The 72,089-nt window shown below is 39.4% G+C and overlaps 1 protein-coding gene and 1 pseudogene across 1 annotated transcript; both read right to left on the bottom strand.

Moving 5' to 3' along the window:
• Positions 1-31,267: 31,267 nt before the first annotated feature.
• LOC142550062 (uncharacterized) lies at positions 31,268-35,774 on the bottom strand. The gene is made up of 14 exons (XM_075659302.1): positions 35,525-35,774; positions 35,260-35,413; positions 34,801-35,166; positions 34,596-34,687; positions 34,460-34,543; positions 34,167-34,327; positions 33,776-33,916; positions 33,595-33,606; positions 33,233-33,349; positions 32,793-33,059; positions 32,288-32,573; positions 31,994-32,090; positions 31,730-31,909; positions 31,268-31,628 (listed from the first exon to the last, which is right to left on the bottom strand). The coding sequence occupies exons 1-14, from the start codon at positions 35,772-35,774 to the stop codon at positions 31,268-31,270; spliced, it is 2,568 nt and encodes an 855-aa protein (XP_075515417.1).
• Positions 35,775-35,901: 127 nt separating this feature from the next.
• On the bottom strand, positions 35,902-67,302 carry LOC142550061 (U-box domain-containing protein 52-like; annotated as a pseudogene).
• Between the last annotated feature and the right edge of the window lie 4,787 nt (positions 67,303-72,089).

The raw sequence follows: 72,089 nt of genomic DNA, 5'->3' as shown, positions 1-72,089 counted from the left end.
ATTCAAGCTGATGATGTGGCTAAACCAGAAGCACGACCAGCAGACCAACCCTTGGCAGAATCAGAAGCTGCCCATCATTGCCGAATTTGGAGGTTTTCTCTGCTGAATATCAAGCGGCAATGGAAGCTATTCTAAATGTTCAATCTGAATCTATTTCAATCGCTGAGCAACTGGAAACCACGGAAGCTGCCCAACCAAATGAAAGTGCAGCTACTGAACCAATTTCTGCTGGAGGCACTTCTGCAGAACCGACTACTGCTCCCTCTACTGCTCAAACAGAAGACACTCCTTCTACTGCCTTGATTATTCCTCCCTCAAAATCTCCTGCTCGTACTGCTCAACTTGAAGTGATTAGACAACGTATGCTCGAAGGAACACCTTCCCAGCAGAAGCACCATTTGATCTTGAATTCGAGCTAGACATTCTGAGGAGAAATCATTGACAATCAGTTCGAAATTGTTAAACAATTGTCTTTTGAATGTTCTGGTGAGGTTAGTGCCACCAGATTCTTCCGTGACCGCATCTCAAAAGAAGTCACTCGCACGACAGAATCTTTGGCCAAATTGCATGTCGAAACCAGCCTGTTTAGACAAAATGTTGTCTCCTGCCATGCTAGTATCTTGACTGGTCATTTAGATATCATTTCAACGGTCACTGGACATGATTCAGCTATTCAATCAGTCTCTACAAAAGTACAGGCCTTGGACTCGAAACTTGTATCTATTGACGCCAAGATTGAGTCTCAATCTCAATCTATTCTTGATCTAAATGAACGAGTTTCGAATCAGGCACCATTTCTGGAGATACTGAATAATGTCATCCTTACTCTTACTGGCCGAGTGGACGACTTGCTCACTCGTATCCAGGCCAATGATGCCAAAAAAAGGGAAGCAGAAGGTGTGGAGACCCGGACGCTAATTCATGTCTTAATCTTTATTAATGTAAAATATAACAATTAATTAAAGTGGGACTAAATTTTTTTTTTAAATTATAAATGCGAAAACGTAACAGTAATCTATCTGATATACATGTCAATATCAAAGTACAAGTTATGTACTACAAGCCTCTATCTCAACTAGGTTCGACAACTATACATCCAGTGCTGAATCCTATTCTGCTTCTGGGCCCGGATCTCCACGCTAACTATAATTTCTCATCTTCTTTCTGATCCTGATCATGTCCCACCTGTTGTCATGCACACATATAAACAAGACAACAGCCGGATAACTCCGGTGAGAATTACATTCTCAGTATAAATCATGTATACATGCATTTCATATAAACAAATATAACAGCATGAAACAGATATTCATAACATATAACAAAATCAGAAACCTGAATCAATACAAACTCCGAATCACACTCCGTGATTCCTAGACTCTGACTCGACTCATCCTAATCTAGGGATCCCGATCTGAATAAGAACATACACCCACCTACTCTCCCAATCGGGGTGGTGGTACGTCCTTATTCACGGACTTTGGCCCTTTCCATATCGAATCTCAGAGATAGGAGCTGCTCTACTCCCCAACATATCGATACGACCAATCGTCCAGTGTCTTGGCAAATCCGCCACAGACTAGGCACATCCGCCCTGGCATATCCTGCCAAACCTCTGTGACAATGTGCAATGGTCCCAGTGACGATTCCATCACTATCTGGTCCTCTATTATGAGATCAATCGTCTACGACTAGGCACATCCGCATATGACTCAATACATAACTCAATAGACCAAAGATATCAATCTCATTCAATTGCAAATATCAATGCAATAAGGTAAAGTATGTGATTTTGGGAAACTCAAGTCGAATTTAACTCGAGTTGTGCAATCCCGCATCAACATCAATTTATACCTATCGTTTCGTTCTGTCGATCTGACTCTGTCGAAGTCTAAAACTCACTGCCTGTCAAATCAATCCTGGCAATAACAATATCGAATACACTGTATCAATGTATAACTCAATTCAAAACCTGTTCTAATTAATACTCAAATCAAACATAATCTGATCCATATCAACGATATCATGATACAATCTCAATCAATACTGAATCTGATCAAAATCAATTTACTGATGTTTCGACGGCATAACAATACAGTCTTGATAACCCCGTCAATCTCAACATCACAGATATAATACCACAACTCATAATCGATATCAATACAAATCATAATATTCAAGAATAACAGGTCATGATATCAAATCTGTACAATCTCAATCATATCGCTTCATATTAGTTCTGAAAAATCCTAACAATTATATAAACAGTCCGTTCTTCGATCTTACCTCAATTATATACTGATCAGTATACCCAGAACACGATATATCAGTCAAATCCTAATTCTCCCAATATCATAATTTCCAACGATATTAGAATTCAATAAAACTTACGTCTAGTTGTAGCCTGCGTCGATAGGAACACTGTACTGAAGTCGGATTCAAAATCTAACGGACGGATCGAAATATAAAGGCGTAGGGATTTCTCATGAAGTTTCCCCTGACCTTTCTCGTTCTTCTTTCTGCTAAATATGTCAAAAGGAAATGAAAGATTCATATTTATATATCCACTTGCATGGCTAGAGAAACGTGTCTCATTTCCATGAATTTCAGTCGGCGCTCGGGCGGTCGAGAATCACCGCCCCGGCGCGGAGTGTTTTGCCCAAGCTCTTTCGGATTGCACATTGGCGCTCGGGCGGTCACAAACTATCGCCCGGGTGCCGCACTTTCTGCCCGAACACTATATTTGATGAACAATGGCGCTCGAGCGGTCAAAAACTACCACTCGGGTGCCAATAGTTCTGATAATCTCATATTACCAAAATCAAAATCTCGGGCATTACAGAAGGTAGAGAAGAGGGCAGATCTGGAGATCATCATGCAGAATCCTCCTTCAGAAACCAAGATCCTCAGGTTGAGGATACAATGTTTAGAGACATTGAACCGATAATTAAATTCTTTTGAACTTTGTTTAACTATTTTCTTGTTTATCGATTATCTTATTTGCTATCTGCTTTTATATTCATCGTTACTAGCATCTAGGTTTTGGCATCAACGCGAAGGGGAAATTGTTAGACTTTATTTGATTGTGGTGATGAGAGTCAAAACCAGTAGGTCGCATTAGCTAAAATCAGAAGACTGCATAAAAGCAGAAGCTCTAGTATCGCGTTAACAAAAGCAGTACTCTTCGAGTACTTACCGACTTAGAACAACCAGAAGTAGAACGTAGCTTTATAAGCAGAACTTAGTTTAAGCAGAAGTAACTTAACGCCCTTTACTTGATCGTTGCTATCTTAAATGTTACCGTTACTTTACCTAGTACAAGTATTAATTGCATCATTAATGCTGTACGAAGTTATTTAATACGCCTTACCAATTTTGGTATAAAGCAAAGACTGATTATTCTGAAAGCTTTCTGCAGGAACCTTTTTAGGTAATAAAGCTAATTCTATCAGAAGTCAAAAGAAGCCGTTTTTGTTTACGTTGGACTCAAGCTTCCTATATATAAGAAGATCAATTCTTTATAGAAAACGACGTTATTATCTTTATCATCACAACGATTATTCCAACGTGAGTTTGAGCTATCATCAACTACTACTTATCTTCAAAGCTCAACATACAGAAAATAGCACACGCCTTATCATCAATATCCGATCTTCTAAGATCATTTTGTGATGTTACTATCTCATAACTCTCTTCAAGCTCAAAAACTTTACTATATCATTGAGAAGAGTTTGTAAACTGGATAAGAGTCTTTTCCAGAACTTTGTTGTATTTGTTTTTACGGAGTTGTGTAACTAAGAGTTTTAGTAGGCTAAGGGTAAGTCCTACTGAAGTGGATGTGTACAAGTTTTGTACTGTAAAATCCAAAGTCTTTTAGTGATACCTTCTGGAAACAGAAGAAGGGGAGACGTAGAAGATTTTATCTTCGAACTTCCAGAAACAACCACGGTTCTACTGCCTACTGTTTTATTATTTTTCATCGTACACCATTGGATCGTTTCCGCACTTATTGTTATCTATTGGACTTATATTCGAAAAAGACCAGCTATAATCTCTAACAGTATTCTAGCACCCTTTGCAAAATCGTCAAACAAAGGAAAGAGTTTATTCATCCCTCCCACCTTCTAAACTTCTTATCGATCCCCAACACCATGTAAAATAAATTAAATTATGTAAGTCCGCAAAATAATTCTAACAATCTCTCACTTGGGCCACATAAGTTTTTCGGATATTGTACATGTAAAAACTGGTTTGAGCTCTTGCTATCTAAACCAAAATATTCCTTAACAATCTAGTCTATCAATTATACTAATATTGAACCAAAGCGTTCATTGCTACATTTAAAATCACTAGACCCATCAATTATCAAATGTTAACATAATTTATAACATAGATCAAGTATGGATGTGAAGCATGCAAATATATAAATGTGATCCAAGAATAAAACTTGCATTTCCAACTGGTGGTTCTAATGACTCGAAGAGTCCAATAACAAACTTTCAACCAAAAGATAAACCACAATGAAAGTCATCACGTTGTTTTATAGTAATTTAAATAAACTTTAGTCTGTACAGAAACTTAAATCATGTCAAATGAGTCAATGCTTAAACCGAATACAATCTACCACTGTACAGACATATCATCTGTCAAATGAGTCAATGCTTAAATAAGTTCAGATGACGAGTTCAGAGCATCAATTAGAACCAATCAGTTGTAGAACACGACAAGCTTATTCTCTGGAATCCAGTTGTGCATAAAGGTACAAAAGCAATTGTCCAGTCAAAGGACAATAATAGACATTGCATAAATGTTTAAAGCCAAAACGTTCCAGAATGGCTGTCGGAAAATGCAGACATATTTCAAGGAACATATTCAAAATGCAACGGATACAATAATTGAGTCTCACTATATTATCAAAATTCGCGCCTATAAATAGAAGATAAAGATCATTGAAGAATATACAGAACAACTAGAGTGTGTGAAGAAGAAGGGTACGCTAAAAACCTTATTAGCTTGTAAGAAGCAATCAGCCCAGTTGTGAGGGAACACTTCAGCGTGTTATCAGCTTCCCTCAGTGTGTGATAACACCTTCCCAATGTATTCTCTGTTCAGTTCTCACACACACTCACACACTATCACTCACATATATCAGAGAGTAGAGCTTAAAAGATCAGTTGAATGAGTTTTTCCCAAAGACGTAAAACTTGTGTTTTTAGTCTTTAACACATAGACGTTAAACAAGTGTTGGCTGGAAGGTGCTTCCTACAGTCTAGACTAGGAGTTCAGCACAGTAGAGTAAGTCCTAAGCTGAGTGGGGTTGTACAAGGTTGTATAAATCAAAGTCTTCTAATGTATCCTACCCGATGAGGTAGAAAGGGTGACGTAGTAGTAGTTAAAGTCTCCGAATATCCATAAACATATCTTGTGTTATTTCCGTTTAACTGCTTGATTTTTGTTTTAACTGATTTGATCAGTTAAGCCAGAACTAATCCCAAGTAATTTTCAGTTATTCAGTTGCACAAGATATAAAACTGATTAGCTTTCTTAACAAAGGATTATTTCGAGTATTTTTCGCTTGGTTTAAAATCAAACTCGATCTAATTCATCGGTGTTTGCATTTTTATAACACGAACTATTGCAACTCATTAAAATATTGTGTTTGAAGCACCCTCGCAGGTGCCCGAATCGATCCATTAATCTTTTAATAAAATAAGATGGCGTAAACCTCGTAATCATAGGTAAATCATAAATCATTAAGTCATAAAGTTTTTAATTACCGTATATCATTTTTGGTAAAGTTTGATCATTGAAAGTTACTATCATATATCATATCATCATGGTCGACTGATCAGTCTAGCTATATCAGGTACATGGGGCGAGGCGTCAGCAACTCTCGTTACTAGACCATGACCAAATATGTAAATACGATCGTCGGGCTCCTCTGGGGCCTTTTCCCGTAAACAGGCTCTCTCTGGATCCTTTTCCTCATGATATCTTCAATCATATTTTTGCAATCACAGTCAATCACATCCCTCAAAATATTTTTCCTTTCCATTTATTATAAAATATTGTTTCCTTCAAAAATAGCATTTTTTGGGAAAAATCGTACAACATTTGCATTTATCATAAAAAATATCGTATTTTCATCATAAATATTTTAAAATATCATTTAGCATGTATCATGATTCTTCAGGACGATGCCAGACCTTTTGAAATACCCGGGATTTAAAGTGACCAATTTACCCCTCGACCTCGAACTTCCTAATTTTGACTTTTTCTTACTTTTATTCACTCGACCCTATCTATAGGATCATACAATCTTAAATTTGACTTCTAATATTTTTCTTAAACGTAAACCCCTGCCTTTGGATTTATTGACTTAATAACTAAACTATGAAGTGTTTTAAACCCGAATTAATTCCAAACTTAATATTTTCCGCCCAAACTTTAAACATAAGCTTTTCATCCCAAAATTACCCTCGTGAACCACGATTTGACCCCCTGTAGACCATGGTTTGACCCTTGCACCTAGCCTAAGCCCTAACTAAACCTCCTTCTTCCCAAAATCGATCGCCTCACCCAAACCACGAGCCACCCTGGACCAGACCTTCATGGACCCTACCTGACCCAGCCCTGACCTAGCGCACCTTCTGTAGGCCACAGTCGAGCTGCTCGCACTATGCGCGAGAAAACCTAGGGCCCGTGGCTTCCACCTTCTTCGAGCCACTGTTCTAGAGACCCTCCTACGTACCTAGCCCTTGAACGTGGCCTGCATAGGGCCTTGACCAAGTCTGGTCCAGCGCTAGTGCAGCCATGACCGAATCCTCCCAAGGAAACCCTAGCCTCCTTTGCCCCTAGACATGCACGCACCTAGCTTATGTTCAGCCTTCATCGTGTCCTCCTACGACCCTTTTCCCATCCCTTGAACATCTTATATAGGCAGCGTGTCCTTTAGAACACAGAACATAATTCATATATGCATAGAAACGTCGAAACTTTGAAAAATATATGTTTAAACGTAAAATAATTTGATTAAAAGAATTTCATGCTTCCAAATATCAAATTCACATACTATGATTTGAATGATGCAAAAAGAAAGTTTAGAAACGTGCATTTGTGTTGATGACGCTCGAATATTCAATCGTTGAAGTGGGTTGAAAAGAGGAGCAAACAAGCGACAATTAACCTTGGATTCTTGGCATCAAAGTTTCGAAAATTGTGTGTGTGTGGTGTGTGTAATTTTCGGCCACTATGAGTCTTAGAAGCCAAGGATTTTATTTTTATAATTTAGTGTTTTAGGTGTTTTAAGATTCTAAAATTAAGAGTTTTTAGGACTCTTGCTTTGAAAATAATTAGGCTCATTAATCCTATGTACATTAGGCCCATTAAGGCCCAATTAAATATAAAATAAAAATTTACAAAAGTCGTTTTCAAAAATAATAACTTTCGGGTCCATAAAAGCCTTTTGTTTGACTAAAACAGGCTTTCTGGATAAAATAATGTTCGACTCATCAAATAATTTGATCTTCAGCATTTTTAGAAAATTTTCATCCTAAATAATCATTTTATCGAGGCTTAAAATTATTTATCAAAAAATATTTTCATCTTGGTCGTCTCCTGTCTCTTTTTCCCGGCTTAATATCGAATATTCGGACAAAATCCTTAATTTCATAGAATTATGTAATTTTAACATGTAATCATATAAATTATATCATTTGAGCATTTAAAAATAATTAAATAAAATAAATAATCAATTTAAATAATTTTCATGTATGCGGTTTACGTGGATTGATTTTTGGACATTACAACAATATGAAAAGAAAATAATTTTTTTTTGGGCTGATTATTTTCTGCATAGTTTTGACATACTTTAAGACAACATAATTATTTTTTATAATTTGGCAAAAAATTAACCTTCTTTTGGACCTATTATTTTTTGCATAGATATAAACGCATTTTTTTCACTTAATAAATCTGCAATCTGACAAAAAAAAATAGCCTTCTATTGGTCAACTATTTTCGCATAAATATAAATGCAATCTGACAGGGAAGATCCACTGCCACATACATGAGATCCCCGTTCATGCTTTAACGGGTGGATTGGTCCCCGTTCATTCTTTAACAGGGTGGATTGGTCCCTGATCATGTTTTACCACTTTCCAATCCCATACATAATTGGTCATAAGACATTTAGCATACCTCAAAAACTTGAAATATTTTCTTTGCATGTCAAACATACTTACTTGGAGTTGAGGGATTCGTTGGATCTCGCTTGAGGCCAGCTGCTGCACAAACTAACATGAGTTTGAAATACTTAACTTGCATAACTTAGACTTAGGTACACAAGCTCACCACCGAAGTGAATAAGTAGCTTATGACGTTCTAGTTCCCTCGGGACTTGACCTCTTTTAATCATCGTATTAATCATTATCTTGAACCCCAAAACAAAACCTGATTTGAAGTCTAATTTTTTTTTCCCAAAATAAGAAGTACACGGACAACGTGCCCGGGTCTGTGTATTGGTCCGTGTAGGTTCGCAAAAGAAATGCTCGAAAAGAAGTAAGGATATGGACCCCGTGCTAGGGTCCGTCTAGGGGTCCGTGTAGGCTTGTAAATTTGACACTTCAAAGGAAACAAAGGCACAGACCCCGTGTAAGGGTCCGTCCCCGGGTCCGTGTACCTGCGGTAATTGCAAACCCACGAAAATTCAATACAGGTGGTGTTTAATATTCATAACTCGATTGAACGGACTACGAACAGACACCTCGAGACCCATCCTAGGATGCTACTACCTTGTTCCAAACCCATACAAACACCCCCAAACAACGACATCCAACCTACGACCCAATACAACTCAAAATCACGGAAATTGACACCAAATCGTTTCCTACGACTTCTAATGAATTTAAGTGCCTATCGACACTAACCAGCATACCAAATACCAACCCAACATCATACTAAACATACCTAAATGCAGCAACGATCAACCGTCGATCCTCAACGAAGCCTGCAACAATAAAACTTCAAGAGCACATCAATAACATAATTTTTCAGAAAACGCAGTTTCAGCAGTCCCACAAAAATGATCATATCTCACTCAATTTTTATCCAAATATTTCAAATTTTATTTCAAATCGAAGTTATTAAAAAGTTCTACGTTTCTTACGTTGAAAGTTTTCCCAAAATCTCGACCGAAAAATCGCAGTTTTTAAAAACCAGTAAAAACAAGATTTGAGATCCCAAAAATGGTTTCAAAAGTGATCCAAACATGATTGCTCACACTTCTACACATCACACATGTATTTTCTCGTAGTAAAAACATCGCAACACATAATATGACTAGATCGATGCAGGAAAAACAGAATATACATGCCTTTTTATAATTGAAAATACCGAAACAACGACTCCGACGCGGGAAGGAAGCGAGGGTTGATCCGGGACGAACATGGCGCGATCTCCTTGAAATAAACTCAAAAAACTTGCAGGGAAATTTTCAGAGAGTGGGGCGGCTGCTCTCTTTCTTTGGACCCTTAGGTTTTGCTCTCAAAATAATAAAAATCTGAATGGAAATATGTGTGTATGAAACGGTTTTTGTGTGTGTGGGTGTGTGCGTGTGTTTAATAGAAATTAGGGGAATAAAATTGCTTAATTAGTAATCAACAATTTATTTAAAAAATACTAGCTCTCCCATAATTATAATAAAATCTCTAAATTTAAAACAACTTGCACAAGTGTCAAAACTTTTAAAAGTTTAAAGATCATAAAATACTACATATATAATTTGGATTTTACAAATGATAAAACCAAATAAATTATTTAAAATGCCCCATCCTTAACTTAAAATAAAACACTACGTTTAAAATTGCCAAACTCGTCGCCGGTCTCTTTTCCTCGATCCCGCATCGAATAATCGCCTGAAATATGAAACTCGATAAAACAATTAACGTGCATCACATAAACACTAAAATAATGCAATTTAATAAATCAAGCATCACAAAAAATAAATGCATGGGTTTTACGTGTACTGATTTTGGGCTCTACAATTCCTCCCCCACTTATATAAATTTCGTCCTCGAAATTAAATCTTACCAAATAACTCTGGGTAGAGGATTCTCATATCCGCCTCGGTTTCCCAAGTGGCTTCCTTCCACTGCTTGATTCAGCCACCGGACTTTGACCGACTTGGTCACCTTGTTCCGAAGTCTGCGCTCCTGTCTGTCTAGGATTTTGACGGGTCTTTCCTCATATGATAGGTCTGGAGCAAGCTTGTAACGGTTCATAGCTCAACACATGCGAAGGATTTGCTAGGTACTTTCTCAGCATCGAGACATTTAACACATTGTGTACCCCGACCAGATTTGGCGGGAGGGCAACACGATAAGCTAGTGTCCCAACTCTGTAAAGAATCTCGAACGGTCCAATAAACCTCGGACTCAGCTTGCCTCTTTTCCCAAATCTCATAACACCCTTCATAGGTGCTATTTTTATAAAAACATGCTCACCTACGGCAAACTCGAGATCTCTCCTCCTCTTATCAGCATAATTCTTTTGGCGAATCTGGGCGGTCTTCATTCTGTCTTGGATCTTGACCACCACATCTACGGTTTGCTGAACTATCTCCGGACCAAGTTCTGCTCTCTCTCCGACTTCATCCCAATGAATCGGCGATCTGCACTTCCTCCCATACAATGCTTCGTAGGGAGCCATACCAATAGATGCTTGGAAATTGTTGTTGTAGGTAAACTCCACTAGATGTAGTTTTGATTCCCAACTCCCTTGAAAATAGATTATACAGGCTAGCAATAAATCTTCCGAAACCTGAATCACTCGCTTAGACTGACCATCTGTCTGCGGCTGAAAAGCTGTACTGAAAAGCAACTTCGTCCCCATGGCTGCATGTAAGCTCTTCCAGAAGGACGACATAAACCTCGGGTCCCTGTCGGACATAATAGAAAATGGGATTCCGTGCAAACAGACTATCTCCCTAATATAGAGCTCCGCATACTGCGTCATGGAGAAAGTCGTCTTCACTGGCAAAAATTGCAGTTGACGACTGACTTCGGCAACCCAACCAGGAAGTCCATGGTGATATTCTCCCATTTCCACTCGAGGATAGGGAGTGGTTTAAGCATCCCTACTAGCCTCTGATGCTCTGCCTTCACTTGTTGATAAGTCAGACATTCAGACACAAATCGGCGAATGTCTCTCTTCATCCTTGGTCACCAATACAAAATCTACAAATCCTTGTACATCTTGGTACCTCCTGGATGAATGGAATACGGAGATGCATGTGCCTCTTTCAAAATATCATCTCTGATCGAATCTACACTAGGCACCCACATTCTACCTCTGTATCTCGCAATACCATCGAACACTGTGTAGAGTACACTATCCTTGGCTTCGTCTTTCAGTCTCCATTTCTGTAACTGTTCATCTGAAGACTGTCTTGCATGGGTTCGGTCTAGTAAGGAAGACTGAACTGTGAAATTAGACAGTTTAGGAGCTCTGCCCTTAGGATAAACCTCTAGCCCAAATCTCTGAATCTCTGACCGAAAAGATCTCTGTACTGACAGTTGTGCTACGACTGCAATTTTACGGCTCAAGGCATCTGCCACAACATTAGCTTTCCCTGGATGGTAGCTAATCTTGCAATCGTAGTCTTTTATTAACTCTAACCACCGTCATTGTCTCATATTCAGTTTTTTCTGCGTGAAGAAATTCTTGAGACTCTTGTGATCGGTAAATATCTGGCATTTGTCGTCGTACAAGTAGTGTCTCCAAATCTTCAAGGCAAAGACAACGGCGGCTAACTCAAGGTCATGAGTCGGGTAGTTCTTCTCATGCACCTTCAACTGTCTGGAAGCATAAGCTATAACCCGACTCTGCTGCATCAACACTGCGCCTAATCCGAGCTTAGATGCATCGGTGTATAGCACAAAAGCTCCTTGCCCTGTTGGCATGGCTAACACTGGCGCTGAAATGAGAGCTTGCTTCAAGGTATCAAAGCTCCTCTGACATTCATCACTACACTCAAATTTAGCATTTTTCTTAGTCAGTGAATTGAGCGGCACTGCTATCGACAAAAATCCCTTAATAAACTTACGGTAGTAACCGGCTAAACCTAGAAAACTGCAGATCTCTGAAGCATTCTTCGGTTCAACCCAATCCTTAACAGCCGCTCCCTTAGCTGGATCCACCTCAATACCGCTACTAGATATTATGTGACCCAAAAATGCTACCTTCTCCAACCAGAATTCACACTTAGTGAACTTCGCAAATAACTTGCAACTCTGCAGAATCTGCAAAACTGTCCTCAAATGCTGACTGTGCTCCTCATGGCTCTTCGAGTAGATTAGAATATCGTCAATTAATACTATGACAAATTGATCAAGGTAAGGCTGAAATACTCGGTTCATGAGGTCCATGAAAATAGCTGGAGCATTCGTCAGCCCAAATGTCATCACTAAGAACTCGTAATGCCCATACCTGGTTCTGAAAGCTGTCTTATGAACATCGGCGTCCTTTACCTTCAGCTGGTGGTACCCTGATCGAAGATTTATCTTAGATAACACTGTAGCTCCCTATAACTGATCAAACAAGTCCTCGATCCTAGGAAGTGGGTATTTATTCTTGATCGTTACCTTGTTCAATTCTCGGTAATCGATACACATCCTCAATGCTCCCATCTTTCTTCTTTACGAAGAGTACTGGTGCGCCCAATGGTGAGAAACTAGGGTGGATGAATTCCTTGTCAAGGAGCTTCTGAATCTGCTATTTGAGTTCTATCATCTCAGCTGGAGCTAAACGCTACGGTACCTTGGAGATTGGCACTGTGGCTGGCATAAAATCAATGGCGAACTCCACCTCTCTTTCTGGTGGAAGGTTTGTGACGTCATCTGGAAATACGTCAAGAAAATCTCTGACCACTGGTACATTAATTATAGACGGAGTGGGTGCATCAAGTACAAAAACAACGCTGGCCAAGAAAGCCTGACATCCTTTGTGAATGAGTCTCCGCGCATGCATGCAAGAGATCATGTGAGGAAAAACTCCTCCATCTAGCCGGATCAAAGAGAAACTGCTCCATACCCAAAGGTCTTACTAACACCGACCTTTTCTGGAAGTCGATAAGAACTCTGTTCTTTGTCAGCCAGTCCATTCCCAGAATGATATCAAATTCTGGCATCGGCAACACAATCAAATCGGCGTACACTAGGTGGCCCTACAGTTCTAGATCGATGTCTCTGACCACGTTAGTAGCTGACAATTCTTCCCCTGATGGGACTGTCACTGAGTAGCTCAAGTCGAGTCCAATAGACTTGACGTCCAGGTGACTAGCGAACGTCTCCGAAATAAAGGAGTGGGTGGCTCCTGAGTCTATTAGGGCCTTCGTGGCTAGTCTCTTTATGAATATATTTCCTGAGAGACGTTAGCACAACACAAAACTTATCTCCTCAAAATTCTAACCTTAATCTCAGGCATAGAAGAAATTAATATCGCATGACACCCAAAAATATTACTAGCACACTAATAAACCCAAATGAAATCCCAACACATTCATGGCAAAGTAATACGATGCTTAATTAAATAGTTTACCAGTCAATAACGTCATGTCTGGGTTCGCCTCCTGAGTATGCATGGCGAACACTCTTCCCTGTGTCGGTTGCCTCCACTGTGGGCACTCCTTCAGCATGTGGTCACTCGCTCCGCACTTGAAACATTTACCTGACCCATACAAACACCGTCCCGGGTGCTGGCGGTTGCACTTCGGGCACACCGGGTGCTCCCCCGGCCTCTGTGACGCCTTCTGCTCTGGCATAGGACCCTTGTCCTTTGGCGGTCCCTGATAAGGCTTCTTTCCTGGCTGCCCCTGGAACGGCCTCTTAAACTGAGATCGCTGCTGCTGCTGCTGTGGAGCCTGATAGGGCCTCTTGCCCTGCCTGTCAGCCTCAATATCCCTCTGATTCTGCTCCGCCGCCAAAGCTCTAGACACGGCAACTGCGTAAGTAATAGGACCAGCTACTCAGACATCTCGGCGCAAGATCGGCCGCAACCCATCCATGAAATGCCTCAACTTTCCCTGGGCATCATTAGCTATTAGGGGCACAAAGAGACACCCCTTTTCAAACTTCCTGACAAATTCTGCAACACTGCTGTCTCCCTGTCGTAATGTCATGAATTCCCTGGTCAGTCTAGATCGTACTTCTTCAGTGAAGTACTTGGAGTAGAATATCTCCTTAAAGCCATCCCAAGAAAGGGTCTGCAAGTTCGCTGCCACGGACACGTCTCCCACCACAGTCTGGCATCCCCGGTCAGTAGAAATGTGGCACACCTGACCCTATCTGCATCTTGCAACTCCATAAAGGCAAAAATCACCTCGATGGATTTAATCTATCCTTCGGCTATCATCGGGTCAGTGGTCCCCGAAAACTCCTTTGGGCTCATCTTCTTGAACCTCTCGTATACCGCCTCTGGTCTGGGCCTAGCCCCTGCATCCACCGTCGCCTGGTTCCCCGCAAACTGTGCGAAGAACTGAGTCATTCCTGCAAGCATCTCTGCCTGCATATCTGGCGGTGAAGGAGGTGGAGCGTCTCTCCCCTCCTCTCGAGCCTCTCTATCTTCATCCCTAGCTTCCCGGTTAATTATGCGTCTAGGAGGCATATTGTTCCAACAATTTACCCAACACGTAAACCTCACATGCATGAACATGATATCAATAGTATAAGATGCACGTAAATCGAACATAAAACATGGACATGCTGAAATCATGACTTAATGCTTAGTACTTAACATAACTCAAATTTTTAAACTTACAGACTTGAGGTGTGACTTCGTGAGCTTCTTGAGACTAACAGTAGGCATAACCCCTTACAAGAACACCACTCTGATACCAACTGTAACGTACCGTACTTTTTACTACTTAAAATTTGCGGAAAAATAAAAAAATTTAATTAAAAGGCGAACCTTCAAAATTCGATAAAATAAACTGTTAATCCCCAAATATTGTTGCAACAAAAGATCTCAAATGAAGTTTACTAAAAGTACTTGTTTAAAACTCATAATCGATAACATGAAATCAGAGTATTTTGGACAGTTCATAAACTCTTAAAAACTGGGCGGTCCTCGGGTCTAGCCTCCTGCTCAGTTAAAGCCAGCTCCTTGGTCCCCACCTCCCGTCTCCTCAAATGCATCCTCACCTGCATCGATCAAGTCTAGTGAGTCTAAAGACTCAACACGTATAAACTGAAAGTAGCGAGTAATACGTAATAAAATCACATGCGACTTTAAAATAGATCATACATACCGGAACTTTAACATGCGTACAAGAGCTTGAACTTACATACATACATAGACGTGCTATAACGTGAAACTTTTCTTAAACATGCTTGCATACTTGTACATACATGAACATATATAAACTTCATCATTTTGCGTAGAGGCATGTTTCAAAGCAAGTGACTCATACATAAATACGCCTGATCAGACTAAACCACAGTACTAGGCTGACAGGGAAGATCCACTGCCACATACATGAGATCCCCGTTCATGTTTTAACGGGTGTATTGGTCCCCGTTCATGCTTTAACGCTTTCCAATCATGATTTAAACATGTTCATGCTTTAACGGGGTGGATTGGTCTCTGGTCATGCTTTACCGCTTTCCAATCTCATACATAATTGGTCACAAGACATTTAGCATACCTCAAAAACTTGAAATATTTTCTTTGAACGTCAAACATACTTACTTGGCATTGAGGGATTCGTTGGATCTCGCTTGGGGTCGCTGCTGCACAAACTAACATGAGTTTGAAATACTTAACTTGCATAACTTAGACTTAGGTACTCAAGCTCACCACCAAAGTGAATAAGTAGCTTATGATATTCTGGTTCCCTCGGAACTTGACCTCTTTTAATCATCGTACTAACCAACATATTAAACCCCAAAACAAAACCTGATGTGAAATCTAATTTTTTTTTCCTAAAATAAGAAGTACACAAACCCCGTGCCCGGGTCCGTGTATGGGTCCGTGTAGGTTCGCAAAAGAAATGCTCGAAAAGAAGTAAGGACACGGACCCCATGCTAGGGTCCGTCTAGGGGTCCGTGCAGGCTCGCAAATTTGACACTTCAAAGGAAACAAAGGCATGGACCCCGTGTAAGGGTCCGTCCCCGGGTCCGTGTACCTGCGGTAATTGCAAACCCACGAAAATTCAATACAGGTGGTGCTTAATATTCATAACTCGATTGAACGGACTACGAACCGACACCTCGAGACCCATCCTAGGATGCTACTACCTTGTTCCAAACCCATACAAACACCCTCAAACAACGACATCCAACCTACGAAAACGCAGTTTGAGAAGTCCCACAAAAATGATCATATCTCACTCAATTTTTATCCTAATATTTTGAATTTTATATCAAATCAAAGGTATCAAAAAGTTCTACGTTTCTTACGTTGAAAGTTTTCCAAAAATCTCGACCAAAAAATCGTAGTTTTCAAAAGACCAGTAAAAACGAGATTTGAGATCCCAAAAATGGTTTCAAAAGTGATCCAAACATGATTGCTCAAAATTCTACACATCACACATGTATTTTATCGCATAAAAACATCGCAACGCATAATATGACTTGATCGATGCAAGAAAAACAGAATATACATGCCTTTTGATAATTGAAAATACCGAAACGACGACTTCGACGCGGGAAGGAAGCGAGGGTTGATCCGGGACGAACGTGGCGCGATCTCCTTGAAACAAACTCACAAAAACTTGCAGGGAAATTTTTAGAGAGTGGGGCGGCTGCTCTCTTTCTTTGGACCCTTAGGTTTTGCTCTCAAAATAATAAAAATCTTAATGGAAATATGTGTGTGTGTGAAACGGTTTTGTGTGTGTGTAAGTGTGGGTGTGTGCGTGTGTTTAATAGAAATTAGGGGAATAAAATTGCTTAATTAGTTTTCAACAATTAATTTAAAAAAATACTAACTCTCCCCTAATTATACTAAAATCTCTAAATTTAAAACAACTTGTATCTATTCTACATCCCACAACGACTACCTAATGAAGCTTATACAATTATTGTCCTACCTAATTTGAGAAAAATAACATTCATGGGTGTTGTAATAATTCAAATACTCATTGAAAAGAAAAGAAAAAGTTAAATGTGCTAAAAGGAGTTGAAAAGAGACAAAAAAAAATGAATCAAAAGTGGTGAAAAAGAAAGAAAAATATGGGAGGTGAATGATATGATTGGAAAGAAAACAATAAAGTGATGGTGAATAAAATGAGGATGAGAATTATGAAAATTCAATTATTTCTCTCAAATCTTGATCTCCATACCTTTATTGTAGCCATGAGCCGTAGCATAACGTTACAAGCCTACAAGACCAATTAACCTTGTCACATTTATCCAATATAATAGTGGAGAAAAGTTGTTCAAGTCAAGCCTATGGATACCTGAAAAACATTGTTATCAAGTATAGACTTTAATCACTTGCGTGCAAGCATCTCATTGTGTGATTTCATCTGTGGCGTACCTTCGTTAACTATCTTTCAAGCCAAATAATCACCGATAAAGTCCTATGTGATCTGTGAATGCAAATTTATATTTTGATGAAATGTGAGTTGAACTGAATTGAGGATTTCTTGGTTCTGTTAGGCGAATGGGTATTACAACTCTATTTGAGCATTCGACTTGGTAAATGAACATTGACATATCATACACGCACGTGACTCTTGAGAAATCGTGAATTACATGAAATTAGATATGTCGGAGGCCAATATCACTTTTTGCATATCCATGACTATAGTCGTTAGCGTTAATTTTTTCTTGATTATTTGCTTTTATTTTATTTTGCTCGGGACTAGCAAAAGTTCAAGTTTGGGGGGGGGTTTGATAAGTGCATGATTTGCACTTAATTTATATTAGAATCCATTTTGAATTATGCTTGTTTTGACGGAATTATGCATTTTTGGTTTGTTTTTGTTGTCATTCCAGAAATGAAGAAAATAGTAGAAACGAAGCCAATTGGAACAAGAAAACAGAGCGGTGCGCAAAAGCGGATACGTTGCACAGCCGCGAGCACTCCATCCAAAAGAGGTGCGCGCGCGGCCGCGCAACTTCACGCGCAGCCGCGCGTGCCTAGAAACAGCAAGAAGGGTAGAGGTGCGCGCGGCCGCGCCACTTCACACGCAACCACGCGTGCGCAGACACAAGCCACCAGGCAGAAGCTTGCGCGCGGCCGCGCGACTTCACGTGCAACCGCGCGTGCCAAGCGTACAGAATTGTATAAATGCGCGACTCTTAGGTCAGAAAAAGGGATTCAGCCGTCATTGGAGAAAGACACGAGAAATCGGAGGGCATACATGAGACGAAGATTCAGAGTGCGAAGAACAGTCACAAATACGAAGAACAACGGATCTGGGGACGGAGACGACACTTCGGATTTGTTATCTTTTCCTTCGCTTCTTTATTTCATTGTGTAGCGATGTCTAGAACTACGAATGTGTCTTGTTTTTGCTTAGATTCCGTGATGAACTAAATTTCCATTCTAGAGGTTGACGTAGCTTTGTCTATACGATGATTAGACGTTGATATTTTGATGATTGAATTCCGTTTTTGTTTAATTGTGTTCTCTACATTTATTTCACTGCAATTTACTGGCCATAAATTGTGTGTTATCTGATTAATTCTACAACTCGGGAGAGGGACTAGGATTATAGATCATTAGAGACACATCGTTGAATGTTAATATCGTTCGGAAGGCATATAAATTTAGCGAGGCTCACAATAAATCCACTTCCAGCCGCCGCCGCCGTATGAACACCGACCTACCGCCGTAAAAAATACAACCCATAAGGCAGCGACCATCTGATTTACCCTGAATCAGGCAGCATATCCAAATTTTTAAAAATTAAAATTTTTCGTTTTTTTTAATTCGAAAATAAATCATAATATTGGATGTAAAATTCGAAAATACTTGATCTCAAAAGCATGAATTTATTTAGATCCAAATTAAAAAAACTTAAAAAAATCAGATCTGAATCCGAAAAAAAATATAAACTAGAAAATCGCCTCAGATTTGAGAATAAAACATAATGTTATGTTTCGATCAATCGATAAAAAAATTTCTCATAATTCAACATGAACGTGGCTCTAATACCACTTGTTGGAGATTTTAATAAAATAAAATCTATAAATCATGTGATTAAATCTATATATCACAACACTTCAGGAATTCATGTCGAATTATCAAAAAATATAAATAACAGTAAACACGTGTCAGAATCCATTGATTGATCTAGAGTCAGAGTTAGGATCTTCCAAGGCAACAGAGAATCGACCACCTTATTCTTGCTTTAGATAAGACAATGAGGTAGATATAGAATATGTGTGCCGAATATATTTTGTATTATTCTCTGTTCTTCGGGAACCATAACCTTAGCAGAATTCGATCCTTATCAATTTATTTAATACTTTAGAAACTATAATTAATTAGATCACCTTATTGAGTTCTTTATTATATAGCTTATCAACGTACAATTAATTAAATTATGCGAGCCTTCAAAATAATTCTAACATTTTAAAAAGTAATCTTTTCACAGCAAAAATTCAAAAATTGTGAAAGATGACAAAAGATGAATGAATACTTGTGGGTTTTTTTTGGTTAAATCTGGTGAAAGTATTTGCGTATCCACATTGTTGATGGTTAATGATACATGGGATTCGGGTGATCAACGATTATTCATAGGCAAGTCGATTATTGTGCTAAAAATGCTTCAATATTTTATTTAAATTGTATTTGAGTTCGATGATATGCTATATTTCCACAATTTGTGGTATGCTTTGTCAGATTGTGTTGTGCACATTGCTTAACATATTATTTATAAAAAATTACTTTAACATATTTATAAGCATTAGAATATTTAGACAAAATAATTGTTGGAAATTTCAAGTAAATTTAAAGATTGAATAAAAATTATGTCTCATGAATGTGAGAGTGTCTTTTGGCCCAAATTCTACGTGTCATATTTAGGAAATGTCTTTTGACTTTCCACATTCTTGAGTTAATTGAAGACTTTTGGATCTTCATATTCTTGAGTTAATTAATCTTGCGTGACTCTTGGTGTGCATTTTGGGGTTTTTATAAATAGTGTTCATTTCCTCATTCCTTATATATAAAAATGGTTTTTACAAACACTCAAGATCTCTTTCAAACATTCTCTTGCATGTCATAGTTAGCTTTCCATTTGACATCCGTTAAAGTTCGATGATAAAGTGAAGGTACGTTTTCAATTCGTCGGTGTATTTACTTCGTGCTAAGTTGCTGCAAGGTTTTGCCGTTGTATCATGAGAAACAGTTGTTCGTCGAGATCCTCGAAGCACCATCGGAGGGGACAAATCTGTTTTAAGGAAACTGTACTTTGTACAGGACTCGGTTTGATTTACTGTTTTATTGTTGTTATTTTATACATGATATTCATACTTTCAATAGTATGCTCATTTTCGTATACTGTTTTTGATTGTCGACTATTGAGACCTCAACAATACCTATCCAAAGGATGAATTCCCTCTGTGGAACATGGATATACTTACTCATCCACAGTGGTTTGAAAATTTTTCATTTATAGATTACTATATTGAGTATAATCAGATAAAGTTGGCTCCTGAAGATTCCGCTCTGTTTGTATCTCTACGAGATTGCTTTCGTTCCCTATTTCTATATTTTCGTTATTAGCAATTTTGCTAACAATCTTAAAACAGATCTTGTTATACTCATTATGTGATTTGTTGACGACATGGCTATTGATTCGAATGTGCCAAAATTTAGTCTCTGATTATGAAAGTCATTGTTGTCGATGTGCCAGCCATGCTGATACACCAAAGAAATTCGATGGCTCAAATTACAAAAGGAAACAACAGAAGATGTTAATCTATCTTACCGTATTTAATCTAGCAAGGTTTCTCACCTGAGGATGCTCCCAAAACAGCTGTGATTGATGGAGATGTGTAGAGAGCTAGTGTTATTGATGCATGTCACCACTCATATTTCGTGTAGAAAATGAATGGTTTGGCTTATTCGCTATAAAATGTGTATAGTGAAAAGAAGAGGACTCAGGTATTGTGGGAGTCTCTAGATCTGAGATACAAAACCGAGGACGTCGAGGCCAAGAAATTTATTGTTAGTCGATTCTTGGACTACAAGATGGTTGACTCCAAAATGGTGATCAGTCAAATTCAAAAAATCCAAGTGATTCTTCACGAGATTCACGCAGAAGAGATGACTTTGAACATATCTTTCCAATTGGCTGCTATTGTTGAGAAGCTACCACCGGCCTGGAAGGATTTCGAAATCTATTTGAATACAAATGAAAGGAGATGAATGTTGAAGAACTCATTGTTCGACTTTGTATTGAGGAAGACAACAAGAGTTCTGAAAAACGATTATTTTCTCTAGTTGTTGCGAAGGCAAATGTTGTCGAGCATGGTCAAAGCTCAAAAAGGAAAAATTTTCTCCTTCCAACAAAAAAAATAGTGAACCACTTGATCTAATTCACGGTGATATATGTGATTTAAAATGTGTGCAAACACGTGGTGGAAATAAATACTTCATTATTTTTTTTGGCGATAGCACAAAGTTTTGTTATGTGTAACTTTTTAAAAGTAAGGATGAAACAATTGAAAAATTTGTCCACTACAAAAGTGAAGTTGAAAACCAACTTAGCAAGAAAATTAAGGTGCTAAGAAGTGATCGTGTAGGTGAATATGAATCACCATTTACTGAGTTTTGTTCTAAACATGTTATCAAACACAAAATAATTGTACCTTATTCTCCTCAGCAAAATGGCATTGCGGAGAAAAAGAAGCGCATTTTAAAAGAAATGATGAATGCATTGTTATTAAGTTCTGGTTTAGCCTTAGAACATGTGGGGGGAAGCTATTCTAACATAAAATTACCTTTTAAATAAGGTGTCCCGAAAGAAGCAAGATAAAAGTCTATACGAGTTATGGAAAGGTAGAAGTCCTTCCTGCTAGTACTTGCGAGTGTGGGGGTGTCTTCTCAAGGTAGTTGTACCCAATCCAAAGAAATTAAAGATAGGACCAAAAACCATTGATTGCATTTTCATTGTATATGCTCAAAACAGTAGCGTGTATCGTTTTCTTGTACTCATATCTCAAATACATGATATTCACAAGAATACGGTAATAGAATCAAGAAATGCTTCGTTCTTTGAACATATGTTTCCTTGCAAATCTAATGAAGAACCAAGTTCATCCAAAATATTATATGAGAAGATTGAAAAAGAACAGGAGCTTAATCAAGATATTGAACCTAGACGTAGAAAAAGAGCTAGGACTGAAAAATCCTTTAGTCGGGATTTCATCACTTTCATGATGGAAAGTGAACCTCAAAGCTTCAAGGAAGCAGTGAATTTATTTGAGGGACTTCTAAGTAAAGAGGCTATCAATTCCAAAATGGAATCTATTTTACAAAACCATACGTGAGAATTAGTAAATCTTCCTCCAGGAAGAAAACCACTAGACTGTAAATGGGTTTTGACAAGAAAAATGAAATCAGATGAACCATAGATAAGTATAAAGCCAGATTGGTAATCAAATGTTACCATAAACGTGAAGGGCTTGATTAATTTGACACATATTCATTCTCCTGTATCTAGAATAAATTCTATTCGCGTGATACTTGCGATTGCCGCCTTGTGAATTCTTGAAGTACACAAAATAGACGTAAAGACAACTTTTCTAAATACAGATTTAGAAGAGGAAATTTACATGGAACAGCCTGAGGGTTTTTCTGTGACTGGGAAAAAATAATAATAAAGTTTGTAAACTGGTGAAGTCTCTATATGGCTTAAAACAAGCACCAAAGCAATGGCATGAAAAATTTGATAACGCCATGATAGAAATGAATTTAAATTCAGTGAATGTGACAAGTGTGTATACATAAAGAATACTGAAAATGAATATGTCATTTTATGTCTTTACGATAAGATGATTAAATCCACCAAGAAGTTATTAAACTCAAGATTTGACATCAAAGATTTGGACTTAGCCGATGTGATTCTTGTAATTAAAATTCATAGAACATCCGAAGGCCTAGTTCTAAATCAGTCACATTATGTGGACAAAATACTTGAGAAATTCAATAAAGATGACTCTGCATTGGCTAGAACCTCGATAGATACCAGTCAGCATCTATCAAAGAATTGAGGTGAGAGTATAGCTCAATTAAAATACTCTCGAGTCATTAGAAGTCTAATGTACTTAATGAGTTGTACAAGATCAGACTTAGCTTATGCCGTAAGCAAATTGAGTAGATTCACGAGTAACCCAGGAGTTGAACACTGGAAAGCAAATATCAGATTGTTAAGATACTTAAGGTATACTCATGACTTGGGCTGCACTATACAAGATATCTCGTTGCTATTGAAGGATACAGTGATGCTAACTGGTCATCTGATATGAAAAACTCAAAATCTACAAGTGGATTTATATTCACTTTAGGAGGTGCAGCAATTGCATGAAAATCTTCTAAATAGATTGTAATAGCCAGATCCACGATGGAATCTGAGTTTATAGCTCACGAAAAATGTGCTAAAGAGGCTGAAAGGCTCCGTCAAATCTTAGACGATGTTCCAGGATGGGAATAACATGTGACGGCTATATGCATACATTGTGATAGCCAATCTGCGATTGGAAGGGCCAAAATAATATGTATAATGATAAGTCTAAGCATATACGTTGTAGACACAATACCATTAAACAACTACTCTCAACTGGAGTTATCTATGTTGGTTATGTAAAGTTAAAGGATAATATAGCGGATCCACTAACCAAGAGATTAAACAGAGAGTTAGTTGCTAAATCTTCAAGGGGAATGGGGCTCAGCCTATAGAATAAATTGGTGCGAAGGAAAACCCAACCTACGCTAACTGGAGATCATAAGAACTAGGTTCAATGGGACAACCTAATCGCATTGATATTGTATATCACTGTGGGAGTTATCCCTAGTCAATTCCTATTATGAAACAGTGAATGTTGAGGATAAGCTTACAAATTTTAATGATTCTGATGAGAAGAATATAGAATCACGTATGAGAGAGAAGTGGGGCCGCTTCGAGGGAATTGTTAGGCTCAATTCTAGACGCTCTCGCAGAACCAGATATGTGTTCTTGACCAAAACGAACATGATCATGAGAATTGAACAGTATCAGTGAGAGTCTTGTGTGAAGTATATCTTAATTTACATAAACGGCAGAACAGTTCAAGGACATCATGTTTACTGGTCAGTTAGTAAAGCAAATATCTTTCATAAGGGAAGGTTCAAAGGGTAACACCTACCTATCCTATGCAGGATTCAACTGTAGAACTTTGTTACCAAGATTTGTATTAATTTTCATTCATGTGGGTGATTGTTAGAAATTTCAAGTAAATTTAAAGATTGAATAAATATTATGTCTCATGAATGTGAGAGTATCTTTTGGCTCTCTACTGTTCTTGGGTTAGTTGTGGCTCATTATTGTGTAAGTGTCTTTTGACTTTCCACATTCTTGAGTTAATTGAAGACTTTTGGCTCTTCATATTATTGAGTTAATGGGAAGATTAATTGAGTTAATTAATCTTGCATGACTCTTGGTGTGCATTTTGAAGCTTATAAATAGTGTTCATTTCCTCATTCCATATGCATAAAAATGGTTTTTACAAACACTCAAGATCTCTTTCAAGCATTCTCTAGCATTTCATATTGTTAGCTTTCGATTTGGTCTACGTTAAATTTCGGTGATAATGTGAAGATATGTTTTTGGCTTGAAGTGTAGTTATTTCGTGCTAAGTTGTTGCAAGGTTTTGTCTTTGTATCTTGGGAAACAGTTGTCCGTCGAGATCCTCGAAGCACCGTTGGAAGGGACAAATCTGTTTTAAGGAAACTTTACTTCGTACATGACTCGATTTGATTTACTGTTTTATTGTTGTTATTTTATACACGATATTCATACTTTAAATAGTATGTTCATTTTCGTATACTATTTTTGATTATCGACCACCGAGACCTAAACAAGACCCTCTGTTGCGTGTTTTCTTGATTGCTCGCAAGAGCACGACGTCAAGTTATAGTAAAATGTATTTTTGAGTACGAATGTCGAATCCCACGAGGAGTGTGAATATCAATGTATATCAATGCTTGTAATTAAAATAGTCCTTACTTTATTTAGAAAAATCAAAAGAAGGTTGATTTGTTTAACAACTATTTAATTGCAAATGAATAATAAACTAACACCTGAATGGAGAAATATCACTGAGAGCAAGTATCTAGATAAATGATTTCACTAAGTTCCCACGATAATCATTCCCGATTGAATTTATATTCATGAATTCCAATTATTTTATTACCAAGAACACTTAATTATTTTATTCCTCCTTTCCCAAGTGATGAATAAACTGTATCATTCAAACCTCGATTCAAACATTCCTAATAAAAATCTAGATTTATATGATAAATGCACACAAAGTTCTTGCCTAAGTTTCGCTAAAGTTATAGCCTTCCGAACAATATAAATATTCAACGATGCGTCTCTAATGATTTATAATCCTATTCCCTCTCCCTAGTTGTAGGATTAATCAAATAACACACAATTTATGGCCAGTAAATTGCAGTCAAAACAATACGAAGAAACACAATTAAACAAGAAGGAATCAATAATATAAAGAATCGAGTCAAATTATCGTATCAACAAAGCTACGTCATTATCTAGACTAGAAAATTAGTTCATGACGAAATATAAATAAAAACAACGCATGTTCAAAGATTTCGACATCGAAATGCACGAAAATACAAAAATGAAAGAATAGATGACAAATCCGAAGTGTCGACTCCGTCCCCAGATCCGTCGTTCTTCGTATTTGTGATCGTTCTTCGCACTCTGGATCTTCGTCTCGTGTTCATGTCGGTCTCCTGTGTGTTTTTCTCTCCAAAAAAAGGCCTTTTTCTGTTCTGAACCCTCGATTTCTTCTTATATCCCCGTCTGGGCCGTGAGTCGAAGCCCATTTAATCATGTTTCGCCGCCATTGGCGCCGCGGCGCTGAGTAAGTGGCGCCTAGGCGCCCGTCAATTTTGAATGTTAGCACCGCGGCGCTTGTTCCTTAGCGTCTAAGCGCTTGTCTCTCGGCCTTGAGGCGCCAGCGGCACTGTGTGGACGCTAGGCGCTTATTCTTCGGCAATGATACGCTGCGGCGCTTCTTGGGCAGCGCCTAGGCGCTCGTCTTTCGCACAAATGAGCGATTTGGCGCTTGTTTTGGCGCTGCGGCTCTCGTCTTTCGCAGTTTCACGCTAAAAAACATCTATAATTGCTCTAAACTAGCAACTGGTTGTTTATCCTCTGCACGACACAAAAACAACAAAAACCACGCGTAATTCTGTTCGAAACCAGCATAGATCAAAAGGATTAACATATGCTGTAAAATAAATTCCGGCGTTTGACAAAATATGAACCAACTGATACGCGCAATTATATTCAGCAACTGGACTTAACAACTGAAATCAGCTGATCTTATAAAGAAAACTGATCAGTTGGAAACCGATCAATTGATACATTCAGCCGTATGCTTTTAAGCTAAGCATCCTTCAACTGAACATGTCTCGGGAAAGAACATTCAACCGACAAAGAGACATAGAAGACTGCAACTGAATATGAAACGCCGCACTTCAATCAATACAGCTTAGAACATGCATTTCGGCTAAAGCAGTTAAGACGCCGCATTACAATAAATGAAGCAAACAAGCCCAAGAAATAATGAAGTGGCAATCAACAGATACAAAGATTCAAATATATCTCAAGTTACCGATGGAAGGGAAGCTTATAAATATGACAGAATAACAGCTAAAGAAAAAAGAAGATCACTCTATTCAAAGCTTGCTGTTACTCTGCCAAAATCTTAGCTCACTCATACTTGGTTTATTCGTAGCAGTCAAGGCTACAATTTGAGCTCACTAGCACTTTGTAATAATCGTTAAATTCGATAGTGCTAAGATCAGTTACGCACTGAGAACATTTTGTAATACTAAGAGTTTCAGCTTTTGGCAGTGATAAGTCCAAACTGAAGTGGGTCAGTACAAATCTTGTATTCGATCAAAGTCTTTTAGTGAAAATCCTATCCTTGAGATAGAAGGGGTGACGTAGGAGTAATTGAAATCTCCGAACATCCAGAAACAATCCTTGTGTATTTTATTTCAGTTTTGTATTCTATCTTTCAGTCAGTTACTTTCCGCAACTACTTTATTTTAACTGATTGTCATTCACCAGCAAGATTCCGAGAATCAGTTTGTCACCAAACTGAACTCGAAATTCGAAAAGATCAGTTTTAATTGTGAGTGTTTATTCAACCCCCCTTCTAAACACTCTTGATACGTTAATCGATCCTATCAACATATAAATTAAGTGCAATTCTTGCACTTATCAAACCCTCCAAACTTGAACTTTTGCTAGTCCTAAGCAAAATTAAGAACAAAAATAGAAATGCAGACTCAAGCAAGAATTAACGTTGACAACAATAGTCATGGATAGGCAAATAGTGACAGTGGCCTCAGATTGATCCATATTTATGTAATTCATAATCACTCAAGAGTCACGTGCGTATGTGATATGTCAATGTTCATTTACCCAATCAAATGTTCAAATAAATTTACAACACCCACTAGCTTTATAAACTCAAGGGATCTTCAGATCAGTTCAAATCACACTTCATAAATATACAAATTCACTTACACAGATCCCACATGACTTCATTGGTAATTGTTTGGTTCAATAGATATTCAATGCAAGTATACCGAACGATGATGTTACACAATTAGATGCTGGCATGCAAATGATTAAAATTCATACTTACTAACCATGTTTCTCAGGTATCCATAGGCTTGACTTGAACAGCTTTTCTCCACTAGTATATTGGATAAATGTGACAAGGTTAATAGGTCTTGTAGGCTTGTAACGTTAAGCTATGGCTCACGGCTACAATAAAAGGTATGGAAATCAAAATTTGAGAGAAATAATCGAATTTTCATCATCTTCACTCTTATTTCATTCACCATCACTACATTGTTTTATTCCCAATCATATCCTCGATTTCTCATAATTTTCTTTTCTACACTTTTTGATTCATTCCTTTGATTATTTTTCTTTTCTTGTTACTTTTTCAACTCCTTTTTTTTCACATTTACTTTTTTTTTTCTTTTCAAGGAGTACTTGAATCGTTACAACACCAATGAACTTATTTCTCTCAAGATTAGGTAGGAAAATAAGTGTATAAGCTTCATTAGGTAGTTGTTGTGGGATGTAGAATAGATACAGTGGGGGCTAATTGTATGTCACTGACACACACCACTTGATTTTTTTAAATAGGCTCAAAAATGGGACACTAGGGATGTTTCATGTTTATTCGGTAGGCTTAAAGGCTTAAAAGGTTTCAAAGATTGCCTAAATCATTCCTATGTGACATATTATCCGTATTTCGCCTCGAAAAGTGTTCAAGTAAGTTCTAGATCACCGTCAATCCAGTGGTCAACTCATACAAACCAATCACATGCAATTTTCAATCAAATGATATATGAGAGGTGCACAAATAAAAGTCAAGCATCTCAATCTACTTGAGGCTCAATGGGCTAACGAACGATAATAGCAATGAAAACAGGCCCAAATACATTGAGAAAGATTGCCTAGATCATTTCTGTGTTTGCAAAAGTGTCAATTAATGTCATGTGAAAATTACTAAAATTCAAATCCCTATTGTCCATTTAGCATCACTAGCATGTAAATTGTCTCTAAGCATTGATTGTATCAACAAACATGACCGTGCAACGATATTTGTGACTCTCAAGTTATCAAGAATACATATATACATTAAAACCACGATTTCATTATCATCATTGGCCACATAATGACGTATCCATGACTCTTCCTAACAATTCTATCATGAAATAAATAATTAAAAAAAATTTTTTAAATAAGGGATTAAACTCTACTGTGCAGGGACTAACTAATTATGCAATTCATCGAATAAAAAGTAAACAGAGTGAACGATGGTGAAAATGATAGTGAACGACCCCTCCCCAAACTTAAGTATGTGCATTGTCCCCAATGTACAGTAATAAGACAAGGAAAAAATGGGAACACGTACCTCATACAGCGCGCTTCAGGAATCGCTGTCCTCGCCTGACATGCTCAGTCTCCTCGTCATCATAATACTCCTCATCATCCTCGATAGGTCTATGTGAAAATGCCGGTGGCTGGGGAAATACGGTTGCAGGGTATTGCTGTGTGAGCACCTGATTAAAATCGTGCACGTAGTCCATGTGCTCTCGTGTCATCCTGCCACTGTCGCCTCGTAACACGCTCGATGTCATCTAGACGCTCGTGCGCTGTCTGTCCCCTCCCTGCACGTGCCTGTGAGATGGGAGGTGACTGCGCTCCACTCCCTGAAGCCTCTCTCGGAGCACTAGTAATCTGTCTTTGTCTCCGATCCTGTGGGAGTCTAGCAACCAGTAAGATGTCGCCTTTTGTATGAAATACGGCCTTGCTATCATCCCATACAACCCCTGCTAACCGACATAGATCTGTAATGGTAGAGGAGTGTGGCATACTCACAGTGGAAGTGCCCCGAGAAGCCTGCAACATCGAACATGCGGCCCGCATCAACTGTCCTGCCGGTGATGATACAATAAACCAAGGCTACCTTCGCTTTTGTCACATCAGATACGTGACCAGATGGCATCAATCGTGAGGCTACGAAGTGGTACCAGTTGTATGCCTCCCTCTGCATGGACGTCGCAGGGAATGTGACTGGGGCTCATTGATTATTCAGTTTCCAAACAGTGCTCGGCTCACATAGTGTGGTAATGACCGTCTCATATGGGTAGGCCTCTCGCATGAACAGTGTGTACCCATCTGTTTCGTAGTCTGACATTGAATACAGAGAATTAATTATTGTGCTATCGAAGGCAACCATTCGCCCCCGCACCTTCACGTGATAATTTTCGTGTTTGACCTTTAGATTAGCATAGAATTCTTGCACAATGGAGATCACAGCGTCTGCCGGCGGTTTCAAAAAATCAACCCAATGAATATTCCTAGCAACAATCAATGTCGTGCAATCCGGGATGCTTTGATCCATTCCTCTTTCCCGCTGCATGCTTTTATCTTACAATTTAGAATAGTTTTCGGCAGTAACGTCATTCCAGAATCGTCGTCTATCAAAAGTAGCTGTAGACGACTCGCCCTCCCCAGATTGAATCTGCTTGGTCTTCTTCCTCGGCGGCATATTTCAATTCAATATCAACTCACTTAACAACAATATTCAACAATTCAACACCCCCAATATCAACACAAACAATCATTTAACGGTTCCTTCCAACATGCAGTTCTCCGAATCCAACAATTCCCAGCAACAAACTCACTGAGACAATTGATCGAACACCTTGCGTAAGTATTTCAAAACCTAAATCCTTCGGATTTGAAGCATTAAAATCAGAACTCACTACACCAAAGATTTTTACCTTATGATCGGTTGACCCAGAAATGCTTGTAGTTCCTCCGATGTTGGTCCGTTGAAGAATTGTTTTTCAGAAATTTTCGATCCAAAAGATGGTCTAGGAGTAGGAAATTTAGGTGGATTTGGTTTGAGGATGATTTGGGTGGTGTATTGTGGTGTTTAGAAGTGGAATTTGTGGAAGATTTATGGTGGGAGGCAATTTTTTGTTGGTGAAGGATGAGAAGAGCCGCGGCGCTTGCATTTGGTTTCTGAAGAATGAAGTCTCGGATCCCCTTTTTTTCATATTGTACGAACAAGCCCCGCGGCGCTTAACCTTCGGCTTTCAGCGCCTAGGTGTTGTATATCTAGCGCTGCGGCTCTTAATCTTCGCATTTTAGCGCTGCGGCGCTTATAGTTGAGCGCCTAGGCGCTTTCTTCTCGGCTTTTAGTGCTTGCGGCGCTTATAGTGTAGCGCCTAGGCGCTATTCTGGCGCAATCTTTGTCAAAGTGAGTTCTTTCCATGCCGCATTTCAACTTGTACCTACATAAAAACACATAAATCAGTGTCTAATCTTCACATGACAAATTAAATAAAAAGAGAACGTAAAAGCAATTCTACTACTGGAAATTAAAGAAAAGAAAATAAAGAAAATGAAAGCAATAAAAGATACTGGCTGGGTTGCCTCCCAACAAGCGCTTGGTTTAACGTCGTCAGCCCGACTGTCACTGTCTGTTCAGTTTGGTTCGCTCAAATTGACAATGTCGATATTCCTTCCTTCGGTCCCAGAGTAAGGCCTAACCCGCTGTCCATTCACCTTGAAGGTTCTTCCATCACTGCACTTTAGCTCGATAGCTCCATGAGGATGCATTGTTTCCACAACAAATGGCCCTGACCAATGCAATTTCAGTTTACCAGGAAACAACTTCAGACGAGAATTGAATAACAATACTTGTTGTTCGGGTTTGAGCTCTCTTCGCACAATAATTCTGTCATGCCATTTCTTGGTTTGTTCTTTGTAAATCTTGGCATTCTCATAAGCTTCATTTCGAAATTCATCCATCTCACTCAACTGCAGTTTTCTAATATTCCTGAAGCTTGCAAATCAAAATTTAATTTCGTCACAGCCCAAAATGCTCTATGCTCCAACTCCAACGGCAAATGACATGCTTTACCAAAAACCAGCCTATAGGGAGACATCCCAATAAGTGTCTTGAATGCAGTCCGATAGGCCCACAATGCATCATCTAACTTAATGGCCCAATCCTTCCGGTTTGTGTTGACAGTCTTCTCCAGTATTTGTTTAATCTCCCGGTTGGATATTTCAGCTTGTCCATTTGATTGAGGATGATATGCTAGTGTCACCTTGTGCTTCACACTGTATTTTGTTAAAAGTGAGTTGAAAATTTTATTGCAAAAATGCGTACCTTCGTCACTTATGATGGCTCTCGGTGTTCCAAACCTGGTGAAGATGTTCTTATTCACGAATTTAGCTACAACACGAGCGTCATTAGTGTTGGTGGCGATTGCTTCCACCCATTTCGAATCATAATCCACATCTAATAAAATATAAAAATTACCAAAAGAATGGGGAAAGGGTCTCATGAAATCTATGCCGCAAACGTCAAAAAGTTCCACTCCAAAATATTTGTCAGTGGTAGTTCGTGACGCCTAGAGATGTTTCCTAACCTCTGGCATCTATCACATGATTTTACTAAGGTATAACTATCTTTAAATAAACTAGGCCAATAAATACCAGATTGCAATACCTTAGCTACTGTTCGTGTTGCTCCAAAATGTCCACCATAAGGTGACAAATGGCATTGCTCCAGAATTTGGTGCGCTTCGACGCCATCCATGCATCTTCTTATAACTTGGTCAGCACATCTCTTATACACAAATGGATCATCCCACAAGAAAAACTTGACATCATGGAAAAACCTCATTTTCTGATGATGGCTCAAATCTGGAGGAAGTGTACCACAAGACAAAAAATTTGCAATATCAGCAAACCAAGGGAGTAAAGAATTTACCTCGAACAGCTGCTAATCCAGAAAGGTTTCCTATATAGCTCCCTCTTCTTTCTTCTCCTCCAGCTTAAGTCTCGACAAGTGGTCAGCCACTTGATTCTCACTTCCTTTCTTATCTTTGACCTCGAAGTCAAATTCTTGTAGAAGTAAAATCCACCTTATCAAGCGTGGTTTTGCATCCTTCTTGGCGAATAGGTAGCGAATAGCTGCATGGTCAGTAAAAACAACTACCTTTGTGCTGATCAAATAGGGCCTGAATTTGTCGAAAACAAACACTACTGCAAGCATCTCCTTCTCAGTAGAAGTGTAATTCTGCTGTGCGCCATCCATTGTGCGGCTTGCCCAGTAAATTGCCCTAAACAACTTTTTCCTTCTTCGGCCCAAGACAGCGCCCACTGCATAATCACTTGCATCACACATTAGCTCAAAAGGCTCCTTCCATTCGGGTACTACCATAATCGGTGCAATAACTAATGCTTTCTTGATAATCTCAAATGCCTGCAAACAATTATCATCAAATACAAAAGTGGACTCTTTTTCGAGTAAATTACACAAAGGTTTAGTGATCTTAGAAAAATCTTTAATAAATCTACGATAAAACCCTGCATGTCCTAGGAAGCTCCTTATTCCTTTGATGTTCTTTAGTGGGGGAAGTTTTTCGATGCAACCACCTTAGCTCTATCTACCTCTAATCCTCTAGAAGACACTTTATGTCCGAGAACAATGCCCTCTTGGACCATAAAATGACATTTCTCCCAGTTAAGAACTATGTTCTTTTCCTGGCATCTCTGCAAAACAAGGGATAAGTTATGTAAACAATGATCAAACGAAGAACCAAATACCGAAAAGTCATCCATGAAGACTTCCATTATTTCCTCCACCATATCTGCAAATATGGCCATCATGCACCTCTGGAAAGTGGCAAGTGCATTGCATAGCCCAAACGACATTCTCCTAAAAGCAAACGTGCCATAGGGACATGTGAAAGTAGTCTTCTTCTGATCTTCTGGCGCTATAGCAATTTTGTTATTACCTGAAAAACCATCTAAAAAGCAATAATGACAATAACCAGCAAGTCTATCAAGCATTTGATCAATAAAAGGCAGTGGAAAATGATCTTTACGTGTGGCATTGTTTACCTTTCTATAATCAGTACATACTCGCCAGCCAGTTACAGTACGAGTAGATATTAGTTCATCATTTTTATTTCTAACCACAGTTATTCCACCATTTTTAGGCACAACTTGTACAGGAGACACCCAACTACTATCAGAAATGGCATAAATTTCACCAGCATTTAACAATTTTAGTACCTTGTTTTTCATAACTTCCTTCATTGCTGGATTCAACCTCCTCTGATGATCCACATAAGGAGTATATGACTCCTCCATTAAAATTTTATGCATGCATATAGTAGGGCTAATTCCCCTAATATCAGAAATCGACCATCCTATAGCATTTTTATATTTCCTCAATACTCTCAATAGTTTATCTTTTTCAGCACATGTAAGAGAGGAAGAGATGATTACCGGATGTGTCGATTTCTCATCTAAAAAATCAAAGGTGGCTTGGCAGATCCTTCAAGTCTGGGGAAGATGGTTTTACCTCAATTTTCTCATTTACATTCAACTCCTCAAGCGGTGCATCTTTTCTCTTTTCTTTCTGCAGTGCCTCAAGAGCCACCTTTTGCTCTTTCACCTCCCAATTATCTTCATCAACAGTTCCTGCAGCACCTATCAAAGAGCTCTCCAAAGGATCCCTAGTTCCTGCACATTCAAGAGACATACATGAGTCTATAACATCAATGCTTTTACAAGTGCTTATCTCATTTGATCCCTTCATGACGTGATAGATATTAAAAATGACTGCTTCTCCGCCAACTCTCAAGGTGAGTTCACCCTTATGCACATCTATCAATGCCCTTCCAGTAGCCAAGAATGGTCTCCCAAAGATTAATGGAGCATCATGATCCTCTTCCATATCTAAAATCACAAAGTCAGCAGGAAAAATAAATTTATACACTTTTATCAGTACATCCATCAACGATCCCACGTGGATACGTGAGACTTCTGTCTGCAAGCTGTAAGGTGATAGTGGTTGGTTTGACCTCTCCAAGCTCCAGTTCCCTGTAAATAGAAAATAGCATCAAATTAATACTTGCTCCTAAGTCACATAAAGCTTTACTACATTTAGAACCACCAATAAAGCAAGGAATAGTAAAACTCCCTGGATCTTTTACTTTTGTAGTAGTTTATTTTGAAGAATGGCACTACACTCTTCAGTCAGCTTCACAGTCTCAAACTCTTGCAGCTTCCTCTTCATAGACATCACATCTTTAATAAATTTTGAATAATTTTGCATTTGCTCCAGAGCATCAGCAAATGGTATGTCGATGTGTATCTTCTTGAAAATCTCTAAGAATTTTGCAAACTGACCATCCAAATTCTTCTTTTTGAACCTCTGAGGGTATAGAAGAGTTGGCTTAAATACTGGAGGTTGTTCAACTTCAACTTCAGCTTTAGATCCCTCAGTTTCACCTTCTTCAACTGTCTTCTCACTTTCCACTCTCTCTTTGGGACTTTGTACCTCCAATTCCTTTCCACTCCTTAAAGTGACTGCCTTGCACTACTCTTTTGGGTTAACTTCTGTGTTCCTAGGAAATTGTCCCCTGTTTTGATCTCTCAAAGCGTTGGCCAACTGCCCAATTTGTGTCTCCAAAGATTTCATTGTGGCACCCATATTTCCCATGTGAGTCTCCATATTGTCAAGACGAGACTCAGTCCTTGCCATTCTTTTTCCAGACTCGGCAACAAACGTTCCTACCAAATCCTCAAATGAAGTCTTTCCTTCCCCTTTGATGTATTGAACTCCGGTGGAGGATTCAACACATTTTTATTATTCGCATATGAAAAATTATCGGTGATTTCTCAAACGAGGATGATAAGTGTTAGGGGGATGGTTACCTCGATATACTCCAAATCCACCAAAATTTCGGTTGTTGATATACTGAGCTTCTTCAGGTAGAGATGGTTCTTCTGCAACAGTCGATGGATCCTCAATTTCTGATGTGCTCACCTTATTCATCGCTGCTATTTGTGTGGTTAATGCAGATACATGTGCAGTGAGTGATGTAATAGGGTCCACAACATACACTCCAGCTGTCCTCTTCACTCCTGACCTCTCAAATGGCCACTGGTAACTGTTTATAGTCATCTGCTCAAGCAAGTCATAAGCTTGCTCAGGAGATTTGGCAAAGATCGTGCCACCAGCTGCTGCATCTACTGTTCCTCGTGTTTGCCCATTTAGACCGTTGTAAAATAATTCGATTTGAACCCAGTCTTCAAAGCCATGGTTCGAGCACTTTCTCCAGCTTCTTGTATATTTCCCACGCCTCATAGAGTTGCTCAAAATCGGTCTGCCAGAACGTACTAATCTCAATCTTCAACTGTGCAGACTTTGCAGGGGGAAAGTATTTTGCCAGAAATTTAGTCGCAAACTCCTGCCATGTCGTGATACTCCCCAAAGGAAGCGATTGAAGCCAACCTTTTGCTTGGTCCCTGAGAGAAAATGAAAACAAACGCAATCTAATAATATCATCAGGAACATTATTAATTTTTACCGTATCAGTGATATCCATGAATGTCCTCAAATGAACATGAGGATCAGAAGTGGCAGTCCCAGCAAACTGGTTTTGCTGAACCATATTGATCAGAACAGGCTTCAACTAAAAATTATTGGCGTTGATGGTCCCTCTTGCAATACCAAAGTAATGATTGTTGATCACTGGTCGAAAGTGATCTCTGATAGGTATAGCCTCTGGCACGTTTTGTCTGTCATTCTCTCTGTGTTCAGCCATTGCTTGTATCTGTTCTCTTCTTGCTTTTCTTAAACTTCTTACAGTTCTTTCGATCTCCGGATAAAAAATAAGCGAGTCAGAGTTTTGCGATCTTAGCATGCACTGTCAAGCAGAAAAATGAAAAACTCAATCAATATAAAATAAAATAAAAGCTATAAATTAAAATCTAGACTAATTGGTAACAATACTGATATAAATTCAAATTTTGACACTGCCCTGCAACGGCGCCAAAAACATGTTGCGTGTTTTCTTGATTGCTCGCAAGCGCACGATGTCAAGTTATAGTAAAATGTATTTTTGAGTACAAATGTCGAATCCCACGAGGAGTGTGAATATCAATATTGTAGAACCCGTAAATCAGTCTACGTATAAGCCATACATAATTCTAGATTTTTAAAATTAAATTGACTTCATTGCATGATTATTTTAATGCATTTCTTTGAAGTTAATTATTTTATTATTTCATTGCAGTAGTTTGATTTTTCAGTTATTTCAGTGAGGCCACTGGAACGACACGAGACAGCAATCAAAACAAAACACTACACACGCACGCATGAGGGCCCTCGGTAAGAGTTTTCGGTTGGTTGCTGGAAAGGTGAGGATTGTGGCTGGCCTAGGGCCCTTAGCCATGGTTCGAATCATTCCTTGGGACGTTGTGGAGAGGCTTTGGTCAGGTGGTTCAAGCCCCAATGGCCAAAAGTCTCAGCAAACAACGCGATGCAAGCAAGGTTGCAGCTGCTGGAAATTTACAGCAAGTTGCTGTGTCGGTTCGGAGGCTCGTTCGAGTTCTCGGTTAGCTTTTAGCCTATGGCCTTGGACTGGACAGTGCCCCTTTGAGTTGAGAAGGTCATTATTTTATACGGTCGCCAGTGACCGATCAGTTCAGTTTGGTACCACCCGGTCGCCAGTGACCGGCCAGCTCAGTTCAGTTTTATACTCCCCGGTAGCCAGTTACCGATCAGTTCAGTTCAGTGCAGGGGCCACAGGCGTAGACCATAATCTCAACAGAAAATTTTTACCAGTTATTTCAGTACGGGGCTCCAAGGAGCAAATATTTTTACTATGATTTCAGTTCAGTTATGCACGTATTATAATTGCTCAGTACAAGTTATTTTCAGTATGCCTCATGACATGATATTTTATCCCATGCATATTTTACTTCAGTATTTACTCGTTAACTACGATATTTGCATGCTGAGTCTTTAGGCTCACTAGACTTGATTGTTGTAGGTACTGTTGAGGCCAGGGCCGAGGGCGGGGACCAGTGAGCCAGCTTGGGTCGGCAGTAGTGGCACCCGAGGACCTCAGTTTCAGCACCTGCCATTTTATGCTTAAACATTTTTACCAGTTATTTGACATTCTTTGAATTGTTATTTTAGGCAAACTTTATTTTCTTCCACTGCTATATTTTTTTAAAACATTGAACTTGATTCATCAGTTGATTTTATGGTTGAGGCACTCCATTTATTATAAAAGAAAAATTTTTAATTTTCCGCAAATTTTCAAGCAAGGATTTTCGGGCCTCGACAGTTGGTATCAGAGCGGTGGTTCTGTATAGGGTTACACTACTACTGACCACGAGAAGCTCACGAAGCCACGCCTTCGGTCTGTAAGTTTTACAGTTCAGCATTTTATTTATAGCATGAATTATTTTGACAGCATGCTTCCATGAAATAATTTCGACCAGATTTTCAGCATTTCAGTGTTCATTTAAAATAAATTATGGAATTATGCATGTTAGTTACGTATGAGTTATGTTGGAACAGTATGCCCCCTAGACGTCAAGTAGGACGCCCGAGAGGTAGTGGCGAGCACCGTCGCGAGGACGATGACGATCAGAGACAAGAGAGGCAGACACCTCCTCCTCCTCCTCCACCTCCACCACCGCCCCCACCTGACATGAGTGCCCATATGCTAGCTGGGATGACACAGTTCTTCACACAGTTTGCGGGGAACAATGCGGTGGTGACTAGGCCGACAGGGCCAGAGGCTGTTTACGAGCGATTCATGAAGATGCGTCCAAAGGAGTTTTCTGGGACTTCTGACACCATGATTGCCGAGGGATGGATCAAATCCCTAGAGGTTATCTTCGAGTTCATGGAGCTGGGAGACGCAGACCGAGTCCGTTGTGCCACCTATCTGTTCAGTGGAGATGCCCGCTTATGGTGGGAAGGAGCGTCAGTAGCCCTGACCTTGGCTACACTGTCATGGACACGCTTCAAGGAGGTTTTCTACTCCAAATATTTTGCCGAGGAAGTGCGCACCAGGTTGACCACTGAGTTCATGAGCCTGAGACAGGGAGACATGACGGTTACGGAGTTCATCCGTAAGTTCGAGAGTGGCTGTCATTTTTTGCCCCTGATCGCGAATGATGCCAAAGCCAAGTTGTTGCATTTCCTGGTGGGTCTTCAGCCGATCTTGCGCCGGGATGTTAGGGTGTCTGACCCTGCTACTTATGAGATTGCTGTCTCCAAAGCCCTACCCACAGAGCAGGATCTGCGGGATATCGAGAGGAATCGCCAGGGCAAGCGCCCAGTCCAGGTACCACACCGCCCTCCTCCTCATCAGCATCAGCAGCAGAACAAGAGGCCTTTTCACGGACCGCCTAGAAACAGAGGCCAGCAGCAGCAGCAGCGGGGACGCCCAACCCCGAGGACTTATGAGCACCCAGTCTGTCCCAAGTGCTCACGCCGCCATCCTGGAGCATGTATGTCTGGCTCAGGAAAGTGTTTTAAGTGTGGCAGTCCAGACCACATGTTGCTGCAGTGCCCTCAGAGGAATCTGCCTACCCAAGGCAGAGTTTTTGCTCTCCATGACGCGGAAACCAACCCGGAGACTATGTTGTTGACAGGTACCTTTAAACTTTAAGTTATTATTTGAAATTCCGTGTTTTGGGAATAAGGATTAAGATTGAACTTAGAACTGTGATAGGATTGCATGCTCTACTCAGTAGTATTTTGGAGATTTAAGTTAGAAGAACTTTGACCATTGCATGTCTATAAGTTTAGTTCTTATAGCTACTGGATTCAACTTAGAGCTCAGCTCTTTCAGGGAGAATTTTTATATCCTGGTTCCGCTACAAAGGCCTTGATAGATTCAGGGGCCACTCACTCATTTATTTCGTAGGTCTTTGAAAACTTTCTCAAGATCCAGACCATTGGGCTAGATACAGCCTTTTCAGTAGTGTTGCCGTCAGGCGAGGAGATGGCAGCTACCAATGTTATACGAGATATAGACCTTGAGCTGCACGGTAATCTTGTTAATGCTGATCTGATCGTGCTACCGATGCCAGAATTTGACATCATCCTGGGGATGGACTAGCTATTGAAGAACAGAGTGTTGATAGACTTCCAGTGGAGATCTGTTCTTGTCCGACCGCCCGGAATGGAGCAGTTCTTATTTGAGCCGGACAGGTACTTTCCTTTATCGCGCATTATTCCTTATGTTCAGGCCAGGAAGCTCATGCATAGAGGGTGTCGGGCATTTCTAGCGACCTTTTTATCTGTCCCCGAGGAACCCAGCCAGTCAGCCTCAGATGTTCCGATTGTCAGAGATTTCTTAGACGTTTTTCCCGAAGACGTCTCTGGTATGCCACCCGAGAGAGAGGTGGAGTTTTCCATTGAGCTTATGCCAGGTACGGCTCCGATATCCAAAGCGCCGTACCGACTAGCACCGACAGAGATGGCAGAGCTTAAGAAGCAGATACAAGAACTTCTGGACAAGGAGTTCATTCGCCCTAGCTTCTCACCTTGGGGCGCGCCAGTCTTGTTTGTTAAGAAGAAGGATGGCTCTATGAGACTTTGTATTGACTATCGGGAGTTGAACAGGGTTACAGTGAAGAATAAATACCCACTTCCGAGGATTGAGGATCTGTTTGACCAGTTGCAGGGAGCTTCGATTTTCTCCAAGATTGATCTGCGCTCTGGTTATCACAAGTTGAGGGTGAGAGATGCTGATGTTTCCAAGACTGCTTTTAGGACTCGTTATGGCCACTACGAGTTCCTTGTGATGCCGTTCGGACTGACGAATGCGCCAGCGATCTTCATGGATCTCATGAATCGCGTATTTCAGCCGTATCTTGACCAGTTTGTGATAGTGTTCATAGATGACATTCTCGTCTACTCCAAGAGTCGGGAGGAGCACAGCATACATCTGACCACAGTGTTTCAGACATTGCAGAAGCATAAATTATTCGCAAAGTTCAGTAAATGCGAATTCTGGTTAGAGAAGGTGGCGTTCTTAGGACACATCGTTTCTAGCAGTGGTATTGAGGTAGACCCAGCAAAAGTTGCAGCAGTCAGAGATTGGGTTGTGCCTCAGAATTCATCAGAGATCCGCAGTTTTCTTGGCTTAGCAGGATATTATCGGAAGTTCATTAAGGGGTTCTCTTCGATTGCAGTTCCACTCACAGCAATGACCAAGAAGAATGTGAAATTTGTTTGGAGCGAGGAGTGTCAGAAGAGCTTCGATACTTTGAAGCAAGCTCTTATCTCAGCGCCAGTTTTGGCCGTGCCGTCAGGGTCCGGTGAGTTTGTTCTGTATACCGATGCTTCGAAGCTCGGTCTTGGCGCAGTATTGATGCAGCATGGGAAGGTGATAGCCTATGCTTCTAGACAGTTGAAGACTCATGAGAAGAACTACCCTACCCATGATCTAGAATTGGCGGCCGTAGTTTTCGCCTTGAAGATTTGGAGGCACTATCTGTATGGAGAGAAATGCCAGATCTTTACCGACCACAAGAGCCTCAAGTATTTCTTTACGCAGAAGGAGCTGAACATGCGTCAGAGGCGTTGGTTGGAGCTTGTGAAAGACTACGATTGTGACATTAGCTACCACCCGGGTAAAGCTAATATAGTTTCGGATGCTTTGAGCAGGAAAGTCGCAGTGATGGCTCATTTGACGATTCAGAAACCTCTTCAGATTGAGATGCAGAGGTTTGATCTTGAGACTTATCCTCGAGGTAGAGTTCCTCGTTTATCTACCTTGACTATTCAGTCTTCCTTTATGGACCGTATTCGCAGTGGTCAGTCAGCAGATGAGCAATTGGCACAGTGGAAGAAGAGAGATGAAGCCAAGGGCAGTGTCTTGTATTCAGTCAGTGATGGTATTGTGAGATACCAAGACAGGATATGGGTTCCTAGTAGTGATTCTATCCGAGCAGACATCTTGTCAGAGGCCCATATGTCCCCGTACTCCATTCACCCTGGGAGTACGAAGATGTACAAAGATCTGCAGCTATTGTATTGGTGGCCTGGTATGAAGAAGGACATCAGACGATTTGTGTCCGAGTGTCTGACCTGCCAGTTAGTGAAGGCCGAGCATCAGAGACCAGCAGGTTTGCTCAAGCCTCTACCTATTCCCGAGTGGAAGTGGGAGAATGTTACCATGGACTTTGTGACCGGATTTCCGCGGTCAGCCAGAGGATAGAATGCTATCTGGGTGATTGTAGATCGTCTCACCAAATCAGCGCACTTCCTGTCGATTAAGACAACTTTCACCATGGTTCAGTATGCAGAGCTGTATATCCGAGAGATAGTCCGACTCCATGGTATTCCAGTTTCTATCGTATCTGACAGAGATCCCAGATTTACTTCCTCGTTTTGGAAGAGTTTGCATTCGACTTTGGGTACGAAGTTGCTGTTTAGCACAGCTTTCCATCCGCAGACAGATGGGCAGTCAGAGCGAGTTATTCAGATCTTAGAGGATCTTCTCCGTGCTTGCGTCATTGATTTCTCAGGGAGTTGGGAGTCGAACTTGCCATTGGTTGAGTTCACCTATAACAACAGCTTCCAGTCTTCTATTGGTATGGCTCCGTATGAAGCACTGTATGGCCGCAAGTGCAGATCTCCTGTCCATTGGGATGAAGTAGGAGAGAGAGCAGAGTTGGGTCCAGAGATTGTTCAGCAGGCAGCAGATGTAGTAGTCAAGATCCGTGATAGGATGAGGACTGCTCAGAGTCGACAGAAGAGTTATGCCGATCAGCGGAGGAAAGATTTAGAGTTTGCAGTGGGCGATCATGTCTTTGTGAATGTGACACCTATGAAGGGTGTCATAAGATTTGGGAAGAAAGGGAAGCTCAGTCCGAGATTCATTGGACCCTTTGAGATCCTTGACAGAGTTGGGACGCTAGCTTGACGTGTTGTTCTTCCGCCGAATCTGGCCGGAGTACACAATGTGTTCCACGTCTCCATGCTGAGGAAGTATATGGCAAATCCTTCGCATGTGCTGAATTTCGAGCCGTTGCAGCTTACTCCGAACTTGTCTTATGAGGAGAGACCGGTGCAGATCCTAGACCGTCAGGAGAAGAAGCTTCGGAACAAGTTGATTAAGCGAGTCAAAGTCAAATGGCTCAATCATTCAGAGGAGGAAGCTACATGGGAGTCTGAGTCGGAGATGAGAGATCGTTACCCCGAGTTATTCGGTGAGTTCTAATTTCGAGGACGAAATTTCTTTTAAGGGGATAGGATTGTAGAACCCGTAAATCAGTCTACGTATAAGCCATACATAATTCTAGATTTTTAAAATAAATTGACTTCATTGCATGATTATTTTAATGCATTTCTTTGAAGTTAATTATTTTATTATTTCATTGCAGTAGTTTGATTTTTCAGTTATTTCAGTGAGGCCGGACTGGAGTTGGAGTTTTGAGATAGAATTTAAGATTCGAGAAATATTTCTAGAAGTTAATTTAGCTAGCAAGTAAGTTCATTTAAGTTAGTAAGAAGGTTTGAGGATTTAATTTAAGTTGCTTGAAGTGAGTAGAAAATAAGCTCATTTAAATTACTTAATTAAGGGTTTTATTCACTAAATTATTTAAGGGATTAGTGAGGCTTTTAAGAGTTATTAATTTAGTAAATAAACAACACTCCCCATTCATTTTTATTATGTATCCTCGTTTATCTACCTTGACTATTCAGTCTTCCTTTATGGACCGTATTCGCAGTGGTCAGTCAACAGATGAGCAATTGGCACAGTGGAAGAAGAGAGATGAAGCCAAGGGCAGTGTCTTGTATTCAGTCAGTGATGGTATTGTGAGATACCAAGACAGGATATGGGTTCCTAGTAGTGATTCTATCCGAGCAGACATCTTGTCAGAGGCCCATATGTCCCCGTACTCCATTCACCCTGGGAGTACGAAGATGTACAAAGATCTGCAGCTATTGTATTGGTGGCCTGGTATGAAGAAGGACATCAGACGATTTGTGTCCGAGTGTCTGACCTGCCAGTTAGTGAAGGCCGAGCATCAGAGACCAGCAGGTTTGCTCAAGCCTCTACCTATTCCCGAGTGGAAGTGGGAGAATGTTACCATGGACTTTGTGACCGGATTTCCGCGGTCAGCCAGAGGATAGAATGCTATCTGGGTGATTGTAGATCGTCTCACCAAATCAGCGCACTTCCTGTCGATTAAGACAACTTTCACCATAGTTCAGTATGCAGAGCTGTATATCCGAGAGATAGTCCGACTCCATGGTATTCCAGTTTCTATCGTATCTGACAGAGATCCCAGATTTACTTCCTCGTTTTGGAAGAGTTTGCATTCGACTTTGGGTACGAAGTTGCTGTTTAGCACAGCTTTCCATCCGCAGACAGATGGGCAGTCAGAGCGAGTTATTCAGATCTTAGAGGATCTTCTCCGTGCTTGCGTCATTGATTTCTCAGGGAGTTGGGAGTCGAACTTGCCATTGGTTGAGTTCACCTATAACAACAGCTTCCAGTCTTCTATTGGTATGGCTCCGTATGAAGCACTGTATGGCCGCAAGTGCAGATCTCCTGTCCATTGGGATGAAGTAGGAGAGAGAGCAGAGTTGGGTCCAGAGATTGTTCAGCAGGCAGCAGATGTAGTAGTCAAGATCCGTGATAGGATGAGGACTGCTCAGAGTCGACAGAAGAGTTATGCCGATCAGCGGAGGAGAGATTTAGAGTTTGCAGTGGGCGATCATGTCTTTGTGAAAGTGACACCTATGAAGGGTGTCATAAGATTTGGGAAGAAAGGGAAGCTCAGTCCGAGATTCATTGGACCCTTTGAGATCCTTGACAGAGTTGGGACGCTAGCTTGACGTGTTGTTCTTCCGCCGAATCTGGCCGGAGTACACAATGTGTTCCACGTCTCCATGCTGAGGAAGTATATGGCAAATCCTTCGCATGTGCTGAATTTCGAGCCGTTGCAGCTTACTCCGAACTTGTCTTATGAGGAGAGACCGGTGCAGATCCTAGACCGTCAGGAGAAGAAGCTTCGGAACAAGTTGATTAAGCGAGTCAAAGTCAAATGGCTCAATCATTCAGAGGAGGAAGCTACATGGGAGTCTGAGTCGGAGATGAGAGATCGTTACCCCGAGTTATTCGGTGAGTTCTAATTTCGAGGACGAAATTTCTTTTAAGGGGATAGGATTGTAGAACCCGTAAATCAGTCTACGTATAAGCCATACATAATTCTAGATTTTTAAAATAAATTGACTTCATTGCATGATTATTTTAATGCATTTCTTTGAAGTTAATTATTTTATTATTTCATTGCAGTAGTTTGATTTTTCAGTTATTTCAGTGAGGCCGGACTGGAGTTGGAGTTTTGAGATAGAATTTAAGATTCGAGAAATATTTCTAGAAGTTAATTTAGCTAGCAAGTAAGTTCATTTAAGTTAGTAAGAAGGTTTGAGGATTTAATTTAAGTTGCTTGAAGTGAGTAGAAAATAAGCTCATTTAAATTACTTAATTAAGGGTTTTATTCACTAAATTATTTAAGGGATTAGTGAGGCTTTTAAGAGTTATTAATTTAGTAAATAAACAACACTCCCCATTCATTTTTATTATGTATTTTCGCCCCCCCCCCCCCCCCCCCCCCCCCCCCCAAGTTGCTAGACTATCCCTTGCCAACTCATCACCCTTTGACCCATTCTTGGTTGAATTAGCATAATGAACTTTTTAATTCTTGGTCCACCTTAATTAAGTAAATATTTAGCATTTTCCTAGTCTAATAAACTCAAGAATTCGGCCACCTATTCTAGAAGCATCCAACAAAGATTTGATAGCAAACTACAATTCAAATTCAAATTTGAGGGAGACTTGGTCTTGATTTGGCCTTATATTTTGCACCATTCTCCTCCACTCTTTTAACCACTTATTTCCCCTCCATACCACCGAAATTCAGAGTGTATTCAGAGGAAAAATCGTGAGTCTTAGCTAGAGAGAAAGGAAGAAAAAACCGAGAGCAAGAAAGAAAACAAAAGAAACGTTTCACTCCTCCGTGCCGCGTCGTCGTCGTTTCGTTCGTTTTCTTTCGAAACGAAACCAGGCATGTCTAGATTTCTTTCAAACCTCAATCAAGTCATATTATTAATTATTTTTCAGTACATTATCAGGTTTTATCATGCAAAACCGAAATACATCAAAGAATTTTCAGAAAAACATCCATGCAGATTTTGATTTTTCTTGTGCAGTTCACGGCTCCTTCTTGTTTTGTGGTTTCAGGTTATGGATCGACTCCAGGCTCCTAAGGCGACGTCTATGCATGTAATAGGATGCATTAGGACCCCACTTGTCAATTGTTTTAACCCCATACTAGCTGGAAAACAAGGAAAGGACAGCAACTCCACATGTGTCCATTTGTACCGTTCGAAAATTCAGTTTGGTTGTCCAAGGGAAAGGATCTGATCATGGCTGCCCTAGGGGCCTATATCCATGGTTAGATCACTCCCCTAGCATGTCTAAGACGTGACTAAGTCGCCCTTTTGGTGGCTTGGTCCATGGCTCATCGGTTTTTACATAAAACATCAAGAACAGCCCCCTCCCCTCTCGGCCCCTTCGGTTTTGACAGCACATGTACTTCGAGTTGGTTGGTTTGGTGTGGATCTTGGTTGGCCTATGGCCCTTAGCCACGGTTCATACCATGTCCCTAGATTTCTAGGTCGTGCCATGGTCAATCAAATGGCCACTGGAACGACACGAGACAGCAATCAAAACAAAACACTACACACGCACGCATGAGGGCCCTCGGTAAGAGTTTTCGGTTGGTTGCTGGAAAGGTGAGGATTGTGGCTGGCCTAGGGCCCTTAGCCATGGTTTGAATCATTCCTTGGGACGTTGTGGAGAGGCTTTGGTCGGTGGTTCAAGCCCCAATGGCCAAAAGTCTCGCAAACGACGCGATGCAAGCAAGGTTGCAGCTGCTGGAAATTTACAGCAAGTTGCTGTGTCGGTTCGGAGGCTCGTTCGAGTTCTCGGTTAGCTTTTAGCCTATGGCCTTGGACTGGACAGTGCCTCTTTGAGTTGAGAAGGTCATGTTTTTGACCGTTCGTGATTCGGATCATTTTTGAGGTCGTACGAGAATTTACGGTGCGATGTGCCAAATTGACTCTCGAAAGAGTATTTCATGTTTTGGCCTCCATTTCACCTAGATTTCGACCCTCATCATTTTAGGAGCATCATTTCATTATTTTAAGGGTATTTTAATCATGACTATACGTCGGTTCGGTGTTGATTCAGGTTGGTTCGGAGTCATGATTAAATACGAAGTCATTAGGCGTCATAGTCGCATTTTTTTTAACTTAAATTGCATAGTTGGACAAGTATAAGCTATTGCATATTTTTCATGGCATATGTAGGTTGCAGCGAGCCTGGGAGCGATCCAATCCAGTTGGTAAAATATACAGGATATTTTCATTATGCCATTTAATTATATTACGTGCATGAAAATAGAAAATACTTATTTTTAAGATTTATGCGATATGGCTTGTGGTCAATTCACTATTATGGGAGCATTATTTTATACGGTCGCCAGTGAACGATCAGTTCATTTTGGTACCACCCGGTCGCCAGTGACCGGCCAGCTCAGTTCAGTTTTATACTCCCCGGTAGCTAGTTACCGATCAGTTCAGTTCAGTGCAGGGGCCACAGGCGTAGACCATAATCTCAACAGAAAATTTTTACCAGTTATTTCAGTACGGGGCTCCAAGGAGCAAACATTTTTACTATGATTTCAGTTCAGTTATGCACGTATTATAATTGCTCAGTACAAGTTATTTTCAGTATGCCTCATGACATGATATTTTATCCCATGCACATTTTACTTCAGTATTTACTCGTTAACTACGATATTTGCATGCTGAGTCTTTAGGCTCACTAGACTTGATTGTTGTAGGTACTGTTGAGGCCAGGGTCGAGGGCGGGGACCAGTGAGCCAGCTTGGGTCGGCAGTAGTGGCACCCGAGGACCTCAGTTTCAGCACCTGCCATTTTATGCTCAAACATTTTTACCAGTTATTTGACATTCTTTGAATTGTTATTTTTGGCAAACTTTATTTTCTTCCGCTGCTATATTTTTTTAAGACATTGAATTTGATTCATCAGTTGATTTTATGGTTGAGGCACTCCATTTATTATAAAAGAAAAATTTTTAATTTTCCGCAAATTTTCAAGCAAGGATTTTCGGGCCTCGACAATCAATGTATATCAATGCTTGTAATTAAAGTAGTCTCAATTTTATTTAGAAAAATCAAAGGAAGGTTGATTTATTTAACAACTATTTAATTGCAAATGAATAATAAACTAACACCGAATGGAGAAATATCACTGAGAGAAAGTATCTAGATAAATTATTTCACTATGTTTCCATGATAATTATTCCCGATTGAATTTATATTCATGAATTCCAATTATTTCATGACCAAGAACACTTAATTATTTTATTCCTCCTTTCCCAGGTGATGAATAAATTGTATCATTCAAACCTTGATTCAAACATTCATAATAAGAATCTAGATATTATATGATAAATGCAAACAAAGTTCTTGCCTAAGTCTCGCTAAAGTTATATGCCTTCCGAACAATATAAATATTCAACGATGCGTCTCTAATGATCTATAATCATATTCCCTCTCCCGAGTTGTAGGATTAATCAAATAACACATAAATTATGGCCAGTAAATTGCAGTCAAAACAATACAAAGAAACACGATTAAACAAGAAGGAATTCAATCATATAAAGAACCGAGTCAAATTATCGTATCAACAAAGCTATGTCGTTATCTAGACTAGAAAATTAGTTCATGACGAAATATAAATAAAAACAACGCATGTTCAAAGATTTAGACATCGAAATACACGAAAATACAAAAACAAAAGAATAGATGACAAATCCGAAGTGTCGACTCCGTCCCCAGATCCGTTGTTCTTCGTATTTGTGATCGTTCTTCGCACTCTGGATCTTTGTCTCGTGTTCGTGTCGGTCTCCTGTGTGTTTTTCTCTCCAAAAGAACGGCCTTTTTCTGTTCTAAACCCTCGATTTCTTCTTATATCCCCGTCTGGTCCGTGAGTCGAAGCTCATTGAATCTTGTTTCGCCGCCATTGGTGCCGCGGTGCTAAGTAAGTGGCGCCTAGGTGCCCGTCAATTTTGAATGTTAGCACCGCGGCGCTTGTTCCTTAGCGCCTCAGCGCTTGTCTCTCGGTCTTGAGGCGCCGCGGCGCTGTGTGGGCAGCGCCTAGGCGCTTATTCTTCAGAAATGATGCGCCACGATGCTTCTTGGGCAGCGCCTAGGCGCTCGTCTTTCGTACAAATGAGCGATGTGGCGCTTGTTTTGGTGTTGCGGCTCTCGTCTTTCGCAGTTTCACGCTCAAAAACATCTATAATTGCTCTAAACCATCAACTACTTGTTTATCCCTTGCACGACTCAAAACAACAAAACAACGCGTAATTATGTTCGAAACCAGCATAGATCAAAAGTATTAACATATAAATTAAGTGCAATTCTTGCACTTATCACCCTCCTAAAGGATGAATTCCCTCTGCAGAACATGGATATACTTACTCATCCACAGTGGTTTGAAAAATTTTCATTTATAGATTGCTATAATGAGAATAATTAGATAAAGATGGCTCCTGAAGATGTCGCTATGTCTGTATCTCTACGAGATTGCTTTCGTTCCCTACTTCTATATTTTTGTTTTTAGCAATTTGGCTAACAATAATTCCAAATTCTTATGAGATTACAAACATGAAAGGATGCAAGTTTTAATTGTGAATTATCCTATAAGGATTTCATATGATGAATGAATTTATCCATTTCAAAAAAAATTTTTTGTTATTTGTTTAAATTGTGGTTACCGATCTCTCATTTAATATTATATTGACAAATTTCATCTTTAACTTATTAATAAAACCACCCACATTAGTATTCAAAACATATGTTTGAACACCACTGTGGGTGGCCCATCCATTCACAGTGCCAGATCAGCTTGGGTGTTCAATTTTTTGAATGCCGAAGTTGAGATTTTTAAAAAAAAATTCATTGTGACTCGTGCTTGTGTGCGTGAGGCGTGGGCGAGCGACAATGTTGACCACCCCACATGCAATTTTTGATTGCATTAAATTGTTCCAACGGTTTTTTTTTAATTTTATTTCAAAAATTCTAAACGGTTGAAATTTTAAAAAACAACGGTAGTTAAGGGTTATTTTATAAAATAAAAATCAAATTTTCATCTATAAATATTCATCACCTTCCACAAATTATTTCAATCATCCAAAGTTCTAAACACATTATTCTAAATCATAAATTACTCCAAAAATCTTCTCTTTCCTATTTTCATCATCTCAAGTTTTTTTAATATTTATTCTTATATTTTATTTTTTTTCCTAAATGAATGGAAATAACTGATATTTTTTAGAAATTCCGTAAACTTTCCAAAAATGACGGAAGAAAATGCTTTAATTCACAAATTTCATCAAATTATCCATAGTTTTTTATCAACCAAATCTCAAAAATTAAGCCCACCACCAACAAGGAGGATCCCCTCTAATTTTGCAGTAGAAAAATTAGATGATTTTTCTTTGAAAATGGTGTGCTATCCTCAACAATTGAAGAAGCAAAATTTGGAGATAAAAAATAAAGAAAAATTTCTGCCCTTTCTAGAGGAGAGAAGGGAGGATGACTTTTTTGGTGCTTGAAAAATTTAAAGTGAACATGTGCATGCCATGTCTTGGATATTGAAAAAGTGGCCTCCAACTCTTCACCTCCTATGCATGCAATTCTATTTGGACTTCTAACAATTACAAAGCACATGGACTTTAATTAAATGTCTCAAACAAATTTGAGACCAATTAAATCTTACATGAATTTACTGAAGCCCACTAGTTGAATAATTATTTTCTATTGGGCTCTACAAGACTCAATATGATTTAATTAATTCAACATTTGAATTAATTTAATTATTTGGGCTCTACTAGGTCTATTAGTGTTTAATTAATTCAACACTTGAATTAATTTAATTTAGTTCATAACAATGTTTATGAACATCACAATTTTCAAACACATTATTTATTTGAGTCATCTTTTAATTTAGGAATACTTCCATAAATTAAAATTTACATATCCCATAATCCTCTTATAGAAGTCATACTTCTAATTTTCTTTTCGCACTTATAAACTCCTTTATAAGTCGTTTAACACATTGAACTAATTTTTCTTCTCAACGAGATCTAGAAAGTTAGCACTTGTGTGGCCCTCAATGGTTCATTGATACAACTAGCCGTGAGTTCACATCTTAAAGTGATTTAGGACTAAACATGTCATTATATGAGCATACCCCAATTGATTCATTCTTAATTATCAACTCCTTGATAATAAGAACGTCAGAACTCAAGTCTGATAGTACCTAACCAATCATGTTAAATACCTAGCAGCTTCACTTACATGATTCCTTAGGTATCAAATGATAGTTCCTGCAAGAACCATACAATTATGATTAGCGTACAGTACGGTCCATTCATCTCATATATCCCGACCGATTCGACAACTATTGGTATATCGAGAGTTGCCAAAGAATCGGTTCTATGTGTCATGTTGTAGTTGCATCGATGGTGTAATCTATGAAACCTCTTTCATAATTACCACCAGCACTCTGATCAGAGATTTCAAACTACATACACATAGGGATATCCATACCCGAAGGTAAGCGGTGAATCCCCGACTACAATGCATCGACTCCTATATGTTTCGACAAAACACCCAACCTTGCCACTTGATCACCCCATATGAGTCGGTAAACAAGTCAAAGTGCAATGCTAGCATATAGAGTCTCAATGTTTGTCCCGGATCATAAGGACTAATGGTGTACAACCATAAACTAGGGCGTTTCCACTAGATAAGTGAGAACCACTTGGAAAGTCCTTTATAGATGATTGTTCAGTGCACTCTACAAAGAGAACCTAGCTGCATGTTCAGGACATCACAATGTCCCCTATCAATGAAATATGGTACTCACATCGCAGATACTAGTCTCAAACTCGAGCGGCCTTTATCCTTCTTAACGTCAGCTGAATCGACTAGGAACTGTTTAGAATATACAGTATTACAAATATGAGTTTCATGATAATCATCATATGAGCATCTCATATTCTTTCTATTATTTATATATTCAAGGACTTTATCTATGCAACAAGCATGTGTATACAGATAAAGATGTGCCAAAACAATAATTTCAAATATTTTTAAAATGAAGATTGTTTATACATAGATCTAGTTTCAACATGAACCATCGGCCAACACTTGAGGAGTTTTTAATTCAGTTAGTGAGGGGAGCTTTATTTCCCTCGAAATAGAATTTTTTTAAAAAAAACTCGATTTTAATTCAGTTAGTGATAGGGAACTTTCTTTCCCTCGAACTGAATTTTTTTTAAATCGTTTTTAATTCGGTTAGTGAGGGGCGGCTTTCTCTCACTCGAACTGAAAAATGTTTTAAAAACTCGTTTTTAATTCCGTTATTAAGGGCGAGGTTTTAACTGTTCTGATATGTGCTATCTCTCGAACTGAAAATTTTCTTTTGGATTTAAATGTTGTTTCTTATTCTCACAAGGGAGAGATCAGTTTTAAATTTAAAAAATTTAAAATTGCTTTAACTGATCAAGTTTTGTGATCACCATAAATAGGGAGATTGTTGGAACATTTCATGTTCGCAATCTTGATTTTGATGCTAACAAAACTTGTTTTTTTGTTACTAATGATTTACCTAAGTGTGCAGGAAGCTGAAACTGATCAGTTTCGAACTGTAACGTCCCGCAATTCGAAAAGTCTACGTGAACCAAATGCATGCAAATTATTAAATTTCTTTGGTATTTTATTAAATACTTTTAAAGCATAAAATGCATGTTTATTTTATTAATTTGTGTTTAATTATTTTTAGGCATTTTATGCATAATTCATGCATGGTAGAATTTATTCCATACATTTTATAATTTCATGCATTAGATTTTTTTTAAGTTGTATTTCGCGCTCGAACGAGGAATGGAGAGTGGAGAATTATCCGGAAAAATTATTTTTATTACATGATTAATTTTTATTAATTATTACAAGGTGTTTTTAAGTGTATTTTTCAAAAATGATATTTATTGGGTATTTTATCCGCATGATTTTAATTTTTAACGGTGCGCAAATGTTATCAAATCGGGGGACTTTTGAGGGTTTAGATAATATTTTCAAAATCTTTACAACACGAAATATTTTTCGGGAGCGTGTTTGAATTTATGACCTATTTTTAAGCTTATTCGGCTTAAATTCTTTTAATTCCTTTTTAATTTAAAATAAAATCTAATTAACCTAATTTTTAACCACTTAATTATTACATAGTTGACCCTACACCCATTATCACCTTCCCAAACCGACACTCACATTATTCAGGATCCCACCCTTTCGGTTTCATCAAATACCAGCTGAAAGCTTCGGCCTCTTCACCCCTTTTGCAAAGAAAATTCTTCGGCGCTTCCTTGTTGCTCCATTCTTCGATCGTCTCGCGTTTTACTCATCAAAGGCACTCCTTGCATCATCTTTTACGCATCACACTCGTTTTATATGCTGATGATTGTTTAATACATGAAAAACTTTCGATCTAAATTGTGTGTGTCTCGGTGTGAGTTTTGCGTATTTTTATTTCACGTTTCTTGCGGTGCTCATGCTTTATTTGTCTTTTGATGTAAAGGGGACTGCCAAGGGGTTGCTGAGTGATGTTAAGGTCGTGGTTATGATGTCTAAGGGCTGAGGTTGAGTTGTGAACGATCAAGCGTAGGCGGGATCGGAAGTTTGAGGAGTAGATCGGTTGTTGGGGTAGTCACAGCTGTGCAAGGGCATCTCGAGACCTGAAACATATCGTGAGGGGTCTGAACCACGGTCAAGGAGGTGTTCGAACACAGCTAGGATAAGGCGGGAAGCCGCTCGAGTGTTGGGCGTGGAGGTTGTTCGAGTATGCTTCGCAAGGGGCCAAGGGCTGTGGGAGTTGTGAAAGCTGCATGGGGCTGGTGCCGTTTGTTCTTTGGGTCCAGAGGGGTCTTAGAGCTGTCTTAGTGAGGTGGTCTAGTAGCTGGTTTCATCGGTGGCGGGCTAGGACGCGTAGAATGGAAGTAATGTATGTATTAGGAACGTGTATTTAGGAAAGAGCGAATTTCCAGCAGCAGGATGGCCCATTCTTCGAAAGTTTTGGGGTCTGGTTTTAATGGTTTTAGGACCTTTTAAGTGTTTATAATGTGTCGTAAGAAGTTAAAAAAATTGGTTAAGTTTATATTCGATTCGTTTTAAAACCGGAACTCTGGTCAAAGTTTTAAAACGAATTGGTTAAATTGTAAAATGAGCTCGAGTTTACGTCTAGGAATGATTTTAAATATTTTTTGAGACATTTTTAAGAGTTTGGTAAGTTTCGGATCAAAATAATGAGTTTTGGATTTATCCGAGATTTAATCGCCGCACAAAACGTTAATTAAAGAATTAATTGAAACGCTTAGATTTAAGCTTTCTATTATATTTAAGATCAAATAATTATTAGAAGTCTAATTTTTTAATTTGGAAATTTTATACTAAGGTTTGGTTTAATTCGGAATTAAAACGCATTAATATGTTATATTTAAAGATTAATTTAAAATTCATTGATTTAAGCCAAATAAAAATATGAAAAAATTCTTGTAGACTTAAATAATTATTTGGGACATATTAGAGACAATGGAATTAAGAAAATGTCAAAAACATGGAATTTTACGTCTAGGGAAAAAATGGAAATTTTTGGGTTCTACGGGTAAAATGGTCATTTTGCACCCGGGTGAGATTTTGGTCATGTCAGTACCCTGAGCACAAAAATTTAATATTTTAAATGTTTATGCATCATGTTCATGATTTTTACGTAATTACGATAAATACATTGCATGCTTGGTTTAAAGGAAAAGCTATGTATATGCATGTTTTTATTAAGTGGTGAATATGATGATATTTTTGAAGGATGAGAATTGGTTGTGACTGACGATGTATATGTATACGATGACATGAGATATGATGAGCTGAGGCCAAGGCTCAGTGGACGGGTAATGCTGACGCTGATGTCCCCGCTGCCGGGTACCACAGTTTTATAGATGGATCCATCGAATAGAGCTGATACGAAAGTCATAACTAATGAACAAATTCAATTAAAAGAAAATGTATACGTTTAAGATGACATGATTTAACACGTATGTGCTGATACGATGATATATGCTATGATTATTACCATGTTTTGAAAGGACACGTTTACTTATACGATTTTTACTGCAGACATGAAATGTATGTTGATTATGCTATTTTTCACTGCTGTGTGCTACGTATATGTACTTGTTATTACTGGTACAGGTGTGTTGAGTCTTTAGACTCACTAGACGTGTGTGATGCAGGTGAGCTTGATGCTGAGAAGACTGGAGGTGCTGAACTCTGAGTAGGCAGCTCTAGTGTGGTGACCCGAGGACCGCAAGTTTTCTGCATTATGATTTACGAGTTTTGAGAGCATACCAACATTTTCTTACGTTGATGATTTTAAAATTTTATATGTTTATGTTTACGTATGATATTAGACGAGTTTGGTTTTTTTTTAAACTGCGTTATTTTTACTGTCAAATATTTAAGATCATTTTTAAATCTTATATTTTTCTGTACAGCGCATGCCTGCGAAATGTTTAAATGATATTTTGAAAATTCGAGCTTTTTTTAAAAAAAATATTTCCGTATTTTTAAATGAGTAGACGTTTCACGAACTGACCAGTTACTAATACCTAAACTAAAGCTATCAAAGACGTAAACTGAAAAGCCAACTGATTGCGCGAAACTGAATCAGTTCAACTTATATATTGTAAACCAGTCAACTGATTGTCCAGTTGATAGGTGGTTCTGCAGAAGACCTTCAGAAGCTGGACCAACTGATGAAGAATCCAGCTGACCAGTTCAATTGAAAGAGTGAAATCAGTTCAATTGAAGAGTCAACTGATTTCACTAGCCCAACTGAATACCAGTTCAACTGACCAGTCAGAGCATCAGTTCGGAATCAATCAGTTTGCAGAAAACGACAAGCTTATCAAAGGTGGAATCCAGCTGCGCATATTAAGGAAAAACAATTGTACTATCAATAGTATAATAATGGACGTTGCAGCAAAGTTTAAAGTCAAAATGTTCCAGAATGGCTGTCGGAAAAGTCGAGACACAAATTTCAAGGAACGCATTCAAGCTGCAACGATCACATGTGATGAGTCCTAATGTAAGGTCGCATTACTGCTATAAATACAGACCAAGACCATCAACAAAGACAGAGGTGGAAAAACAAGAGAGAAAAGAAAGGGCACGCTTATTGTATATCAGTTTACAAAGAAGTAATCAGCCCAGTCGAGGGAGCACTTCAAGTTATATCAGCTTAGTGTAGAAGCTTATTTCCCTCAGTGTGTGAGAAACATTTCGGGTTGTTTTCAGATATCAGTTCTCACACACACACACACCACCACTCAAATATCGTCTTGAAAAAAAATGTAAAACTTGTATATGTAGTCTTTGACACATAGACGTTAAACAAGCGTTGGCTGGAAGATTATGTCTTTAGTCTAGACTAGGAGTACAGTTAGGCAGTGGGTAAGTCCTAAGCTGGGTGGATTTGTACAAGGGTGTTTTATAAATCAAAGTCTTCTAGTAGATCCTACCCGAGGTGGTAGAATGGGTGACGTAGAAGCAGTTTAAGTCTCCGAACATCCATAAACATATCTTGTGTATTAACTGCTTAACTCTGTTTTTTAAACTGACTTGATCAGTTCAGTTCTGTCCATCGCTGAACTGATAGAGGCCAGAACTGATTTCCAATATTTCAGTCGATCAGTTTATAGAAGTCTTTAGTTTTTAAAATCTTTCAGTTTTTCTTAACGAATTATTACTTCGAGTGTTTTCCGCTTGGTTTGAAACCAATCTCGATCTAATTCATCGATGTGTACATTTTTAGAACACGAACTATTGCAACTCATTGAGAGTATTGTGTTTGAAGCACCCTCACACATGCCCGAACCGATCCATCAGATTTGAATAGAAACCTGCTTAAAATATCCAGTGTACTTCCTAATGAGTTTCATGATCTTACGTTGCGAAGCAGACCTCATGGTACCTACTGTATATTCAATGACTTTATCAATGCATCTTACATGAATATACAGACAAGGTAGAATACCATTATTGGATAAAACCGTAAAATATTATTAAAATAAATATTGTTTTACATTAGAGTCAATAAAATCTCAAGCCAGAAGTTGACTTGCTGAGCACATATTCTAATACTTTCATGGATCTCTTTTTAGTTACACGCGATATAGGGAAACTAGCTGATGTAGTGCATGCCATCATGTGTCATATGTGAATATGGTAAACAAAAGGACCAAAGGGGACGGATTAGTTGCTTTAGAGGCAAGACAATTACTTTAGTTCTATATTATTATGAATTCATCAGCATGTTTGGGGCACATTTTTTGAGCGGTAACTTTACTTCTTCAAATATTTGCAAGTGGTTAAATGAAGTCGAGAGAATCGTTCTATTTCACATCCGGCGCAACAGAGATGTTGAATAAATTAATTAGTTTTAACAACAATTTCAGTCCTCTTCCTTGTGCCACTGAAAGAGCCGGATAAATGTGGCCTATAAAGGAAAAATTAGTTTCTAACTTTTCACACCAAGCTATACTGATAACTTCACTGGGGTCAAATTAATTGAAATCTAATATCCATTTTCTTAGTATTAGCATTTAAAATTCTATTCTCATATTCTGAATATACTCTCTTTTTTTGTTGTATGTATGAATGAGTCAATGACATAATATGAGAGCCTCATACTAACTATTTACAATCAGAGTTTGACTGCAGCATGAATCAACACATTTAGTTTCATTCCAACTATAAACAATGGCAATAGAAAGGCCTCCTGCTTGTCCAGGAACAAACATGATCAGTATCTCTAGCTATACCTGTATTGCATAAAATAAGCTTCACATCATTTAAGCGCGAGCTCGATTTTGTCTAATATAGTTATGTTATAAATAATCACTAAAAGAAAAATATACGAGGCAATTTGACTATTAGTTCATTGCTGATTGTTTTCCAAGATTTTGTCAATTTTCCTTCTAGCAAACTTTTGGTGGTAGCCTCTGTGGGAAAACGTGAAAAAATGGAAAGCGAGTTAGATGCCATTAATTATCTTGACAGAAAGGATACTTTCTGGTTTTGAAGATTAGTTTTATATCATATGTACATATACCTTCAGTTAGCTCCTGGTAGAGATGCATAACTTGAACTCTGCTTTGGATTGCTACCTTTGAAGTGTGGTTGAGGGTCACTCTTGATTTGTTGTAGAAATTTTGTACATTTTTTTATTGTTATTTAGAAAACAAACCAAGTTTACTAAATTTAAAAGTCCCCTAATTTGATTGAGAAGAATTATATATATTTTTTTGTAGAATTGAATATAAAGTGTTTTTTCTTTTTTATATATTCTTGGACCTCTATTGAGCAATTAATTCCATATACCCAAGAACAGTTTTCGGCAGATACTGGATAGTATTCCCACTAAAATGATTAAAATTGACCTTTATTTCCATGCATAGTCAGTTGTGAAGAATTAACTAAAAGTTGTAAATGGTCCAAGTAACTGACCTTAGTAGTAGCAGCAAGGTTGTGACTCGGTGGAGCTGCACTTGTAGCCACCAGAAAATGAGTCATGTTTTCTTCAGCAAATTCTCTCAATCTATTAATCTCTGGTAAAACGATCTTTCAAGGTCTGGTCTGTCTTTCCGCCTTAGTTCTGCACATTGGATTCCAAGTTTTGCAATTGTTAAGGTCTCTTCTACAGGTCAATCTGGAACTGAAGAATCCAACATCTCCACCAATGTCCCCTTCTCAATCGCCCGTGAAATATGGTGAGTTGAGCCCATTGCTGGTTTTGCTGTTAGTATTTGTAGAAGCACGACCCCTAACGAATATATGTCCGATTTCACTCCAAGCATGCCAGTTTGCTGATATTCAGGATCAATATAGCAGAAAGTTCCAGCTGTTGATGTCATTCGGTATTGTGTTACACCATCTGCTACATTAGGAGGGACGAGTCTTGCCAATCCAACATCACCAATTTTGCTCACATAGTTCTGGTCGAGAAGAATGTTTCCCGGTTTAAGGTCTCGATGGACCAAAGGCTCTGGCTTTGTCTGGTGGATAAAGTGTAGGCCTGTGGTTATCTCTGTAGCAATTCTAAACCGAAGTTGCCATGTGAGGGGGCCAGTGTTATCTCTCCTGAAAAGACGATAACGCCCACTCACAATGGAGAGGGTATGGGGAGTTCAATTTTTTGAACGCCCCTGTGTCAGTTTGCTTTTTAGAAACCGTCGCTGATTTGCTGACACGCGGGTCCCACGTGTTTTGAATTATTTTAATTATATTTTATATTTTATGAACGCCCCTCTGTCCGGTTATTTTCTAATAAAATTGGACATTTAGCGACGGTTCACGTGACAAATTGGTACAACGATGAAGGTGACGAACCCGCACAACCCGTCCAGGGCTCAAACCGAGGATTTCATGAATATCTCCGAACAAATTCCGAAATACGTGAAACTCATGTCCATCACCAACTTCGTGCCGACTTAGTTGAACATATTTGGTCACAATACAACAACAATCCTTGAATTAGTATTTTGCATCTTCTCTTAAGTTTAATTTATTTTCTTTTATTTTTATAGCAAGTGTTATTTATTATTATATGTTGTACCGTTTTATTTTAGGCTTATAATAAATTTTTAATTTGAAATAAGTGACACTCATAAAATTAAATTATTTTACGTACTAAATATATAAAAACATATTATTATTAATATAAAATAATAATAATTTAAATTTTTTAAAAATTTGGAAATTGAATTTATTTAATTTAAAGTAAGAATAAGATGAATTAGTGGACAACGGGACCTACAAATAATGAGTGTGAATGTTAAAATGAATGTGGGAGAATAGATGTGTTAATGTAATGTATATGTGGCATGTGGACCCTACGATTTTTGATGAGGTGATGGATGTTATAACACTCGCAAATGCGGGTGCGCTCAGAAATGGTCAAAGAACACGGTTGCAGAAGTACTATCATTACCTCTTGTTGAAACTGTGATCTTCCTTGAGCAGCATCGGGACGCAAGACCTTAATTGCCACCGGAGTATGATCAAGGTGACACTTATAGACCGGACCATAGCCACCTTCACCGATTTTACGAGGTTCAGCAAAATACTCGGTAGACTCTTCGATTTCTTCAATGGTGCGTCTTCTGTATCTTAATGGTGATATATTTACTGCTCTCTCCTTTTCTGAATCTTTAAGTGCGCTCATTTCTATGCTAACTCTTTTCTGGGACTCCATTTCTGCAACTCTCTGAGCTGATTGAGCATTCTCCATGCCTGCTTTATATTTAGCTTTCTCTTGTTCAGCAGTAACTCGTGCTGCTTCTTCTCCCTGTCGAGCTTCTTCTAGTCTTCGCTCTTCTTCTAATCTCCACCGATGAAGTTCCACTGCCTGCATATAAAATCATTTTAAAAACCTATTTACACTGTCATAGAACAATCAAATCAAATGCCCTTGATACAACCTTTTGTTTAGCAGTTAGAGCTTCCTTACATGCAGTGCTGTACATATCCATAGTTTTCTGCAACTCTAGCTTCAGCCTTCTCATTTCGGCTTCAACGTCATCCTGGATCATTGTTAGAATCAAAGAATATATTTTAGGATCAGATTTAATAATAATGAGATTATGAAGTATATATGAGACAATTTTATGGTGATTTAGTTATAGAAGGTGCTTCCTATAATCATCTGCATGCAGAGATGATGGTATATTAAATTATTATATATTCACTAATAAAGTTCCAATCTCGTAAATCTAGTTTGTTTATGTTGTATTGTATATTATTCTATTTCTATTGTTTAGTATACAACAACGATCAAAATATACAAGCATTGTTTATGATTGTGAACATTTACCAACATCAACATCTGGAATCACGATTACTTACATTTTCGACAGACGATGACGAAAAATCGGTGAAAGAACTGAATTCACTCCCCTTAGCCCCTGAGCGGACTGATCCCAAGCTACTATCAGAGCTGGTTGACACCCTCGAGGTCCGACATGAGTCAAAGTTATCGAAAAGCACACCTGAAACTCGATCTGTGCTTTGCCTTTCAGAGCTTATGAATGATATATCAGTATCGGCTTCTGAGAGATCCCCTATCCAGTTTCCTGTGTACCCTCTTCCCCTTGGAAATGGAGACCTGTGTAACATATGTTTGTGTGTGTGTGTATTAAGTATTAGGCTAACATATCTTATTCAATCTTTGTTAATTAGTATGATTTTATTGTAATCTTCTCTTTTAGGATAGTTAGCTAAATTAGATTATCCTCCGTATATTCTTGTAATCCTCTCAATTAGGATAGCTATCTATTTTAGAATTCTATAGGTGTATATATTGATGTATCCTTCAACTAATGAAGTGTGTGAATATATTATTTCCTTCAACCTCTTTATAGTATTAGAGCAACTAGCTCAAGCTCCAATCAAGTTTTAGCAAACAAAACCCACCGCTTCACTTTCACCTTTCCTCCATTTTTTTTTCCCAGCCCAAAGCCTATCCAATGTCTTCACCGACTCATGACTCCTTTTCTGAGGTCACACGTAGTGTCAGCAGAAATGCCAATACCACAGCATCACGCCCCATCATATCGTTTAATATTGCTGCACAAGCTCCATTAAAGTTGACAGCTTCAAATTATCTTTCATGGCGCCTACAGTTTACCACCCTTCTCACCGGCTATGATCTGCTCGGATTTGTTGATGGCACTCACCCGTGTCCTGAGCACATCATCACGGTCAATGGTGTTCCCACTGTCAATCCCGCACATCACGACTGGATCTGTCAAGATCAACTCATCTTGAATGCTATTATTGGTTCATTATCTCCTTCATTAATCCCGTTTATCGTGACTGCCCGTACATCCTCTGATGCTTGCTCCACTTTTGCTCTCACATATGGCAAACCAACTCGTGGTCGCATAACGCAACTAAAAACACAAATCAGCCACCCGATGAAGGGATCCCAGACAATCACTGAATTTATGCAAAATGTCAAAACAAAAGCAGATGAACTTTCCTTGATGAATGCTCCCGTTGATATTGAAGATCTTACTATTAAAATTCTTGAAGGCCTTGACGATGAATACAGAGAATTAGCCCGAGCCATACAAGCACGAGAGACAGCCATCTCTTTTGAAGAATTGCATGAAAAACTTCTCAATCATGAAGCTTTTCTCGCTGCTAAAAAGGACATTCACATCCATCTTCCGGCCACTGCCAACACCATCGCCAAGGCTGCCACATCGCACAAGCCAAATTACCGCGCGTCCAACCCATCTAACACCAGTCACTCTCGATCTACAGGTGCATGGGCTCATCGTTCATCGCAACCACCGACTCAACGTACTCCTCGCCCTTACCTCGGACGCTATCAGCTGTGTGACGAGCAAGGACACTCTGCCAAGAGATGTCCAAATCTCAAATCCCTTTCGTGGCAACACTATGCACCTTCGCAGCCTCCCACCAAGGTGCCATATGCTAGCCCTCAGGCCCATGCTGCCGCCCATACTGCTGCCCATACTTCAGCTTCTTCTGATTGGATTCTAGACTCAGGCGCCACCCATCACGTGGCCACAGATCTTGCTAACCTTTCTTTTCACTCTCCTTATATTGGGTCTGATGATGTAGTCGTTGGTAACGGCGCAGGTTTGAAAATAACACATACCGGCTCTCTTTCTCCATCATACAATCCTTCATCCCTTAAATTTTCTAATGCTCTTTGTGTACCGTCAATGCACAAAAATCTCTTATCTGTTTCCCAACTATGTACCACTAACAATGTCATTGTTGTTTTTACTCCGACCCATTTTCAGGTGAAGGATTCCCGCACGAGGGCCATCCTCCATCAAGGACCACTTAAAGACGGCATCTACTCTTGGTCTCCGTCTTCGGGAAAGACAACATCACCACTAGCCTTTCCGCTGTCTCATGTGTCTTTTTCCTTATGGCATAATCGTCTAGGTCATCCGTCCAATAAAGTTATGCGTCATTTGTTATCTTCTAAGCTAGTGTCTTTCCCCCCTAGGCAGTCACTCGACTTCAATTGTAATTCTTGTCACTGCAATAAAAGTCATAAATTACCTTTTCATGATTCTTCTCTTCGCTCCAACTCTCCACTTGAATTGGTTTTTTCGGATGTTTGGACCTCTCCGATAGTCTCTTATGATGGTTACAAGTACTACGTAGTTTTTCTCGATCATTATACCAAATATATTTGGCTCTATCCCCTCAAACATAAATCTGATGTCCTCCCTGTATTTAAATGCTTTAAATTCATTGTCGAAAAACGATTCAACAAACCCCTCATCACTCTCTATACAGATAATGGCGGAGAATATATTGCCCTCAAAACCTTTCTCCAAACTCATGGTATATCGCACCTGACCACTCCCCCACACACACCAGAACATAATGGTTTTTCATAACGCCGACACCGCCACATTGTCGAAACAGGTTCCACATTACTTCAACAAGCTTCTATTCCTTCCTCATTTTGGCCATTTGCCTTTGCCACGGCAGTCTATCTTATTAACCGTATGCCCAAACACAATCTCTCCATGATGTCGTCCTTTGAGTGCCTCTATCGCACTCCTCCCAACCTCTCTCGACTCCGAGTCTTTGGGTGTCTCTGTTATCCCTGGCTGCGCCCATACACATCCCACAAATTGGAGTCTCGATCACTCCCATGTGTCTTTCTAGGTTACTCTCTCACTCAAAGTGCGTACCTTTGTTATGAGCTTTCCTCTCATAAAATTTATGTCTCCCGGCATGTTGTCTTTGTCGAATCTGAGTTTCCTTTTCCCTCGTCCTCTCCGGCTAGTGTTTCTTCTCATAGTAGACCACAGGATGTGCCACCGTCTGTGGTGGTTCAGGAGGCTGTCGTGCCGGGTCGCCCTTCACCAACCACTCAACCTGCCAATTCCACCATCGTGACCGTAACTCCATCTTCTCACCCAACCCTACCCGAGACAGCTTCAACAAATTCCTCACCTGTTACCATCCAACCAACTTCTCCTCTCCGAGAACCACCTGTTCAAACACCACCACCCCCATCCCAACACACAATGGTCACTCGGTCACAACACAACATCTTCAAACCAAATCCCAAGTACAGCCTCACCATTACCACCCTCCCAGCTGACTCTGAACCAACCTCTCACACCCAGGCCTTAAAAGACCCTCGGTGGCGTGCCGCTATGTCTGAAGAATTCAATGCTCTTCTTCGCAATAGAACCTGGGACTTGGTTCCTCCAAATCCTTCCTAAAATCTTGTTGGTTGCAAATGGGTTTTTCGTATTAAACGAAACCCTGATGGATCAGTTGATCGCTACAAGGCTCGACTCGTCGCAAAGGGTTTCCATCAACGCCCGGGAGTTGACTATCATGAAACCTTTAGCCCGGTGGCTAAACCAACGACAGTACGTGTACTTCTCTCTTTAGCTGTCTCTCGTGGTTGGTCTCTTCGTCAGATGGACGTTAATAATGCATTTCTACATGGCCATTTGAATGAGGAGGTTTATATGGCTCAGTCTCTGGGTTTTGTTGCTCCAGATTTGTCCTCTCATGTGTGCAGTCTCCGTAAAGCCATCTATGGTCTTAAACAAGCACCTCGTGCTTGGTACCATGAACTTCGTCAATTTCTTCTTGATGTTGGGTTTACAAATTCAAAATCTGACACCTCCCTTTTCATTTATCGGCGCTCAACCACCACTATGTATCTCCTTGTATATGTTGATGATTTGATCCTCACAGGAAATGATACTTCGGTCATCCAAAATTTTGTTCAGCAGTTGGGTTCTCGTTTTTCAATCAAGGATCTGGGCCACCTATCGTACTTCCTTGGCGTTGAGGTTGTTTGTTGTTCTGGAGGCCTACGCCTTACTCAGCAGAAATATCTACTCGACATTCTTTCCAAGCACAAAATGGACACTTCTAATCCTGTACAAACGCCTTTGGCCACTTCCTCCTCTCTGTGCCTTAATGACGGGTCACCGCCTGCAGATGCAACCCTCTATCGACAAGTAGTTGGTAGTTTACAATATTTGCTCATCAGTCGTCCTGACATTGTATTTGCTGTCAACAAGCTATCTCAGTTTATGCATGCCCCCACAGCCACTCACTGGGGTGCGGTTAAGCGTCTTCTTCGCTATCTAAATGGTACAAGAACTTATGGCATTCGCTTGCAATGCCATGCCTCATTGTCACTTCACGCTTTCTGTGATGTCGATTGGGCTGGTAATCCAGATGATCGGACATCTACAGGTGCCTATGTTGTTTTTCTTGGTCCTAATCCAATCTCTTGGAGTTCTAAGAAACAAAGATCGGTTGCTCGCTCTTCCACAGAAGCTGAATATAGGGCCATTGCATCGACTGCAGCAGAAATTCAATGGATTCGTTCTCTCCTTGATGAACTTAGTGTCTCTGTCAGTTCTCCACCGACGCTTTACAGTGACAACATTGGTGCAACGTACTTATGTGCAAACCTGGTATTTCATTCTCGCATGAAGCACATTGCTTTGGACTATCATTTTGTTCGAGAACTCGTGCAGAATGGAAATCTCAGAGTATCTCATGTTTTCTCTGCTGATCAGCTGGCCGATGCACTAACCAAGCCACTTGCTCGCTATCGGCTCAAGGATCTTTCATTCAAGATTGGTGTCACCGTTGGAGCACCAACTTGAGGGGGCCTATTAGGCTAACATATCTTATTCAATCTTTGTTAATTAGTATGATTTTATTGTAATCTTCTCTTTTAGGATAATTAGCTAAATTAGATTATCCTCCGTATATTTTTGTAATCCTCTCAATTAGGATAGCTATCTATTTTAGAATTCTATAGGTGTATATATTGATGTATCCTTCAACTAATGAAGTGTGTGAATATATTATTTCCTTCAACCTCTTTATTAAGGACTTGGAATATTTCGTCTAGATATTGTAGGATACTTTAATGGTATAAAATATTAAACTCTAATATTAGAAAAAAAGGAACAGAATATTACTTGACTATATCAGGGTCATCAACTACAGACTTCGGCGGTGTCTTTTCTCTCCCTGTTCAACGTTTCATGAGCTCATAAACAAAATAAACGACAAAACGTAACATTGTTTATGAATCAAACAAAGACAAACATCTCACACTAGGCAAACGTTTAGGGTGCTGGTCAGCGGAAGTATTATCATTATCCTTCTCCTGCATTTTGTGTATTTGAGATGCAAGAGGGGACGTGAATGGCGCAAGACGAGAAGCATTTCTCACGGAAGAGATCTTTGACTTCGAGATGACGTAAACTGTACAAAAATCTGGTGGGCTGTTGGAGACACTGGTGGGAATGTCTACGGTTTTCAATCGTCTGTCGAAACAAAGAATGTTGTTGAGCTAGTGGTTACCACTTACAATAGTTAATACAAGCCCACAACGCTCAATCAGGCTGAGTCCTTTTGCCTAAATGAAAAATCATGGTGCAGCCTTCGATTAAGCATGCACCTTGGGGATGAAGAATGAGTCTTGGTGCATTTAAAGGCACAAGTCTCGCCTTGCGCCTAGACTTCATGACACAAAGGCACCTTATTGCGCATTGAGCCCCTTGTAATAAAAGAGGTAGTAGTATGACATATATCAATGCAAGACCAGGAACTTACTTGATAAAGCCATGTCGGGATGCTCCAAGAACTAAGTTTTCGATTGCACCATGTGCAACGTATTCTGTTATAGCTTTCGGTACATCGGTATCCTCCAGCACCACATCAAAGCACTGTATCTGTTGAAAAGAACGACGGACGATTAGATTATCGCATATAGCGCTGGTCGAAAACAAAGAGCAGTATTGATTCCAGCTTTACATCTTTCCTAGTGCAGAAGCAATGGAAAGTGAGGAATAGCTCCTTGGTTTGTTTTTCAAGAACTTGCTTATAGGCAAATGTGGCTCCATTAAGATCATGAATCGCATAATTGTTCCTGTTGTGAAATAATCACAGCACTTCTCGATTATGAAGAATCCAAGAACTCAATCAAACACGCTAAAACGAAGAATTCAGAATCTTGTTGCATAAGTTGAGAAACACAAGAATTATAGTGGTTCGGCCAATAGCCTACATCCACTTTAGATCCAGGAGCAATCGATCTTATTCATATTCACAAAATTGAATTTACAGAGGGAAAGCTTCTGTCAAGAAGATGAAAATAATTGCAGATGCAAGCTGGAATGATAGAAACCCGAAAGAGACCTACACATTTATTACATCAGCCCTACATATATACAAGTCAAGTGGGTAACGACTTCTTAACTGCTAATCCTTTATTTAGCCAACTATCCATCCTATCAATCTTCATCTTGACTCGAGTTGACCTGTTCATGCTTTTGAGAGCTGGATATAATACATCGGTCAATGGTCAACAAGCCTCCACCTGAACGATGCATTAACTCCATCTCCTTCCTCCTGGTTCTGTCACTTCTTCATCTAAGGTGGTCTACCAACTCTGAGCAGTGCTCGGCAATGTTGAAACTTTATACCAGTCACCACCTTGGTTAGCATGTCAGCAGGATTGTCCTCAGTGGCAATTTTCTGAATCTTGATTTTTCCTTCAGACACCACATCTCGTATGAAATGAAATCTTACCTCAATGTGTTTGGTCCTCTCATGATAAACCGGATTTTTGGCCAGTTGTACCGCCCCTTGACTATCACACCAAACCACAGCCTTAGTTGTATTTTCTTCCAACTCTTCAACCAAGCCTTTGATCCACAAAGCTTCTTTGAATGCTTCAGTTGCTGCTATATACTCGTATTCAGTGGTAGATAGAGCTACAATTGGTTGAAGTGTTGATTTCCAACTAACCATGTTCCCGTATAATGTAAAAACATATCCGGTTTGTGATCTTCTTTTATCTTTATCTCCTGCAAAATCAGAATCCACGTACCCAAACACCTTCTCACATTTATTCCATTTATCACTGTAATTCAACCCAACTTCATAAGACCCTTTTAAATATCTCAAGACCCACTTCACAGCACGCCAATGCTCACGGCCCAGATTGGACATATATCTACTGATTAGACTTGAAGCATATGCAATGTCAGGCCGAGTGCTGACCATTGCATACATTATGCTTCCAGTAGCACTTGAATAAGGGATTTTCTTCATATCAGATACTTCATCCTCAAATTTAGGACTTTGTTCAGTTGACAGTTTGAAGTGTGCACCAATGGGAGTAGTTACTGATTTAGAATTCAACATGTTGAATTTATTGAGAACTTTTGAAATGTATCCTTGTTGTGTGATATATAACAACCCCCTTTCCATGTTTCTATATATATCGATTCCCAGAATTTTTGAGGCTTGACCCAAGTCTTTCATTTCGAACTCAGAACTTAGGAGATCCTTTAAAGAGTCAATTTCCATCACACTATTGCTTGCAATTAGCATATCATCCACGTATAACGCGAGATAAACTCTGGTCCCACCTTTCTGTCTTTTATGATAGAAGCAACTATCATAATGGCTTCTTAGATATCCATTGTCAACCATAAAATTGTCGAACCTCAAGTACCTTTGCCTAGGTGATTGTTTCAGCCCATATAAGGATCTTTTGAGAAGACAAACCTTGTTTTCATTTCTTCCTTCACATAGCCCTCCGGTTGTGACATATATATTGTCTCTTCTAGTTCACCATGTAGAAACGCTGTTTTTACGTCCATTTGTTGCAGCTCAAGGTCATGGACTGCTACCATGGAAATTAGGACTCGGAGGGATGTGTGCTTTACCACGGGTGAAAATATTTCATTGAAGTCGACTCCCTCTCGTTGGGTGTATCCTTTGGCTACTAGTCTGGCTTTGTATTTTGTCCTTTCAACTCCGGGAATTTCATCTTTAATCTTGTAGACCCACTTGCATCCGATTAACTTTTGGTTATCTGACTTGTCCACAAGGATCCAAGTATCATTCTTGTGTAGAGATTTGATCTCCTCATCCATTGCTAACTGCCACAGCTCACTTTCACTACCATTCATAGCTTCTCGATAAGTGCTAGGCTCATTATTTATGGATGTAACAGCGGCAGACAATGCTTGGGCAGACATATCAGCATATCCATACTTAATAGGTGGTCTGATCTCCCTTCTCCTTCTGTCCCTTGCCAGCTGGTATTGGCTCAAACTCGATTGGTCCTCAGATTGTGTCATTTAAGATGTTTGTGCATGTTCAACCTTCACTTCTTGTTGCTGTCCCACCTCATAGTCAGATCCCTTTCCTTCACTGGGGTAATTGTTTAGTTGCTCCTTATTATATATTATAGTTGCAGGTTCCGTTTTCAGCATCTCTTGCTCATTGAACACCACATCTCTTCTTATGATCACTTTTGACTTGTTTTCATCCTCGAGCCAACATCTGTAACCCTTTACGCCATCTGGATAACCTAAGAACACGCATTTCTTTGATCTGGGCTCCAATTTCCTTCATTAACATGGACATAGGCTGGACATCCGAAAATTCTTAAGTTTATATAGTCAACTTGTCTTCCTGTCCAGACCTCTTCTGGTGGCTTGAAATTTAATGCTATGGATGGTGACCTATTTATGATACGGTCAGATGTTGCAATGGCCTCCCCCCAGAAATGTTTCCCAAGGTTTGCAAAGTTCAACATACATCTAACCTTGTCTAGGATGGTTCGATTCATCCTTTCAGCAACACCGTTCTGCTGTGGAGTGTGCCTCACTGTTTTATGTCTTGCTATTCCAGAATCTTTACAGAGTTGATTGAACTCCTCACTCAAATATTCTAAGCCATTATCAGTTCTGAGCCTTTTAATCCTCTTCCCAGTTTGATTTTCAATTAGGCACTTCCACTGTTTAAATGTTTTCAATGCATCACTCTTGTGTTTTAACATATACACCCAAACTTTTCTAGAGCAATCATCCACAAAAGTGATGAAATAACTTGCCCCACCCAAAGTTTTCACTGAGGTAGGACCCCATATATCAGAGTGAATATAATCAATTATGCCTTTGGTGTTGTGGTCTCCAGTGTTGAACTTTACACGAGTTTGTTTCCCAAGAACACAATGTTCACAAAAATCCATTTTATGAACACAATCTTTACCAAAAGCACCTTGTCTATTTAGTTCATCGATGCCCCTTTGGCTGATGTGTCCTAGTCTCAAATGCCACAACCTAGTCATGTCGATTCTTTTCTCAGAAAGCAAGTTGTTCATGAGTGGCACAGTGTTACCTTGTAGGATATACAAGCCATTGGTCTTTATGCCCTTCATTATCACTAGTGCACCTGATGTAATCTTTAGGATTCCACCTTCGGCCTTGTATGAGTAGCCCTTTGCATCTAGGCTTTCAAGTGATATCAAGTTTCTCTTCAGGCCTGGAACATATCTAACCTCAGATAGTGTTTTGCAAGATCCATAATTTAGTCTAAGCTTTATGGAGCCAATCCCAGTGATCTTGAATTCGGCATTGTTTATGGAGCCAATCCCAGTGATCTTGCATTCGGCATTGTTTCCCATGATCACTTTCCCTCCATCATATTCCTTGAAAGTCTCGAACCAATCTCTATTAGGAGTCATATGAAAGTGCATCCCTGAGTCCAAGATCCAATCATTTTCCTCTCGGTCACTTGTAACGGCCAGCACATCTGAGTTCTCATATGCATCAGAGACCATGGCCTCATCTGCAGATTCGGTGTCTTTTGTCTTCCACTTCTTTTTCCTTTCGGGGCAGTCTCTTTTGAAATGTCCTTCTTTATGACAGATAAAACATTTCAACCGTGTCTGGGACTTTGATCTGCTTCTGCCCTTTCTTATGTTGTTATTGTGATCCCTCCTTTCGAATCTGCCTCTAGTCATCAGTGCTTCTCCATCTCCTTCTTCTTTTATTGTCTTCCCATTCATTTCTTTGGCCTTAAGATCAGTCTGTACTTCATCCAAAGATAGACTTCCACGAGCATATTTCATTGTATCAACAAAGATTGAGTAACTCTTGGGTAATGAATTCAGAACCAATATCGCCTTGTCTTCGTCTTCTATTTTATCTCAAGATTTTCCAAGGAGATAACTATCTTGTTGAAATTCATCCAGGTTATCCTCAATTGACATATCCTCCGTCATTTTGAAACCAAACAATTTACCTTTGAGATGGATTCGATTGAAAAGAGTATTTGTCATGTATAACTGTTCAAGTTTGAGCCATACCCCTGCAGCCGTAGATTCTTTATTCACCTCATGAAGAACACGATCACCTAGATGTAGAATAATTGTGCTATAAGCATGTTCCAACATATCTGCCCTTTCTTCAGCGCTTAAGTTTGATGGTAATTTCTCTTCTCCTTCAAGAGCTTTAGCAACTTTCATTTGTACCAAGATTGCTCTCATCCTCTTCCTCCAGATTGAGAAATCCGTCTTTCCATCAAATCTTTCAATATCTATCTTGGTCACCCCCATTCGAGACATCTTCGTCGAACCCCGAACCTGGCTCTGATACCAGTTTGTTGTGAAATAATCATAGCAATTCTCGATTATGAAGAATCCAAGAACTCAATCAAACGCGGTAAAACGAAGAATTCAAAATCTTGTTGCATAAGTTGAGAAACACAAGAATTATAGTGGTTCGGCCAATAGCCTACATCCACTTTAGAACCAGGAGCAATCGATCTTATTCATATTCTCAAAAGTGAATTTACAGGGGAAAGCTTCTGTCAAGAAGATGAAAATAATTGCAGATGCAAGCTGGAATGATAGAAACCCGAAAGAGACTTACACATTTATTTACATCAGCCCCACATATATACAAGTCAAGTGGGTAACTACTTCTTAACTGCTAATCCTTTATTTAGCCAACTATCCATCATATCAATCTTCATCTTGACTCGAGTTGACCTGTTCATGCTTTTGAGAGCTGGATATAAAACATCGGTCAATGGTCAACAGTTCCCAACTGCATTCACATTATTAAAGACAAGTCCCCTTCATGTTAAATTAGAAGAATTGCACACAAATATTTCAGTCAAATCAAAGTAAGGCGTCGATCGAGCACACAACAGTTGAGTTAAACTAACACTTTTTTTAAACACCCACATCATTGTTACCAACTGCATTCTCGAAACTAGCACTTTTTTAGAACAGAGTACGCGTAAAAATTTAATATATTTTGCCTCGGATCCATGCCTGGTGCAGATCCAAAGAAATAACAGAATCTTATATAAATCGTGTCAA

Source organism: Primulina tabacum, chromosome 6 (assembly GCF_025594145.1).
Source record: "Primulina tabacum isolate GXHZ01 chromosome 6, ASM2559414v2, whole genome shotgun sequence".
Taxonomy (NCBI): domain Eukaryota; kingdom Viridiplantae; phylum Streptophyta; class Magnoliopsida; order Lamiales; family Gesneriaceae; genus Primulina; species Primulina tabacum.
The sequence above is the reverse complement of the archived record's forward strand: the minus strand, read 5'-3'. Positions and strand labels throughout refer to the sequence as shown.

Coding starts and splice junctions, on each gene's coding strand:
- LOC142550062 (XM_075659302.1), bottom strand. CDS start 35,774: ATGACTATAAACAGTTACCAGTGGCCATTTGAGAGGTCAGGAGTGAAG. Junction 35,414..35,524: donor TGGATTTGGAGTATATCGAG/GTAACCATCCCC, acceptor AATACATCAAAG/GGGAAGGAAAGACTTCATTT. Junction 33,917..34,166: donor ATGTAAATGAGAAAATTGAG/GTAAAACCATCT, acceptor GTGGATCATCAG/AGGAGGTTGAATCCAGCAAT.